General features: G+C 37.6%; 4 protein-coding genes across 5 annotated transcripts; 2 read left to right on the forward strand and 2 right to left on the reverse strand.

Annotated features, from left to right (window-relative positions):
• Nucleotides 1-23,421: 23,421 nt before the first annotated feature.
• On the forward strand, nucleotides 23,422-27,470 carry LOC107776608 (putative methyltransferase PMT27). Its single transcript, XM_016596521.2, is given in 9 exon segments — nucleotides 23,422-24,931; nucleotides 25,016-25,165; nucleotides 25,402-25,554; nucleotides 25,556-25,673; nucleotides 25,795-25,905; nucleotides 25,987-26,161; nucleotides 26,340-26,612; nucleotides 26,685-26,879; nucleotides 26,965-27,470. Coding segments are annotated over 9 exon segments (2,694 nt in total). The 5' UTR covers nucleotides 23,422-23,629; the 3' UTR covers nucleotides 27,182-27,470.
• Nucleotides 27,471-28,412: 942 nt separating this feature from the next.
• LOC107776599 (uncharacterized) lies at nucleotides 28,413-30,501 on the reverse strand. The gene is made up of 4 exons (XM_016596513.2): nucleotides 29,925-30,501; nucleotides 29,095-29,168; nucleotides 28,798-28,896; nucleotides 28,413-28,680 (listed from the first exon to the last, which is right to left on the reverse strand). The coding sequence occupies exons 1-4, from the start codon at nucleotides 30,395-30,397 to the stop codon at nucleotides 28,625-28,627; spliced, it is 702 nt and encodes a 233-aa protein (XP_016451999.1). The 5' UTR covers nucleotides 30,398-30,501; the 3' UTR covers nucleotides 28,413-28,624.
• Nucleotides 30,502-34,241: 3,740 nt separating this feature from the next.
• On the forward strand, nucleotides 34,242-38,088 carry LOC107801559 (eukaryotic initiation factor 4A-13-like). 2 transcript variants are annotated; one of them, XM_075235288.1, is made up of 5 exons: nucleotides 34,242-34,536; nucleotides 36,159-36,214; nucleotides 36,314-36,690; nucleotides 37,708-37,754; nucleotides 37,897-38,088. In XM_075235288.1, exons 3-5 carry the CDS (start codon nucleotides 36,558-36,560, stop codon nucleotides 37,960-37,962), a joined length of 246 nt encoding a protein of 81 aa, XP_075091389.1. In that variant the 5' UTR covers nucleotides 34,242-34,536; nucleotides 36,159-36,214; nucleotides 36,314-36,557; the 3' UTR covers nucleotides 37,963-38,088. The 2 variants fall into 2 exon arrangements, with proteins under 2 accessions (XP_075091389.1, XP_075091388.1); XM_075235287.1 differs by having other exon boundaries at nucleotides 34,249-34,536; nucleotides 36,170-36,214.
• Nucleotides 37,854-58,722, reverse strand: LOC107801557 (aldehyde dehydrogenase family 3 member F1). The gene is made up of 10 exons (XM_016624904.2): nucleotides 58,312-58,722; nucleotides 57,189-57,257; nucleotides 40,313-40,409; nucleotides 39,905-40,111; nucleotides 39,598-39,722; nucleotides 39,226-39,330; nucleotides 38,922-39,094; nucleotides 38,760-38,850; nucleotides 38,452-38,601; nucleotides 37,854-38,342 (listed from the first exon to the last, which is right to left on the reverse strand). Exons 1-10 carry the CDS (start codon nucleotides 58,498-58,500, stop codon nucleotides 38,082-38,084), a joined length of 1,467 nt encoding a protein of 488 aa, XP_016480390.2. The 5' UTR covers nucleotides 58,501-58,722; the 3' UTR covers nucleotides 37,854-38,081.
• Between the last annotated feature and the right edge of the window lie 2,354 nt (nucleotides 58,723-61,076).

Genomic DNA, 61,076 nt, shown 5'->3' on the forward strand with positions numbered 1-61,076 from the left:
AGAGCTTCATAATGACTTCTTATAAGGCTGGTACTTTTCTGACTAGCTTTATCGTAGAGCCGTTATAGAATATGGCTATTGTTCTATCTCTCTTTTACCTCTGATATTTAAGAGTGATCCTGCAATGTTCTCAATCGCGAGGTCTATAATTTTCTGGGTCCAATAATCAGACTCTTGATTTACTTAGTCGATGTAACTCTTTAGTTTCCTCTTCCCTCTGATCAACCTTTATGTAGGCTTAAGCTACCGTCCGATCTGCAGCTCATGGTATGAGTTATTAATTTAGCCTTTCATAGACGCTATGGAACATCCGTGACACCATCGTCTAACAATTCAATCCCTTGTCTATGACCTGGACTCAATTCTTTCTTTTAACTTATACAAGAGTCTTCTACAGCTGTATGATTGTCAACATACATACTACATGGATAATACTCCGAAATCTTGAGTGCGTTCATAACATAACTAACTCTGGATCATTGATCGAATAATTCCTTTCGTTCCATCTAAGCTTTCTTTAAATGTAAGAAATTACTTTTCCTGGTCTTTCTGCCCCCTTGTTGCATGCATCTTAGTTCCCATGCATGTCGGAATTTTGTGCAATTCATATGGTCTCGAATATTACTTTTGGTTTCACTTCCCACTCATTAGCCACGCTAGGTGCCACTTCCTTATGGAGTGCATACAATGTTGTTGTGAGACTATTGTTACAAGACCATTTCCTCTTTTGGTCACTGTGCTTAGGTTGAAGCCTTCTTCTTTATTTCCTCAGCTAGTCTTTCGTTGCAGTATTTAGGGAGACCTTCTGGCTCTTGTAAAGTTACAAGCTTATCACATCGTTTACTTGATGGAATTTTTTATGTTCTCCCCCGCCAATAATTATCCGTAGTTACTTACTTTCACGCCCTTGTGCTTGTAGGTTTGCTTCCGAACTAATATTTTGACTGTATTCCCAGTGGCATTCTCTTTTATTTACCTTTAACTACCCCAACTCCTATCTAAATATATCTCAATGATCACGATGTCACATCTGCGAGACTGAATTCCCTATGTTGGGGTTCACTATGTTCGTCTTGCACAATCTGTTGATTTGTCTGTGTCCTCTTGTTTAGCCATAACTAGGGTCTTCCTGAATCAACTACTAACTACTCGTTGGCCCATTCTCATATCAATATTCCGTGTAATCTTTCTTGGGTTATTTCCTTTGTCTTAACTTACGTCTCGCACTAGTTCCCTATCTATCAATAACATCTCAGGTAGGAACCCTTACTTCCTCTCCTTGACGTCGTGCTTACATAATGTTCTGGAATCATAGCATATCTGTAGGATTTGAATAAGTGCAATCTCATCCCTTTCTCATTTTTATTGCATTCTTCCTTTACCATTCCATAGTTACTAGAACCACTTAATTCAGACTTAATGCCACGTCACACCATATTTCCCCCTTTGGGGGAGCACTAAGATTTAGTTCTACGATGATCTACGTATAGATGTGTTACCTTCTCATCTTTGACATCTTTTCACATCATCGATGATCCTTACTCGCCTCGCGGTAATCCTTCTGTACCAAGGATAATAAAATTCCTCACTCGCGAGGGTGACACTTAGTGTAACTAGCACATACAGTCCCTTAAGCTTAAATTTACTCACCTTGCTTGCTTTAGGGAAGCGTCTTCTTGAATAACCTTTATAGGGTATTCTTCTGTCGTCCATTCTATTATCCTCGGGATGCAATCTCTAAAGTTCTCATGATGCCGACTATTACTCAGTCCCTAGTTCATGTTTAGTTTATCTTGTTCATCAGTCCATGCTGATTTCTTATTACTCTAGGGTCTAATTTTTCCTTCTGGTAGTTGCGTTAGAGTCACGAACTTATTTCTCGAAATGAGGACACTACTTTATGGCCTATACTCTTTTGTTATCTCTAGTCCTGTCACCTCTAGTCTTCTCCTCCACTTGACTATAGACTTTGTAATACTGTCATATTTTTTATCTACCGTTGTCATCCATGTATCACATCTTACTCATAATACTTCATTAACTCTCTTCTTATTTCTCGCTAACATTTATGTCTATCACTTTATTCTGAAAACTTGAACAAGGCATTCTTTTTCTTTTAGCTCCCCTTGCTCCATCTACTGGCTCTTCGAGTTGCCTAACATTCTTTCTCCACTAGGGAAGGGAGTCACACTAAGATAATATTTATCCCTTCCAGGCTTCCAGTGCCTGTCTTTGAACATTCTAGTATTCATATCTAGTTGTACTATTCTAGGGTGCACCATCTGGGTGTCTCACAAGGAGATCTATTAGCACATTTGTAATATCCTTCAGAAGTATCAACTAATGCTAGCAATCCATGTACCATTTTGGGTTACTCTAACCCCAGTCAGATCCTGATATCTCGTCCTTCTCTTAAACTATATCTATCAGCTCCCATATGGCATAACTGAGATGGGTGTGACCAATTGTACATACCTCTGTTATTATTGAAGGTAACTCAATAGGCTTATATTCCTCTGCCTAAATTGTAAATACTGATAATCTTCATTAAGTGGGTGCCTCGTACCCTTCTTCATCTTGCTTCTTTTACTTGTTCAAACTTGTATCTATCTTATGAATCTCTCATTGCCTTTCACCATAGTGGTGGATAGATATTGTTGCCTTAAGGCTCCTTATCAAGAGGCTTACACGTCTTAGTACACACCTGATCTACTGAAGACCTTACATTTACTCATCATAAGCATCATAAAAAATCGAGTTCCTCTGACTCAAATCTTCCACAACTATATCTCTTACCAACCGTCATTCTGGATGTAGGCATCATCGTATTATGAATAAGATAGAGTTTAGGAAATTGAGTTCTTACAACTGAGCTCTACCACACGATCTAGAGTAAGAAGAAAGAGTGACAGTCCAAAATGCCCTATAGCCTCCTGCTTATAAGTGTGGTGCACAACACACCCATAAACAAGACTCTACTAGACACGGCATGTAGACTCCCTAGGACAGAACTGCTCCGATACCACTTTTATCATGACCCAAACCGATGGGCCGTGATGGGCACCCCGTACCTTACTCAACCGAGTACCAACATAACGTATCTTTTCGTATCATACTATCATAGATAACTGAGCCGTAGAGGCTGCCGTGAGATAAGTAGAATACAACATATAATACTAACTTATACATAAGACATACAGGCCTATTAGACCAAAATAACCACTCGTACACTGAACATAGGCCGACAAGGCCATACAATCTTTTACGTACATGACATCTGTCTACAAGCCTCTAAGAACACATAATTGTCATAAAGGTCGGGACAGAGTCCCGCCATACCAAACAATACACGTCTAAATTATACTAAACAAACAAGCAACTTCGGAGTAAATGGACTGCACCAATATCTTTTGTTGAGCTGATAGCCTACTTGGAGGGCTCTTGACCTGTCTATCGGGACCTGAGGGCATGAAACGCAGCGTCCCCATGTAAAAGGGACGTTAGTACAAATAATATACCGAGTATGTAAGGAATGAAAATCAATAAATAATAGACGTGAGAAAAACATGGTGTAAAAGACTCAACATGTAAGTCTGAACAACTCTGTGAATAATTAATATTTACAATGCCATGCATATGCATATAAATGTCATACCATGCTTAGGTATATGCGTACATAACATCATCGCCTCTGAGGGCATCCCATCATATCATCTCGGCCACTGTGGGCAAATCATCAACGTATACCAGCTAATCAAGTGGTGGTGCGTATATAACGCCATAACCTTTTTCCATATCCCATATACATATAATATACGCGTATATAATGCCATCTGATCATGGGTCAATGTACATGTATAAATGCATAAAATGCATCAGAAATACATTAATAAGATTTCTCGGTATGTCATAAGATCAATATGCCTTTCGGATAAACTTTATCAAATACGTATTTTTCTGAGACCCATGAACAGAAGATATAATAATAATTCACATGGGGAATCAAGAATATAGACACTCCTAGTACTTTTATGAATAGAGTCATTTATGAAAATTGTGCGTTTACTCATTTCGTTTGTATCATTTGGATCATGCCAAAAAGAAAGAAGGGATAGCCTTAACATACCTGAGTCGATCTCTTGACAATCCCTCTAACACCTTCTACTTGCGACAAAACACGTGACGGCAAGATCGGAGTAAGGAAATATCCGTATGATATTCTTGAAAATATTGCACCATACTCCCTTAGAATCGCAAAATCTCGCATTGCTTAAGATGCGATGAAATCTTTGTTGCATTATTGAAGATCCGTACCTTAGAGTCATTTGCTTATAATTGTACCGTACTGTAGAGACTTTGCCATGAATTGTACCGTACAGTAGAGCGTTCTCCATGCATTATTTGAAAGATATGTCACTCCCTTGAATTAGAAAAGCCTTATATTTGAATGGGTGTGGGGCCCACTCCATATGGTGGCTTAACCACACACCCTTAATTCTTTACTTTGCCACATAACCCATAATGACTTAAGAGTCATATATCTTGGGTGGCTTGCTGCCACGGGGATGGGAGGTCTAATCTTATCTAATTCCTTTAATTAATCACCCAAAAATTCATTAATTAACTAGGTTATCCCCCATTATCTAATAATTAATCAATTACCCACATAGTTAAGAATTATCCCAAATTACTTAAAATACTACTTATTTTTAACACACCTTATACACCTTACTATCATGGTCATGTAGTACCTTGTATGGCACTAGTCCATAATTACCGGATATTATAGCTCAGATCGTATTTTATCCCAAAATGTCAAACTTTGACGAAATTTATTTTCTTCAATTTGCTTACCCTCTCACCTTCACGAATTTACTCATCACTTATTTGAAATAGCATAATGCTTATAATCTCAAAATAATCTCATCCCCGAACTTACGTCGATTAACTTAAGACGAAACTCTAACGTACAAAAATGGGGGATGTAACATCTCATTTCCGAGCTTTCATAAATTTACTTATAGCGTACTTTCACGTACGAAAACATGGGGTATAACAGATCCGCCCAGGAAAACCATTCTGCCGAGGTAACCCAACTCAAAGAAGAACTTAAGCGTCGAGCGGCTTCCCTCGTTATTGAGAAAATTTACGTTATGTACAACATGTAGAAAAAAACCTAGGAAGAGGCAAAAGCTGGTATCATTGACTTTGATACTGAAATTGCTAAGGGCCGTGAGCTTGAGTTAGTTGCTAAAAGTGGTCCCGGTATAGCCCGATGCTTCTGGTTCTTCTGGTTCTGGTTCTGCAACTTCGGGAACTGAAGAGAAAACGGAAGGTGAAGATGTTAAAGGCCAAAATATTGAGCCATCGGTAGATCTACCCACTTCCCCAAGGGGCACGGACACTTCTCCTCCTCCGAGTTCCGAAGATGTAGCAGTTTAGCTTTTCTTTTTCTCCAACTTCGTATCCGTGCCACTTTGGCACGTTATTGTAAATAACTACATCTTTTTGCTCAAGTATTGTTTGAGTCTTTCTTTCGTTTGAACGTTTATGCAAGTTTTGCACTCTCTTTTTTCTTTGGCCTAAGTATTTTGCAAGTTTTACTGTTTGCGTCTTATTACGTAAAGCCTTGGGTGTATTTTTTCTCGAAAGTATTATGATTCCGAGCATAAGTTCTTCCGAAATCAACCCTTTAACGTGAGGGTTTTTATAAGAGAGGGCCCTCTTATGTTTATGGTGCTCTTGAAGAGGACGTCTCTTGTTCATTACGTCACTAGCATTTGAAGTACTTATTTAACTTTCAAATGATAAAATTAATTCATCGATCAGACAAGAAACAAGATGAAAAATAAAAAGACTTTATTTTATTCCTTCTGTTTTCAAAAAGTACATAAGCATTCGTTATGTTAAAGAGAAATTGCCATTTCTTGTGGCTAATTCGTACAACTTGTTTCTACGGGGCTGGCCGCGCAGTCCCCGGTCCCGATGACACAATTATGTTCCCGATTTTCGTGCTCCGATCGACGTGAAAGTCATTGTTGCTGCATTCTCATATCATCCCCCCCAGTAATCTAATGTAAAGAATGTAAATTGGAACACTGGAGATCATACACCTTCGAGGATCCCACTAATGAATTTCTAGACAATATTCTGCTTGGTAACAAACTTCGCTTACCCTTAGAAATTTATGCTATCGAGCAAAAGACTATCTAACAATCCTTTAGTGGTTTGCACTTGTGAACGGTCGGATAACCTTTGCTGGATAGCAAACTCATTTTCCCGGTGGAAACTTTGCAATCGAGCCAAAGATTATCTAACAACCCCGGAGTGGTTCTTCTCTTGTGTGCCTTGCTATTAAAGGTCTTATTGCTGCCATTGAAACTTTCTTCGTAGTATGCTTTCCGTTGCTACCTCGTTAAAAACCTTGCCAGAAAAACCCAATTCGGACAAAAACTGGACAAAGGGAAAAAGAGTGCAGCACATACTTTTAGTACATGCGATGTTTGTCAGCAATAATATCTCTTGAGGTGTGCCACGTTCCAGTTGCTTGAAAACTTTTCTCCACTCTGATTCTCTAACTCGTATGAATCTTTCCCGGTGACAGTTGAAACCCGATAAGGGCCTTCTCAGGTTGGACCTAGCTTCCCTGCATTGAGTTCCCGGGTGTTCTGAGTTACTTTCCTTAGAACCAAATCTCCCACTTTGAAATAACGAAGATTGTCTCTTCGATTGTAATATCTTTCCATTCTCTGCTTCTGTGCCGCCATCCTTATATGTGCCAAGTTCCTGCGCTCATCGAGTAACTTCAAGTTGATAAACATCACTTCGTTGTTCGCTTCTTCGCTTGCCTGGAAATACCTTAAGGTAGGCTCTCCTATTTCCACCGGAATTAAGGCTTCTGCTCCGTACACAAGAGAAAAAGGAGTTTTTCCCGTGCTCGATTTGGTCGTCATTTGGTATGCCCATAAAACTCCGAGTAGTTCCTCAGGCCATTTACCTTTGGCCGCTTCCAACCTTTTCTTGAGGTTTTGTATAATCATTTTGTTCGTTGACTCCGCTTGACCATTTGCGCTCGGATGATAGAATGAAGATGTGATTCTATTTATTTTCAAATCTTGAAGGAACTTTATGATCTTTGCGTCGATAAATTGCGGCCCATTATCAGGTGTTATTTCTTTTGGTATTCCGAACCTGCAGATTCTATTTTCCCACAATAAATCTACCACTTCACGTTCGCCGATCTTCTGATAAGGACCTACTTCCATCCACTTAGAAAAATAGTCAGTTAAAATTAAAAGAAATTTTACTTTACCAGGAGCCAGCCGCTGTGGTCCGACGATGTTCGTCGCCTATTTCATGAATGGCCACGGAGATAAAACTGAATGTAGTGATTCTGCCGGTTGATGTACCAACAATGTGTAACGTTGGCACTTATCGCATTGTTGTACTAAATCTTTGGCATCATGTTCCATGCGAGGCCAATAATATCCTGCCCTTACCAGTTTTAGCACTAAAGAATATGTGCCCGAATGGTTTCCGCATATCCCTTCATGGACTTCTCGCATAACGTAATTAGCTTCGGATGCTCCCAAACATCGGGCCAGCAGGCCTTGGAAAGATTTTCTTTACAATTGGCCTCCTTTAAAGCTATACCGTGCTGCTTTAACACGCAGCGCCCGTCATGCCTTGGAATCTTCGGGCAATTTTCCATGCTCGAGATAATCGATGATCTCATTCCTCTAGTCCTAGACCAAATTAGTAGTATTTACCTTGTAGTAGCTATCTGCATCCAGGACCGAGTGCATCAGTTGTACTACCATCCCGGACTCTGCTCCCTTCATTTTTGTTGATGAACCGAGGTTAGCCAGTGTATCTGCTTCTACATTTTCTTCCCTCAAGATATGAGTAATCGACCACTCCCGAAATTGAGCCAGTAGAGCCTGGACCTTCACCGCGTATTGTTGCATGCGCTCCTCTTCGATTTCAAAGATCCCGTAGACCTGATTTATAACTATCTGTGAGTCGCACTTTATTTTTATGACCTCGGAATCTAGTCCTCGGGCCAATTCGAGTCCTACAATCAAAGCCGCATACTCTACTTCATTGTTAGTTAAAGGGACCGTTCTGATGGCTTGCCTTAGGGTTTCTCCCGAAGGAGTGGTTAATACTATGCCAAGCCCCGACCCTTTTACGTTGGAGGCTCCGTCCATAAATAAGGTCCAAACTCCCGATGTCGATTCTGACACCATTACTGCCTCCTTGGTTGCTAGAGGCAGCAATCCCGGACTAAAATCGGCCACAAAGTAAGCCAAAACGTGTGACTTAATCGCAGTCATTGGTTTATATTCTATGTCGAATTCACTCATTTCAATAGCCCATTTGACCAAGCTACCCGAGAGTTCGGGTTTGTGAAGGATGTTCCCGCAGGGGAAATGTGGTCACCACAGCTATCGGGTGACATTGGAAGTAGGGGCCTCACCTTCCGAGCGGCGACTACGAGAGCTAAGGCCAGCTTCTCCAAATGCGGGTAGCGAGTTTCTGTTCCCGTTAAAATTTTACTTACATAATAAATGGGAGATTGCATACCTTCATCCTCAAGAACTAAAACTGCACTTACCGCTACTTCCGAGACTACGAGGCAGACCAACAGTGTTTCACCTTCCTTTGGTTTTGAAAGTAATGGAGGGCTTGACAAGTAACTTTTCAAATCTCTCAAAGCTTGCTGGCACTTCGGGGTCCATTCGAAGTTGTTTTTCTTTTTGAGCACTGCGAAGAAATGGTGGCATTTCTCTGATGACCGAGAAATGAACCTACTAAAAGCGGCCAATCTCCCCATGAGCCTTTGGACTTCTTTTATGCGTGACAGTTGATTCGGGATGTCTTCGATGGCCTTGATCTTATCGGGGTTTACTTCAATCTCCCTTTACGATACGAGAAATCCTAGGAACTTGCCGGAGCTAACCCCGAACGCGCACTTCTCGGGGTTAAGCTTCATATTATGCTTCCTTAGCATATCGTATATATAAACTTCCATAGTTTTCCCTATTTGTTTTTCAAACATCTTGTTTACGAGCCGCTGATAAATGGCTCAGGCATTCTTCAACCCGAAGGGCATCACATTATAGCAATATGTGCTGAAATTCGTTATAAACGAAGTATTTTCCTGATCCTCCAAGTTCATCTTAATTTGGTTGTACCCAGAATAAGCATCGAGGAAACTCATTAACTCGTGCCTGGCTATCGCATCAATCATTTGATCGATGTTTGGCAGTGGGAAGAGTCTTTCGGGCACGCCTTATTCAAGTCCTTACAAACTACACACATGTGAAATTTATTTTTTTTCTTAGGAACTATTACTACATTAGCTAGCCAGTCTAGATACTTTACCTCTCGGATCGAACCGATATCAAATAAGCGAGTTACCTCTTCTTTGAAGAATTTATTCCTGGCCTTCGCAATAAGGCGCTTCTTTTGTCTTATCGGAGGGATGTTGGGATCCAAACTTAGCTTGTGTACGGCCACTTCCATTGGGATACGTGTCATATCCGCATGCGACCACGCAAAACAATCGACATTAAATTTAAGAAATTCAATAAAGCCAGACCTGAACTCGGGGTGCAATCCTGTCCCCAAATGGAATTTCCTTTCTAAGAACTTTTCAAACAATGCAACTTGCTCGAGCTCTTCCGATGTGGATTTTGTTGCATTCGTCTATTCTGGTACCTGGAAATACCTTGGCACCTAATAAGATTCCGATGCCTCTACCCCTGTACCAACTTCATTCGATTTGGGAGCGGTCGCCAGTTCCTATAGTTGTTATGCCACGTGCTCCTTCCCTTTGCTACTGGAGATCGAAATCGCATTTATCTCCCTTGCCGCCGGTTGGTCGCCCCTTATCTGTTTAATTCCTTCGGGCGTTGGAAATTTCAGTAAATGATGATATGTTGACAATACAGCTCTTATCTCGTGCAACCATGGTCTTCCCAGAATAATATTATATCCATATCACCATCTACTACTTCGAAAAGAGTTGTTTTTATTATTCCTTCGGCATTTGTGGGTAACAAAATCTCTCCTCGGGTTGTCACGCTCGCGAGGTTGAATCCGGCGAGGAGTTTTGTGGCCGGAATGATGCTTCCGGTGAGTTTAGCTTGCTCTAATACTCTCCATTGTATGATATTGGCCGAACTTCCTGGATCCACTAGAACACGTTTGATTTTAAAGTCTAGCACATTTAAATAAATTACCAATGTGTCGTCGTGCGGTAGCAACAATCCGTCTGCGTCCTCCTCCGTGAAAGTGATGTCGTCTTCAGCAACTTCGCGGAGTCTCTTGCTATGGTTTATTGATACTTTCTTCTTTTTTGCTGCCGAGAAGGTGACCCCATGATCTTGTTCCCCCCCGAATATCATGTTAATTGTCTGGCGCAGGGGATCTTCTCCTGCTTTCGAGGGTTCCACATTATCTCGGTTGCGACCTTAGTTATTCTTGGCCCAGTCACTTAAGAACTCTCTGAGATGCCTGTTCTTCAATAGTGTCGCCACTTCTTCCCGGAGGTGTCGGCAGTCCCCAGTCTGGTGGCCATTCGTCCCGTGGTATTCACACCACAAGTTGAGATCCCTCTAGCTGGGATCGGATGTCATTGGCTTTGGGAATCATGCTTCTTTGATGTTTCTCATAGCCGATACCAACTCTATTACTCTGACGTTGAAATTGTATTCTGAAAGCCTGGGGTAGGAAGGATCCCGTGTACCTGACGCTTCTTTGTCCTGCAATGATCTATTGTTTTGACTGTGATCAGTCCTTCTATCAGTAGCAAACCTGTCTGCTGACCGGAAGCCTCTATCGCGGCCTTCGGTCCGTTCGTAGGGCAAAAGTCGACCCCTCGAAGACCGTCTGTCCGTGTCAAAATTATCTTTTGATTTTTCTTTACTCTTCTCCCGTCCTTTTGCCGATGATGGGAAGACAACCTGATCATCTTCGATCCTTATCTTTGTCTCATACCGGTTTTGGACATCTGCCCAAGTCGTTGCTTGGAACTCAACCAAGCTTTCCTTCAGTTTTCGGGAAGCGTCTGAACTTCTCGGATCCAGACCTTTGGTGAATGCTTCAGCTACCCATTCATCCGGAACAGCCGGGAGCAACATCCTCTACTTTTGGAATCGGGTAACGAACTCTCGCAGCAACTCGGATTCTCCTTGTACAATTCTGAATATGTCGTCCTCTCGGGCCTGCATCTTTCTAGCCCCGGCATGAACCTTAATAAAAGAATCCGCGAGCATGTCAAAGGAATCTATGGAATGCTCGGGTAACAGTGAATACCACATCAAGGCTCCCCTCGTGAGAGTCTCCCCAAACCTTTTCAACAAAACAGATTCAATATCGCGAGGAACTAAATCATTCCCCTTCATCGTCGTTGTATAGGTGGTAATATGCTCTTGAGGGTCTGAAGTTCCATCATAATTTAGCACGTCTAGCATTTTAAACCACTTCGGGATTAATTCTGGTATCGTGCTTGGTTTGTACGGCAACTGAGTATAATTCTTTGAGTCCGGACCTTTCAGCACCGGTGGTGCGCCCGGAATTTGGTCCATGCGGGTGTTCACTTCTCCATAATTCGTAAGAGTTCATCCTTGAAAAGATCATTTACGTTACTAGGGCCAGATCCGCTCCCCTAGCCCCATCGGAACCAACCTCACCCATCGGGGTATTGTTGTCAACCCTCGGTGTTGTTTGATTTGTGGGAGCGCCAGGAGGAACTAGACCTCGTCTATTCGCGTTATTGGAAGACTCGGATAACGCCTGCTTCAACTCCGTTATAACCTTATCTTGTCGTGTGAGGTGGCCTAGAATAATCGCTTGTTGCTCTTGTAGGACCCTTACCACATCAACAACATGCTCCTCTTCAGCATCATCGGGAGTTGCCTCCTGAACATGTTGTGGGTACCACCTGTCGTGGACCGACGTGGCATCGTTCCCCTCATTGTGGGTGTCACTGATTGAATCCTCGAGATGAGGCTGGTCTCCTTGAACCTCAGGATTATGTGTGTTGTTAACACCATTATCTATCATTTCTTATGATTTTTTGCTAAGACAAATAATTAAAACACGTTAGTAAAAGAGGCAAGGATCAACTTAATTACACGGTTGTCTAGGCCCCACGATGGTCGCCAAACTATTTACCCGTAAAACAGTACAGTTGAATTTATATGTGGTTTCTAGACAAGTGAATTAATTTGATCCTGAAATAATAAAATAATTAAAGAAATGTGCAATACTTAGCCTTGAAATGAAGGTAAAATCACGAAAAACAGTAATTCCGGGGGCAGAGCTTCTGGGCACAACAATGATGAAAAAAAGGAATAAGAAAGTAAAATTATGTAAAGCTTTTGATCGATTATAGCATAAATTTGCCAGAAAAGTCGTGTCGTCTACAATGATAAAAGAGCTCACTATTTATAGTTACGCTTAGGAATAAGGTCCTAGGATCGTGCCCTTCTTTAATGTCAATTATGAGGGTCATTGATGAACGTGTAACAGTGAGCATAAATGACAAATTCTCTGTAACAGGCAGCGCACTAAATGATGTGGAATATCCTCCATTAAATGCTACTGGTCGGAGGATAATTGTTGCATCTTTACGAGTGTCGTTCTTTCCGATGACAAATGGGATAACTGCCTTCGGTTCTAACTATCCTCGCCTTAAGGTCCACGTGTCATTCTCTTAAATGACCACGTATCATAACATATTTTACCGTATACAATTTCAGGATCAAATTAATTCACTTATCTAGAAACCAAGTATAAATTCAACTGTACCGTTTTACGGGTATATATATATATATATATATACCCGTACAGTGAGCATAAATGACAAATTCTCTGTAACAGGCAGCGCACTAAATGCTGTGGAATATCCTCCATTAAATGCTACCGGTCGGAGGATAATTGTTGCATCTTTACGAGTGTCGTTCTTTCCGGTGACAAATGGGATAACTGCCTTCGGTTCTAACTATCCTCGCCTTAAGGTCCACGTGTCATTCTCTTAAATGACCACGTATCATAACATATTTTACCGTATACAATTTCAGGATCAAATTAATTCACTTGTCTAGAAACCACGTATAAATTCAACTGTACCGTTTTACGGGTATATATATATATATATATATATATATATATATATATATATATATATATATATATATATATATATATATACACACACAAAAAAGAGTAAAATCTCGGGGAGGATATATATATATAAGACTTCAATTGTATATTCTACAATTCTTTCCTCCTACTATTGGCACAACTTCCTACCAAAAATACAAATAATTTCACATGGATAAACAGTCGACCTTTTTTAAGTCAAAATTTTATTAATAAACATCGTGTCGTTATCAAAGGAAGACCATTCAAAAGGCCCTAATGATCGTCGTATTTCAACATATAATAATGCACCACTTTGCTAATCCTAATAGAACTAGATTCTATGTAAATAAGGTCTAAAGATTTCGATAGAGGGATGATTATACAACTGCATTATTTGCGAGAGTTCGGCCATTTAAAGAAAAGACACAGAATTATACAAAATCCGTAACGCTATGATATTGACAAGTTAAAATGCGTTGTTGAAATGTAACTAATTGCAAAGAATCAATTGAAGTTTAGAGGGCAAAGAGAGATTAGTGTAATCTGCTGGAGGAAAAGGGATTTTACCTATCACTTTCAGCATAATTTGGCGTCCATTAATAGTTAAAAACTTAAAATGCCCTGGAAATCAAATGCGTGTCATAAAAGTAACCACCGCCCAAACGAGTGACCCGGCCCAATTTTTCACTTTAGAACAGCTCTGTTTGTTATTTTGTTATCTTCAATCAGAATTTTTACACAAATAGCCGGTCGGATCCACTGTTTACTTTTCCTAGCTTGTAAGTATAGATTATATACAATTATATACATATTATATATGTATTATACATATATTATTCATCCACTAATTATTTTTAGATTAAAAAGTTGGGTGGGTGACTATTTCAGTTTATTCTTCTTTTTAATAGCACATACCTTCTTGCATTGCTTTTAAAAGGATAAAATGCACGAAGCCTTTAAACTTAGCTAAGTAGACCTTTATAACTATTTTAAGGGGAAAATAAAAAATAGTCAGATTTATAACTAGTAATTAAAAAATAGTCACAATTTCAAAAGTAATCAAAATTTAGTCATTTTTTCATGTAAAGATAAAATTTGAACAAAAACACCCTTAAAATATTATGCTGGAGTTTAAATTTTTTACATATGAGATTCCAATATAATTCCAACATAATGTACTGAAATTTCATAATGTGCTGGAGTTCCAACATAATATGCTGGAAGTTTATACGCATGAGTTCCATAATCTCACATATTATGCTGGAACTTTTCGTGTTTCAGCAAAACAATGGCTATTTTCAATGAATTTGCAAACGTTGGCTATTTTTTGATTACTCGTCCGAAAATTTGTTAGTCCGTGTTATATCACCTATTTTAAGGCAAAAATGGTAACTAGCTCTTAAGACATGGTAATTGTAAATTAGATTGAGGAAAATCACAGATATAGTAGAGGTCACTATAAATAAAAACAAATAGTGAGATAGAGAAACAAACCTCAACATAAATGGACAAATTTGTTTTATATTGCATTTGGGTCTAACAATGGTCGACTTGGTTTTCTGATATTTCAGACAAAAGTCAAAAACCAAATCATTACTTTGGTCTTATGTCTTCTAATTTAAAGTCATAACTACTCATCCTATAGAAGAAATTATCAATTGGGTAGACACTTTCGTTTCTTTTGAGCAATTGCACTTCTTTTTTTCTCTCTCTGATGTGGAGTGGGACATTTTTATGGATATGAAGGGGGTCAAGTTTTTAGGAAAAAGCTGCCTAATGCTTTACTAAAATAAAAGAACTACAAAACCGGAGACAAAAATGTTTTCAACACAGATTTGATAATGGCTTTGACTTCTTTCGTTAAAAGAAATTGGAACCTTCGATAGGGATTTTAATTGAAGTCTTAATCATACATATTTATAATTTTTGTGATTCCTAAAGATGTTCTCACTTTCGGTCTCAAAGAAACACTTTTCAACACTGTCCCATTACCTATTGTTTTGTCAAAATATTGCACTTTCGGAAGAGAATTTCGGATTGTCTATTCGTGATCTTTCCATCTACATCAGACAACTGGCCATCACTTTAAGAATAAATAAAAAATAAAATAAATTAATTTATATACACTAACGGTATAATAGTTCCAAACTTCCAATTATTTTCCTCCTTTTTTCCTTTCATACATTGCTGCAGAAAGCTTGAACTGAATCGATTGGTAATTGAACACGATAAAGCCCTAAGATAGAATTAACATATCCATCTTCTTAATTATGTACTAGTGATAAAATAAACAATAACAGAGCCAACACGGGACGAAATTTTGGGGCCCAAAGTTGAGTTTCTGCAATTCCCCTCAATCTTAAGGTGACAATATTATATTTTGGCGTTTAGCTAATTAAGGTTCTTTTGCTCACTAGATTCCCACTGAATACTTCTAACAAATTGTGATTTACTATTGTCACTTTTGAATTGTTCTACACCAAATTCTTCTATGACCGAGTACATTTGTTTTTTAGCTACCTTTGTTTCGTTTCAATTGTTGTTAGAGTATATGCAAATAAATTGATGTTACTCCAATGAGAAGAGACCTAATTTTTTATGAGTTTAATGTTTATATAATATACATACAAAAAATTGTATATTATTAGATAATTTAAAAAATAAGGCAATTAACTTATATTATAATAGGTTAAAATATACCGATAGTATAAAAATATCTTAATAGTGTCAAGTATATAAGTTATTATTGTTCAAGAAGTCGAATTAACGGATTTGTAAGTATATGATCATGAAGGGAAACATGGGACAAGATTTAGGACCATTAAAAGATGTGTTGGGGTGAATGATATCTCTCTACCATTAACTAGGCTAGCGTTTGGACATAAATTTGATTGAAATTTGAAAAATGAGTTTTTGAAGATAGTTGAAAAATGATTTTTGAATGTTAAAATTGTATTTCGACATGCATTTTACTTGAAAAGAAATTGAAGTTTTGTGAGTAGAAAACTTTAAAACCTTCAAAATCTACTCTAGAGCTGTTTTAGGGATTTGAAGATTTTGTTTTCAGAATCTGCCAAAAAATGGTTAAAATACGACAACAACATCAACCCAGTAGTAATCCCACTAGTGGGGTCCGGGGAGGATAGAGTGTACGCAGACCTTACCCCTACCCAGGGGTAGAGAAGCTGTAATATGGTTAAAATATGGAGTATAAACAAACATATACTTGAAAATTAAAAAAAAAAAATTTATGGTCAAATGCGAACTAAAAATCTTGAGTTCGAGTCCTGAAAAATAATGAAAATTTTTTTGTTAGGATGTGTCTCCTCCTTAATAAGTCTTATGCGGTGTGAATCCGAATTAATATTGATGGTGATTAAGAAAAATTAGAAATGATTTAGGAAGCTAAGTTGGTTGGGATTTGGGAGAGCATGCAAAAGAAAATCAAAGAACAAAGACCAATGATAAAACCTGAGCCATGTCTTGACAGAAAGAAGCGACCACTACTTGGTAGCCATTGGATCAGAATCATCACCAAAAATCATACTACTGACTCTTTAAATCATTATCATATGCTAAAATGGAGTATATATTTATTGTGGCTGTCCAAATCATCTACATGTAAATACTTTTAGGGACCCATGAAAATGGACATTCTGCTGTCACCTTCCTTTGCATGTGGCGGGGCCTCTGTAATTTCATTTGTTTTATATTTATTTTTCACTTGTTAGAAGCCAATCAAATACTACAAAATTCAGAACCTGATTAGGGTTTCCCCTTTAGAAAGCTACCTCATTATTGTTCTGGCTTGTTAGCTGACAGTCTTCTCATTTTGGATCTAAAAGCAACTGTGTAATTAAACTTCTATTATAGGTCTAATTAATTTGGTTACTTTTTGAATGTCGTCGTCATGAGAGACAGTTAATTCGCATTATGAACAGCATATTTGTTTTTTCTATATTGTAGAACAGTGATCTCAAATAAAAGAACAACATTTGGGTTTATGTTACTTGTATTTTCTTTTGTTAATTACGAAATAAAAGGTAAAAGAAGGTGGGTGAATATGAAAATATAGGTTTGTCCAGCTTTCTCTTTAGAAGTAGCTATGAAAGTCATAAAGAATTAGGCAACGAAGAGTAACGCATATGAATGAAAATGGAAAGTATTGACCGATCATTCTTTCTTTCTTTTGTCCATTTTTCCCAATGACAAGCTTGATTGGTGCATGCATGGAGATAGCAGAATCCGAATTCTCGAGAGAAATGATTTAACAAGCAAGATTGACGAACTGGAATTACGTGTGTTAATTTCAAACAACAGATTATTTCTGTGTTACGTTGCTCAATTTGATATTCAAACACGTACAGATTAGACTAACCGAAACAATATGAGTGTATTTCAGAAATTTTGGACTGTTGAGTGCTGGACCAATGAACATGACATATTGACATGTTGGATTTAGGTTCTTAACTTTAAGTCAGACGACATGCATTATATTGGCAGACGCAATGACTACATTTCAATGGTTTCATGTGTAAATGAGTGATCGGCGAACGAAGACTTGATTTTTCACCTAGCTACATGATTATAGAGGGCTTTGGCTGCCTAACTTCTGGAAATTCCTACTATGTTTTAAGACGTTCCCAAGTTTGTTTTACACAATTCTACGCTTTTAAACAGCTTTCCTAGGCTTCAATAATAAAATTTATACGATTTGATACTTTTTTCTATTATTTTGTTTTAAGTGACTTTAATGAAAATACATGGGCGGTGAAGATTCATAGCTGATCCCAACTTATTTGAGATTGAGATAGATACGGCACCAATTTGAGCCCAAATACATTTCACCCGCTCAACTTGCGCAAGGTTGGCCCGGTCATTGAGCCACTCATTTGTTGAACTAAACCCATCTTGACCCAGACCATCTAATCAAATCTAAAGTTGGGCTAATTTTTAGCCTAAATTGATCCATGAGTTTCTTTACTAAAATATTTTTAAAATAATTATTCGTTATTTAATATGTTATATATAACCATAACAAAAGAAAAATAGTCTTATTTAATAATTAAATGATTCACAAGAAATATAACACACATTAATTAAAGTTTGATACGAGTTGGGCGGGTTGAGCTATGACCCAAATTTTAGCCCATCTTCTCCCAGTCCATCTCATCCCAAATAACTTTTGGGTCGGTCAATGATCACCCAATTTATTGACTCAGCCTATTTTGACCCACCCAAAATCAGCTCAACCCGTTCATTTGACACCCTAGAGTTGCTTTCGCCTATTTATGTTTCTATTTACTATTATTTCTATAAATTGTGCGTGCAAATTAAAATGCATTAAGTACTGTTTAGCATTCTCCTTAGATTGGATGTCAAAATTCTGAATACAGTTAATCACTGGTTGCAACTGGCTCAGGCGACAAGTGAGGCTTGTTCAGTTGGTAAAAGTACCTCCACCTACGACCGTTAGATCCTGGGTTGGAATCATGCTGGAGGGGAAGTGTGAAAATACTATAAATCCTCATCATTTGGGAGGGGTTAAAAAAAAAAAAAAAAAAAAAGTCTCAGGCCTATATAAGACAAACAGGGAAGCAGCAGAATGAACAAATCAGCGGAAGTGTTGGATCTGGCCCAGTCATTTCCAACAAAACAGATCCTTTTGCCTTTCCATTTTTGGGCCTATAGCACTACTTCAATATAACCAGTTTTGGTAGGTGATTAAACCAAAAATATGGGCAATGAGAACAATTGATCAGTTCCTTGTACCCCTCTCTTTTTCTGAGATGAGAAGCATACTGTATTTTGATCTTCTTTTTTGTTTCAGAAACTTTAATTATTAACACAAAAAGGTAAGCCTAAAAGCTGTTTTCTAACCAATCAACCTATTGAAGTAACCTCCTGTTTGTCACAAGTTTGCCCTTTTCCTTTTTACATTGTTACCCATTAAGTATGGAACTTTAACCGCGGCAAGAATGTTATTGAATTCAAACTCGTGATACTTCGGTTTTGTATTGTGCTCTCTTGAAAATTGAATTGTCCTGCAGTTTGATAGTGTTTTCAAAGAGATGAATAGTACTGCTAGTTGAAATTAATGTTATACAATTTCATGTTTGTTCGGGAATTAGACCGTCCTAATTTTCCAACGAAGAAAATCCAATTTTATAGTTAATGCGCAACCCTAAGTAATTGATAAAAATGAATAGATATAAAATAAAAGGTCAAGGGACACTCAAGTATCAGTGGGGAATATTACGTCAATCTATAGATCAATTGGTTCTTTAATAATGGCATAAACTTATTTTCAGAATTTTCCGAGTTGATTTAAGGTCCCAAAGCAATCCATCTATTTTCCATCTTAGTTTTAATATATATAGGCCTTTATCTCAAGGCCATGAAGGTATTGAACGAACACTTTGTTCAATCTTGCAAATACTGGACTTTCCATTTATAACTTGACCGTTCACCTGATTCTTAAAGTTCTCCCTAGTTTAAGTTTTATCTACTTATGGTATAAATATAAAAAATATTTTAAAATTATTTCTATTAGCAATAGATTAACTTAAATTCAGTTTTTTTTCTTTTTCTTTTTTCAATAAATAAATTCCCTCTTCGTTTTGTGATATTTGGGCCTTTATCTCGAGAAGATGAATATGGTTATCTGGAAGTGGGCTTGTAGTTTGAGTTATTTGGATGGCAATCTTGGGCCAGACTAGCCTACTCCATTACAAACCTTATTTATTTATTTTTTCAAAGTAGTCTTTTTGTGTTGCACATTGAACTCAAAACTTTTCTTAGTAAAACAAAGAACTCGGTCAATGTTTTCAGAAAGCGCTTGCATACACAATCTAATTAAGCCACAACTCTTTCCATCATTCTTAATTAACTCGATACTTGGATCAAATGAAGTACTGACCTCTTTTATATTTAAGTGACTAAATTTACTTAGCACTTTCTCGAAGAATGAGATATTGACTCAATATATATAACCCCATTATTTCTTTTAATCTTGATATCTAATAAGGTATCATTTTTCCAAGATCCTTTCTTTAATAGGTGGAAGATACAAACCCATCGTTTCTATCTTGTCATTCATATCATTGCTTAAATCAACAAATCAAAAATAATACAAACGATCATATATCCACCAAGAATTTTGTGAGAGTTGAGATTCAAAATTTAAATAAATATTTTTATTTCAAGTACTTCTCATTATATTACATACTAATAGCTTGTTTGTCCATATTTTGTACTTGGCCAAAAGTATTTTTTTTTTTGGGTCAAAAGTGCTTTTTTCTTCAAAGTTAAGGAGTTTGGTCAAGCTTTTTGAAGGAAAAAAAGTATTTTTGAGTAGAAGCAGAAGCAGTTTTTGAGAAGCAGAAAAACGTAGCTTCTCCCTAAAAATACTTTTTTGAAAAGCACTTTTGAAAAAAATACACTTAGAAGCACCTTTTAACAGTTTGGCCAAACACTAATTGCTGCTCAAAAGTGTTTTTCAAATTGTTTAGCCAAACACAATTGCTTCTCACCAAAAGTAATTTTCTTAAAAGCACCTTTGAAAAAAGCACTTCTCAAAATAAGTAGATTTTTTCAGCTTGGCCAAACAGGCTATAAGTCTAGTATTGACTTTTAATTATAAATCAAACACCCTAAAATTTTGATTATTCTAAGTTGTTTTTTTCATAAAACTTATGTATCTAACTTTGATCGTCAAGTTAAATACATTGCAATAATACACATTTCTTCTAAAAAGATAATGCTTTCAGAAAATGTCTTTACTCTTTAATTATAAATTATAAATATCATTTTTTATGATTTAATAATGACACAACAGTTTTAATGTTTAGATATCTTCCTTCCAGATAAAGTATTTCATATTATCTCATAACTTGAATGTCAATCCTTACGTAACATAGTTATTTGTTAATTTAAAACTTATTTTATTTGTTACGGAATAAGTAATTACAATGAGCATATATATCAAAGAGGTTGCTTTTAAATTTAAGATGCATTTTAATATCATAAAAGGTGTGGCATGTATTATAATATTTTTGATAATTTTTTTTACAAAATTTACAAAGAGTAGAAATTCATAAATAAATAGAAGTAGAATTAAGAAAGTAGAACCTGTTATTTTATACTGCTTTGAAACCTCATAAAGAGTTGTGTTTTGATGCATAACTTGAAAACCTTTTACCAACATGAATCATGAATCATGAGAGGCACGTGTTTTTTATTAAAATTGCACAACTTCGGCTTTGTAACATATGCACCAAAAACTTTTGAGAAACTGCCTCCTTGCTTACCCTCTTTTTCCTTGAGGCATCAAAACAGTAAAAAGATGGACAAAGTCTTATTCGGTAGTTTACTGTTAATCTACCATTTTTTTTCATAGAGTGATGTGCTGAAAATTCTTGTGGAGGAGCAAGTGGTCTAAAAGAATTTCCGATCATTGTTAAAATTTATTGTAAACCGTGTAAGTTTGTGAATTGAATGGTTATGACCGTTACGAAAGAGTACGAAGAGTTAATATTATTTGCAGGCGTCTGTTTTTATAAATAGGTTAATTAGGTTTTAAGAAGGGTAATTTAGTATTTTAACTTTTTGATTAAGAGCTTTTCACTTTTAATATAACTAGTTACTCTGCACGTGTATACCGAATTATATAATATCTAATTTTATAACATAATATTAATATTATTAAAATAAAATTCTGAACAAATAATTATACATAAAATAAGGTACAAATTTTTACGAATTGGTCCACGTAAATCATCATATATTGACTTTGAAAGTTAGTCCCAAACAAACACTTAACTTTGCAAGCATTAGCTTAAACGAAACAACATAATATGTAAATGTAGCCTGGTGGCTAAACTAACAAAACACAAACTCATTGCTAATGTCTTCATAAAAAAATGTATGTCACAAAACCGCTTAAGTTGGTAATTTAATATTTCATGAAAAGACTTTGTAAGGCTAATTAACAAAATATTTAATTTGAATTATCTTATTTAGGGAGTAGTAATTAATTTAAAATATCTTATTTTGATGTTATTTTTGCAGGATCTTTTCTTTTTGACTTAAAAGTATTAATTCAATTTTTCAAGATTTATTATTAAAACACAATTTAATAGGCTATTCGATATATAGGGAACTTGAATATGAAAACAACTTTTAAATACAGATAATATGAGTAGTAATTATTTATTGCGAGCGGTACAATTTTTTTTTTTGGGTTATTTTCTTAAAGAAAAAAGAAAGAGACCGACTCTTTTGTATAATAAATACTCTTAATCTGATTTTAAATTCACAAAAGTATAAAAATTGAAGTTTACTACTTGTTGTTTAGTTTCAAAATCTGTCTGTTAAAGGAACATAATTGCTGCTTGAATTTAGAGATGAACGATCTATGCACAAAATAGTTTTTAATTTGAATTTAAAAATAAATGACTTATACTGCAAAATGCAAACATTGCGTCGTCTTGTCTAAAGCCAGTAGGAAAGCATTGTCTAAATAAAAAGCTAGAAGGAAAGCAGAAAGCAATAGATAGATACAACAATCATTTTCTTTTTCCACTTCTTAAAATAATGATCACCCAATAGAAAAAAAATATAGATTTTTTTCGTAAGTTAAATACTTTAAATCATCTAAATATATGTGCAGAACTTTAGCACAACCATTTGTGAATTAGAATTTGAAGACTCGACTAAACGTTAAATAAAAAGGTCAAAAGAAAGGTATGAGCGCAATTTAATAACAAAAAAAGATAAACAATAAGACAATAATACCTTTCAATGATGAATTTTATAGAATTGCTGATGAGACTAAGTACTCGGGGTGCATTTTTAAGTCGCTCCGCTTAACTGTATATAAATACATACTTATTTATTATCAAGAAGTTAGAACACTCTTCGTCTTCTATTCCTTTGGAATATATCTGTGTGAGTTATGAAACAAAGGCCTTTTTTTTTATTTGAATAGTAAGCCAACTGTTTCTCTATTCTAAAAGATACCAACGGTTGAAAGACAAAATCAAATGGGAATCGGTAGACACTATTTTAAGCATTATTGACTAATGTGAAAGATCACATCCCTTCAAATAAATTTGGTATTTATTTAAAAAAATTGGTATAAATAAAACATTTAAATTATTTAGAAGGGCATTTAGGTAATTCAACCTTTTTGTTAAGAGCTAGATAATAAAAGTTCCCCTCCCCAATTCAAGGAATTAAATGAATGTAAGAAGTTGTTTCCTTTCCCTACTCTGTTGGATCTTTAATAATCCAACTTGGACTATTTCTCTCTCTCTCTCTCTGCCTTTCATCTCCCTCCACAAAACAAACTGAATCCTCTCAAGTCTCATCTCACTTCTTGCTTTCATTTCTATTACCAACTTCAACATAAAGGCTATTGCAAAAACCAAAAACAAGAAGTAGCAAATTGGATGTAATCCAAATCACAACAAACATGCCAACAGCAAGAGCTCGTTTGGGCAGAAGACCATCCAGTTCTTCCTACTCATCAACTATTACTACTATCATCTTTGTATCATTATGTGTTTTAGGCGTATGGCTTCTCACCTCCACCTCTGTTATTCCTCCCAAATCCACCACTCGAACATCCACCGAATCTACCATCTCCACTTCCGCGTCTTCTTCTCTTGACTCCACCATTATGGATGCCCACAAGACCATTTCTAACAATGGAAGAACACCTCCTGTTTTTAAGGACACACAAGGAGACCTTCCTGATGATGCCATTAAGCCTGATGACGCTAACCGACCTCAGGATACTAGGGAAAATGACAAGCCCCAGACAGATGTCTCATCAGACATTACAAAGGATTCTGGTGGTAGAGATAGTTTAAACGGGAATGGTGAATCATTGCAAACTAGTGAAAATGGAAAACTAGAAGATGAGAAGAAAAATGCAAATCTAGCTGCTGTAGAGCACTCTCAAGGGTTGCATGGAACCGAATCTGTTGAAGAGCAAGAGAAGCAGAAACTATTGGAGACACAAACATCTGAGGAAAGTTCCATCACTCACAGGCAAGAAGCTGAGCAAATAACTGCAGGAATCGGAAAGACAACAACCGGAAAAGAATCTAAAGATAAGGGAAGCCTAGGAAAAGATAAGGCTGAAGAGGACGTGTCGTTGGATTCAGGAAATGATGCCCATGGAGTTTCAACAGATAACACCAAGAACATATTGACAGATCAAGAGCAACAAAAACGACTAGAGCAGCATCAACAACAGGAAGATGACCAAATGCAACAGCAACAGAAACAATCAGAAGAACAAACTCAAGGAGTAACGAGTAAAGATCAAATTAAACATGACGAGGCACCTATATTAAAAGATGTTAAGATTCAACATGATCATAAGGCTCCCGTAAACTTAACTAATAACCTACCTGTTCTGAAGACTGAAAATCACAAGACTGAAACCATTGTACCAAAAGAGTCTAAAGAATCAAAGAAGTCCTGGTCGACACAAGCTGATCATTCAGTTAACCAGAAAGAAAGACGAACAGTCGGATCAAATAACAAAGACAGCAGTGTCCCAGAACAGAATTGGCAGCTGTGCAAGGTGGCAGCTGGTGCAGACTACATACCATGTTTAGACAACGAGGAAGCAATAAAAAAGCTAAAAACCACAAAGCATTATGAACATCGCGAAAGACACTGTCCTCAGGAACCTCCTACCTGCCTTGTCCCCTTGCCTCAGGGATACAAGACACCAATTGAGTGGCCTAAAAGCAGAGATAAGGTAGGTGTCTATTCAGAAGTACTTTGTTACTTAATATGTATCCCAAAAATGTTAATCTTTTAAGAATTTTCTGCTTTTATCCAGATATGGTACCATAATGTGCCTCATACATTGTTAGCAGAGGTGAAGGGGCACCAAAACTGGGTGAAGGTCTCTGGTGAATTCCTGACTTTCCCAGGTGGAGGTACTCAGTTTATCCACGGAGCATTGCATTACATTGATTTTGTACAAGAGGTATGTTATCCATCACCAAAAACTATAATAATAACAACAATATATTTATCTTTTAAACATTAACTTTACATCAAGATAATGACTAAACATTTCCTCATGGCCTCTACTCAATAATATCATAGGATGATCAACCCAAAAATTAAAAGGACATCTTAAAAATAATTACTAGAAGAAGATATGTACTACTTTTGACAATTCAATGATGCTGAAGATTTATTTCAATCAACTGGTTGTAGGCAGTTCCGGATATAGCATGGGGAAAGCACACTCGAGTAGTATTAGATGTTGGCTGTGGAGTCGCTAGTTTTGGTGGTTATCTTTTTGAGAGAGATGTTCTTGCAATGTCTTTCGCACCTAAAGATGAACATGAGGCGCAAGTTCAATTTGCACCTAGAAAGGGGAATACCTGCAATATCTGCAGTGATGGGTACTCAGAGGTTGCCATTTCCAAGTGGAGTTTTTGACCTTGTGCATTGTGCACGCTGCAGAGTCCCTTGGCATGAAGAAGGTTTTTCCTAGACAATATATATATATATATATAGGGTTATTTCAACATTCAAGTCCTCATTAAGACTCTGCCTTTGAGTTATCATATAGATTCGTTAATAAAGTTTAAATATGCGATGAAGGTGGTGCTCTTCTCCTGGAACTGAATCGTGTACTTCGCCCCGGAGGTTACTTTGCCTGGTCTGCAACTCCTGTGTACCAAACTCTTGAAGAAGATGTTGAGATATGGAAGGGTAAGATCCTACTCATTCCTTTCGCTAAATGTCGTTTAGAGTAAAATTAACACCTTTGCTGTTTTGCGGTTCTCTTAACAGCAATGTCTAATCTGACGGTGTCCATGTGTTGGGAGCTTATAACCATAAAGAAGGACAAACTAAACTCCGTTGGTGTTGCTATCTACCACAAACCAGACACAAATGACTGCTACGATCAAAGAAAACAAAACAAACCCTCAATGTGTAAACCAGATGATGATCCTAATGCTGCCTGGTAAGCTCACTGTAAGAACAGACTAAGAATTTGTCCTCCAACAAGATTTTGTTTACTCAGTGAAATCTGCCTACCAATAACATTTGCAATATCTACAAAGAATATGTAAGAATATAATTTCCACATATTCTTGAGAACTGCTTACCAACTTTTAATGAAATTGGATTACACATTTCAGGTATGTTGCCTTCCATTCATGTATACATAGGGTGCCGAGTGAAGAAAAGGAAAGAGGATATCGGTGGCCTGTAGAGTGGCCTGAGCGACTACAGACCCCTCCATACTGGCTTAACCAATCACAAGTTGGAATTTATGGAAAACCAGCTCCAGATGACTTTGCAGCAGATTTGGAACATTGGAAACGTTTGGTAAGCAAGGTGTATATGAATGGACTGGGAATCAGCTGGTCAAATGTGAGAAATGCCATGGACATGAGAGCAGTATATGGAGGGTAACTAACTTCTCTCTTCTTACCTCTGGTTATGCACCAAAAAGAGTACTGATAAAAGGCTCCTATTAACAGGTTTGCTGCAGCACTTAGAGATCTCAAACTGTGGGTGTTGAATGTAGTGAATGTCAACTCTCCAGATACACTTCCTATAATATACGAACGTGGTCTTTTTGGGATTTATCATGATTGGTGTGAATCCTTCAGTACATACCCAAGGACATACGATCTTCTACATGCTGATCATCTTTTCTCCCAGTTAAAGAAGAGGTAATAGTATTTTATGGAGTAGAACCTTGTCCTGTTTGAAAATGGTTCGTGTACCATGACCTAGACTTTCATGTGGCATTTGTAGGTGTAAAATTATTGCAGTGTTAGCAGAGGTTGACAGAATAGTTAGACCTGGAGGTTACTTGATTGTCCGTGATGACTCCGCCACAACTAAGGAAGTAGAGAACTTACTCAAGTCTCTGCATTGGGAAATTCGGAAAACCATCTCCCATAACCAAGTTGGAATACTAAGTGCACAGAAAACTTTGTGGCGGCCAAGCGCTTCTGCTGCACCAACCTGACTACAAAGTCGGGAGAATCCTAAAATTGTCTAAATCTGTAGTTTTTACTCTGTAGCAAGCACAACAAGCAATTCTATTTTTGTAGCCTAAAGTTCCTCATGTAATGCTGCGAGCAGGCAAGAAGCTGCTACCGTAGCTTTTGTTATTTATTTTTATTTTTATTTTTTATAGTTATTTATTTATTCTTTGATAGATAAAGAAGGCAAAGTGCTGCCGGCAAATGCCGCAGCTCTTGTTATTGATTAATTGCAAGGTTAATGTAACATTTAGCATACAGATGCATTCAAGCATGTCTCGTAGTCCTATATCATTTTTCTTTTTTCCTTCTTAGTCGCTTTTATTTTTTCCTCCGCGGGTTGTTTGTATTTTTTCGAGACTCGCCAACTTCAGTTTTGTCCAAGACATCTTGCATTAAGAAGGTCAACAAAAAGGACAAACCGCTCTTGGAGGAGTGAGTGCCTGATCACTGAGTTTTGATGGCTATATTTTTTTTGGAGCGAACTCAGGGCTATTTTGAAGCACATTGATACAAGTTATACCTTTTTGAACAAAAGGCTACACTGAATCCACTTTGTATACGGATAAAGACGTTATAAGTAACGCAACTATGAATCCCATAGTAAGTTTTATCTTGGCTTAAGATAAATGCTAACGGCATGCTTAACGCACGAAAATTGGACAAAAAGTGGTCTTTCTAGCAGCAGACAGGTTTCCTCAACCAATTTGGTTGGGTCGGCTATAAGATTGGTTTAAAAAAAATTATGAGCTGCTTTGACAAAGATAGACTTTGTTGAAATGTGAATGGGTCTGCAGAGCTCATGAATAATGGCATTTAGCAGTAATTACAAATGCAACAGATTAGGCCGACGGATATTTCTCTAAATGAATACAAAGGATCTGAGTTAACAGCTTTCCTTATGTGCCAAGCATGGCATCTCTTCACTCTTATGTCTCTATAATTGTTACAATGCGGATCTACACAAGCTTTTTCATACTGCCATTCGCTCAGATAATAATCTTCTGTGAATATTTGTATCCACGGGTTCTAGAATCCAGATGCACATAAAATTAGCTTCTAAAGTATGAAATTTGAACAACATAACTGGAATTGGAGCAGAGTCTATACTAGAGGATTTCTCTAATTCCACGCTTCTTGTTATCCTATTCCATTTTACTTTTGTTCATTTGTAAACAACCTGCTGTCTCTGCACAGTGCACACTGCAGTTATAGCTAGTGAAGGACATATGCATTTGAATTAAGTTCAAATCCCTTGTTGTTTGTCCAAATACCCATTTTTCAGCATGAGAAACGAAACGAACAGCATAGTAGCATACAAATTTTAGTTTAGAGCTGGACCTACCAAACTAAACTAAGCTCTCCATGAATGCATTGTAGCTTCAGGAATTCAGATAAGATGCTTGAATCTCTCGACTTGCAGTACTTTACTCTTTCTTAAGTAGACTTTGCAACTGACCGTTCTTGACAGCATTTTGAAGATCTAATAAGAAGCCCAAAAAAAATGAAAATCACAAAAACAAAATGAATCAAGTGTTACAAGCTGATAAATATCAGGTCAGGAGAACAGGAATCAGACAACTGAAATCACAAGGCCTACCCTCTGAACCACCAATATGCTTCCCATTCACAAACACTTGCGGGACTGTGCTGCGGCCCACCAGATCCAAAAGGACATCTTGAATACGACCGCCATCATCTGAGCAGATATATGGTAAGTTTGAAACAAATCCATTAATTCCAGCGCTAGATGTGACAACCAATGTAGACTAACCCAGATAGGCAATCAAATAGTCAACAAAAACTCTGTTTTTTTCCATTAATTGTTTTCAAGTATTCCACTTTATTTTCATTTCTTTCTACAGGTTCCATGGGAGGGGTATTGACAATAAATCACCTCGAAGATCAAGCTCCACCACAAATGGTTGTTCTTGAAGTTCATTGAAGATGTGTTTGGCACGCTTGCAGTACCTATTGTCGAAAGACAATACAAATTAGCAGGAGAAGTAAACTACAAACATCAACATGCACTTAAAAAGCTAGCTCAAAGTCTCAGACACAAGGTATTTTATGATTCTTTTTTCTTTTTATTGTCAAGATAAATGTGAGATCCAGCTGAGAATTAAATAAAACAAGGCATAGCATAAAGATGTGGCAGGATACAGAACCACTACAGCCTATGATGCCTCAAATCCATTGTTATCTTTAATCTTATTCATGTATACATATCCTGTCTAAGCATAATGTTTGTTCCAAGCAGCATATAGAACATCGTAAATCACATGCTCAGCTATTAAAATCGGTTGGTTACTCACTACGTTCCTTCTTTGCCAAAATGAAAGGTCTGATTATTATTTTCAGGTTTCAATATTGAAGAGGAATAGAAGGCAGTGGATGTCTAGAAAATTTGTCCAACAAACACTTGATGTGAGTCATCAGCTCTGACATTGGTGACTAGGATTATCTTAGCAACATGTCTTATTAGACAGAGAATCTAGTGATTAGTCCATGTGCGCCCAAGCTAGCCCGGATAGGGCTGATATTTTAAAAACAAATTGTCTGATACAGAAATCTGAGATACCAGTTCCCAATTTACTGGCAAAGCAGAATAGAAACCCTTAGAAAGTAAATAAAAGATGATCTCTTTCATCTGCAGGCTTTACACTATACTACGAAAGTTAAAAAGTTCTAATCAACTCTTGGTTTTAATCATACAGAGATACTTACGGGCAATAGGATTTGGAGAAGATGGCGATCTTGTTAGAATATATGACATTTTGAACAAAAGCAGAAGGAGAACTAGAAGCTAGGGCTTCTGCTGGACCTTTCACCATCGCCATTACTCCAAATACAGCGATCATCATAAGCAAATTACGCTTGAGCGCCATTTTCTCGTTTTCAACTTCACGAACCGTAAAGCGTTCGATAAACTGTTGAGTTTTGGAGAAAAAAGTGAGGAAGAGGGGTTTTTGAGCCTCAGCTGAAACCCGAAGACGGCGGATCTCGTCGGCGGTTTTCTCCACGCGGTTGCGGAACTGTTCCACGACGGAGATTTTGGAGAGGTCACGTGCTTTGGGAATGGGAAACCGGAAACCGGGTTTAGTAGGAAGTTTGTAACATTGTCTGAAGCACCGGTTTTCTATTTTGGTTAACCGAGCCGCCGGGTTGATGTGAATCATGACGGAGGAGTTGACTGCCATTTTTACTGTAAAGACCGGAAACCCGACAGCAACGAAAAATTAACTTTTGGGCCTTTAATTTGGACCTAAAAAATGCTTTTTATGATTTACTGAATTTTAGGTTTGAGTGAATGAGCCCATTTATTACTTATACAGGTTTTGGTACTGTATCTGGTAACTGGTATAACTCTTTCTGGGAAGTAGTAAATTATTACTATCAGTATTGTGCTACAAAAAACGTGATACTAATTTAGTACACACACCACAATGTGTATACTTCATAACCGAACTTTACAATATAAAAAATAGTTTGATTCGGAACGGTTCAATTGGTTTTGTCCGCTGTTTATAAATTTGATTTTAGTTTTATGATCTTACCTTTTTTTTTAAACGAGAGATTTACTTTTACACGTAAGAAATTTATCTTTTACACGTAAGAGATCTAAAAATATTATTTTCTTAAATTATAAATTGTAAAGGGACCGAAAAAAACAAAAAAAAAAAAACAATGAGAACAAACAAACAAAAGAGGGGGTCCCGTGTTAGAAAGGTAATAAAAGCCGTGTGAAACTCATGAGAGAAAAAGTAATATGGGTTTGAATTGGCTTTTAAGCTTCTCATATAAGCTTTTTAAGCTCTGTTTAGTGTTTTTTAGCGTTTGGCAAAGTTAAAAGTACTTAAAATAAATTAAAATTGTTTAAAACAAATCAAAAATATTTTTTTTTTTGCTTAAAAGTTATTTATTCTTTTAAGTCAATCCAAACATGCTCTAAATAAACAAATACAAGTTGTACTGCTGCGGGTTTTGAGTTTTAGGCCAGTCACTAAACAAAGGCATTAGCTAATGAGTCCCCCAAATGTGACTAATAAGAATTTTTAACCAAAATGTGCCATTTTCGGAACAAAATTTCCTGGAGGTACAAGTTTTAGGAGAATTCCAAGAATGTTTCTATACTTTCTGTTTTTTACATTCGTGTTTTAAAGATCTTTCCTAACAAGATACTCCAATCATGGTAAATATCCACCCGCACTAAATATGTATACCAAATCAACTAATTTAAATTTGATAGTTAAAAATTAAAATAAGAAATGAGTGTATTAAAAATACATATCGTATATTTTTGATATAGTGTAAATATCAAGTAAGTTTTTATTGTCCTAACACTACAACTATTCGGATTGCTTCAAAATGTAAAGCAATCTGTTCAGATTAGTTCGGAAACTTGAAAATTTTCTGTAAACTGACATTCCACTTAATTGTTGCCTTGGCTTTGTTATACTACATCAAATTCTAATCTTGTTACACAAAATTTCAGTATTATTTCTAATTTCAATTTGTTTTCATATCTTGCTCATAGAGTCATAGTATTTGCCAAAACTAATTTCCAAGCCACGGGATAAAATCGGGAAATTAGAGCAGATAACAACTTGTGATCAATAAAGGGAGAGAGTTGTTATTCTCCAGAGCACAAGGTGAAGTTTACAAAGTTTTCTCTTTGTGTACAGTATCTGCCTGCTTGTAAATTTGTCATTTAATGAAGATAGCAAACAACACTTTATATGAATTGAGCTGATTATACAAATTCTAGTTTCCAAATCAAACCTAAGAAGGCTTAACATCAGGATTGCTCTTGTAAAGCTTATTGTATTCCTCCAGTTCTTCGTAATACATGTCCCACACGCACGGAACACATCCATTGCCGCAACAATCACCCGGCAACGGCTTCTCCGGCGGCGGCGGAATCGTGACCTTTGATTTTTCCTGATTCTTCTCCGACTCGGCTTTATTATTCATCGTTGACTCTATGGAGCTGTTTTTATTCGCTTCCTCGGCCATCGGACTTTTGAGTGCAGCGATATTACGGTCTGATAGAAATCTAGGATAACTGAATCGGATCAGATTAACAGTTGAGATTCGTCCAAAAGTCAGATCTGTAATAGGCATGAGAAACGCGGAGGCGCGTTGGACATTTTCCGGTGGCCGATGGCGAAGATTGGTTGTTAAAGGTGTCGTTTTGGACAAAGTGAGTCCAGAAAGGGCCATTCTTATACAACCAATCTGAGGACACCTTTTGAGCCAATCACGTGTTGACTAATGTGTATGATTTGTTTAAGTATTATACTAGTAAAACAAAGGCTAATATCTGGCTGCGGACAACTTTATTCTCCTTTTTTTCAAATACATAAGTGATTTAAAATAGTTTTATATTTTAACATACTTCTATGTTCACAGATAAAAAACCATTATATTTTTTAAAAGTAAAAATTCCACAAAAAAATTGTAGCTTAAACTCGTTTTTCAATTAAATTACATCACAGAAATTGAAATAGAGTGAAAGATACTACCACTAAGGTATTACCCTTAAGTGGTCAACTTTATTCTCCTTTAGGTTACGATGTTTTGTACCCGTTCATATCTAAGATGCCATAGCATTGCATTAAACATTTCAGTTTTTTATTTTAAAAGATCTAATACCATCCATGGTTTAAAAATATGCTACGTATTATTATTTAAATAGTCAATAATCTTCGTTATAATTCTTTTAAATACTTAACTGCAGACGATGATATTTACTGTGACTTCGTAAGTTTTTGAATATGTGAATTTATTTTATAAGAAAATTTATTTTAAACAAAATTGAAACATACATATCTAAATTTATATTAAGAATTGAATTATGTTAAGTCTTATCCTTCGAACATTATTATTCCTATTTGGACAGAAGAAGTAATAACAAGCAAAAGCGTTGTCTTTATTCATTAGATTGTCAAGAGGAAACGGGTACAAAAACCGCGGTTGAAATCTCTAGAAGAGCTTTACTTAATGAGGAATTTTCAGAAACCACTATTATTTAGTGGCTATTAACTTTATATAGCTACCATATACATAATTAATTCCTATAACTACTATTCAGTTGTTACGGTAGTGTATTCACATGTATTTGCGCTGCTTTATTCATGAATACAGCAGCAAAAAGCGCCTAAAATCAGGGCAATCCAGCTGTACGCACATGTATTCAGATGTATTCGCGCCATGTATTCTTGAATACAGCACTAAAAAGCACCTAAAATCAAGGCAGTCCAGTTGTACGCACATGTATTCACATGTATTCGCGCCATGTATTCATGAATACAGTAACAAAAAGCGCCTAAAATCAGGGCAGTCCAATTGTACACTCATGTATTCGTGCTGCTGTATTCATGAATACATAAGTAAAAAGTGCCTAAAATCAGGGCAGTCCAGCTGTACGCGCATGTATTCACATGTATTCGTGCCATGTATTCATGAATACAGTAACAAAAAACGCCTAAAATCAGGGCAGTCCATCTGTACGCGCATGTATTCACATGTATTCGCGCTGCTGTATTCATGAATACAGTTGTACGCGCATGTATTCACATGTATTCGCGCCATGTATTCATGAATACAGTAACGACAATCCCTTAAAAATAGGTATGTCCAGCTGTCTAAGAGAGTGGAAAAACATAAAATAAAAAAAAAACGTATTTCATGCCTCAATGGTAGTATATACCATAATAATTACTTATTTTACTATAAAATATAAAAGGTAGCTATAGAAAATAATATTTTAAAATAATTTTGGTTTATAATAAATAGGGTGTATACATTTGATATAGGAAGTAAAATTTCAATAATTATAAATAATTTTATGGGAATAACAATGCCTAATTGAACAGCAGTAACCAAAACATGTGGGATCCATTCATCCAGATTAGCCATTACTATATTTTTATCGTGATCTCTTCTCGAAACCACTAAATCTATGGCCCTTAAAAGTGACGTGGCATCTGTCATTGAACAGGAAATGGGTTTATCTATTATATCAGTTTTAAGGGCTTTTCCGTTTTATTATTCAGCCAAAAACTAAAGGCTCGGTTACAGAAAAGGCACCACTCACTCAAAATTCTCAGGAAACCGTTTCGAAATAATTCTCACGCATTAAATTCCAGCGGACATAAATCAACAATGAACAGAGTCTTTGTCTTCATATAAATCAACAATGAACAGAGTCTTTGTCTTCATATATCTCTGTATTAAATTCCTGTTTCTATTTGTCTATCTCAGGCCTTAGAATGGTTGACAATTCAGGAGAAGATATAAAAGGAGGAAAAATCTGATGTGTAAAGATGATGGTAAGGTAAATTGCAGTTTTTTTTCTTTTTTGTTTGCTATGAACTTTTGCTGAAGAGAAAAGACATGCTGAATAGGGGTAGAGAAATATTAAAAAAAGAGGCTAAATAGTGTATTTCTTCCCACATTTTGCAGCATATTTTTATGTTGATTATGAATCAAATAATTTTTCTTGGATTATGAGGCGGTGGAAATTCAGGAAAAATAGTGTAACAGCAGCAGTTCCTTAACTAAAGAAGAAAACAATAACGGAAGGGTGAAGAAGTTTATAAAGGACAACGTAGTGATAGGAAAATCTTTGTCAAGATATTATTCTGTCAATTTTTAAGAATGGAAAGAATATTTTAGGTATATATCAGTGCCTAATAATAATAATAATAATAATAATAATAATAATAATAATAATAATAATAATAATAATAATAATAATAACTATTTTACTTTCGGCTGAATTTGGTTACTACTGTTCAATTACTATTCCCTTTGCATCTCTGCTTCTTCCACTGGTTCTGTTCATCTCTTTCGGCTTTGCTTCTGCCTATTGCAAGAAGATATTCATCAAATCTCATGTGACAGTGGCTGATTATGTTATACTAATGTATTTTCTGATGTGTTTATTTCATTTCTTAAATGATGATTAATCTGGAGATTACATCTTTTATTCATTTAACATATCTAACTCAATTTTGAGAGAGAACTCATAAGTATTTTATAGTGATTTTCTGCCTGTTAAATGACGTTTGCATTACAGTTGGTTTATTGTAATAGAAATTATGCTTTGTCAAATGAGTAATATAAAAATATCATTCTTGTAATGATTTGTAAGACCAATATTATCGAATAGCTAAAATGGGCATTATATTGGCTTTTCAAGAGTATCAACTTAGAATTTTGATTTTCGGTCTACCATCCAATTTGGAAACATGATTGATCTCTTTTAATGTGCATTTACTGACATTACTCATGCTGAGTCATGTTCTTTTTTAGATCAGTAATGAGAGATGGAGGCATTTTTCCTTGAAAAAACTTAATTGAAAATATCTGATTTGTTAGGATGCTTGTCTGTTTTAATTTTTAGGAGTAAATTTCTCATTTTCTGCCTATGATCCTTGATTTGAAAATTATTGAATACTATGTTACTGAGTTCATTTGTTAAATAATTATTTTGCTAATTAAAACAGAGTTTGGTTAACCCAAAATTTGCGACAGCAGTATTTGTATGTTTTTGAAGTTTGAATGCAATATCATTATCTTGATTGCTTCACGAATTACTATGTCATTTTTTATGAAGAACTTGGATGTGAATTGAATTTTCTTTTATTGAAAGAGAATGGCTTAACTTGCAAGTTACAGTATATGTGTAAAATAATATAATACTTTGTGAATGATTATGTGATTGATTATTTTTCTGAAAAATTTGTGAACCGTCGATGCAGAATCCATCTACTATGGCTCTATTATTTGAGTACCTAACTCTAATATGACAATTGTTTCTTTACCTTCCTGTAGACATTTATAATTGTGGGATAAAATTTTTAATGCGTATGAATTCTTATATGTGCAAGTATTTACAGTTTTAAAAGTGATTTTATGTTTGTAAGAATTCTCTGTATCGTATATAACTTGTAGAGGAGTTGCAGATAGCAGTGACTAAAGTGGAACTGTCGAGACCAATGAAGATTGAGGTACATGATTGAAACCATATGAAATATTTCGAAGGTGTCCTTTAATACATAAATCATTATTCATCTCTTAAGCATGAAGTTATTTTATTGTATCAACAGCTTTTGGTAGTTCTCTGCCTCTCTCATATTGGATTCCTGAACTCTGCGATATAGTATATCTGAGTACTTTTTGGACAAAGCAACAGTCCCTAAAAACTATCATCCTCAAATCTTTTCTAGTATTCAGTCTCCCTTTAATATATTACTTGGGTATCAGTCATGGCCAGCTTGCAGCACCAAAGAGCCTCGGGATGGAACAAGAATTGTTCACATCATATGATGAGGTTTACAGCAGCTTAGATACATGGGTTTGCAAGAAAATCTTGTGAAGGAAACCTATGCCTGTGGTTTTGAGAATTCATTTGCTATTCAACATATGGCTTTTCTTCTCTTTTGCAAAGGTCTTGAAGTTAATCAACATGTACAATCTGGAACTGGTATATAATTTTATGCTGACTTTATAGCATTAATATTTTGATACAATATATGTTTCATTAGAAAAAGAAAATAGTAGTCTTAACTAATTTTGAAACAGGAACATGAAGCCTCTCACCGTATGGTATGTTTGTTTGCTTATAATATAATTTTTTAATGTTACGTAGTGGCTAAATTTGAGGTAAAGTTGCAAAAACGTTCCGAAATATATTTTTTTTAATTTTAGAAGAGAATTTTCTTTCATCAGTCTATCAAATGTGTTAAAAGTTTGTTGCACTTGGCATTCAATTTCCATATGATGAAGAAAAGAAAATTACGCACGAGATTATTGTAAAATTTGTTTAGCAGCATTTATCTTCCCTTAAATCTTTTAGTCTCTTAGACTTCAAAGGAAACATAATAACTAAAAAATTTACCAATATAACAGTTATACGCTGCCTCTTAATTTTATAGAATATTTACACTGTAATGGATTTAACATTCCATTTTAGTTTAACGATAAAATTAATAATTATAACTATATTAATAACCATAACACTTATCCGTGTTGTATGATAAGCTTTTCACTATAAAATGAGCATTTAACTTCACCTCTTAGATTGAAAGAGGTGTTCCTCGAGAACCATGTACTTTTAAAACTAAATAAGTAATGAATGCTTTATTTATTTTAATTAGATTTTCTGCTAGATTTTTTTCATAAGTTTTTTTTATGTTACATCTTGCATTATATAATATGTTTTATTTTTGGCAGTATAAGTAATTTATTTCCTTTGAATCAACTAATATAAAACAAAGATGTTTGACAGCGCGAAGCGCGGCCAATTAACTAGTATAGTTATATAACGATGCCTCCTTATCTCTAATACCATTTAAGTTGGGAGTTGTAAGTTATGTGAATTCATAACTTGCCGTAAGTGGGAACTATATTTCTGTCTATTCTTCTATTAGAATGAAACACAATCATAATTCCAAATCCCTGGCAGCAGTCTATTCAGTAACTATGTTTCTTTCTTCTGCAGGTTTCACCGAATCACATCAGAAAGTAAGCTGCAACTCTAGAATTAAGGTAACTTTACTGTAAATTGCTTTAGTAGTTTGTCTTAGCCAAAAAACTAAAGAGCGAAAACAATTCAAAAGCCTATATCATTGTTTACTGAACAATCACTTTCATGAAAATTAATTTACTTTGTCTATTATATGCTTGATAGGCAAGTCGAGAGGCAAATAAAACCACTTCAACAGATTGCTGGAAACAAAGGACAAGTGTAAATTAGTTTTAAAAACCAACTTCTCACTGGGGCAAGCAAGTGACAACATTTTAACTTTTCTTGACGATTGATTAAGGCACTTTGTTTGATAGATTACCCTTATTTGACCGAGAAGATTTCATCTTCTACTGCCTTCGATTTCTTCTGAATAATCCTCTCAACCCCAGCAAGAGCAGTACAAGACCAACATAGTCAAAATCGTAAGCCAATCTGACAAAGTCCATTTTGAAATCATTCCAAGGAGGATACCTTGGTTCCAACTCAATTAAGAAGCTCCTATGTAAGACTGCTTTTTCATGACTGAATGTGTCAAAAGAGAACTTCCCATGGTAACGTCCGAAACCACTCTGACCAACGCCTCCGAATGGTAATGTGTCAGCTAAAAACTGACATTGCAAAATTATGACAAGTAAATCAACATATCCTTTTATGCTTATATTTAGCTGAGGGAGTGAGGATATATTTGAAAGAGAAGAGGTGGAGGGATCTTCACACCTGAACCATAGCATCATTGAAAGTCAGACTTCCAGAAGATGTTTCCTGCAAGATCTTCTCCTTCAACGAATCGTTCTTGGTAAATGCATATATTGCAAGAGGTTTTGGCCTCGAGTTTATGAACTGAATGCTTTCTTCAATATTATTCAGCTGTTAAAAGAACCACTTTCCTGTCAGACATTTTCTTGAGGAGATTTTCTGATAAAGTGAATCCAGAGTCAAGTCCTTTTACTCCAATTGAAAGCAAAGATAACATTTTGTAAGCGAAAAACAACAATGATATTGTTTGAGAATCAGTTTGGCCTTACTGTGATGATTGGAAGCAATGGGCCAAATATTTCTTCAATCATGATCTCAGCATCTAGGGGAGGATTCAACAAGATTGTTGGCTCAATAACCCTGAAAAATTCATCAAATAGAATGAGGAACGCGGTGTGTAAGCAATAGTATAAGAGGATACAGAGGATTACATATTTTCCTCATCTACTGAGCCTCCATAAACAACAGATGCTGCAACATTCGGATCTTTCAGAAGGTTGTGAACTCTTTTAAAGTGGTGCTTGTTCACGATTCTGGCGAGATTTTCCAAAGTTTTCAGGTTCTCACCATAAAATCTCTTGATGAACTTCTTCAATAGTTTGATCTGGAATACCAGAAACTACAACAATAAATAGGCGGCTACACTATCTGCCTCAAAAAGACAACAGAATAAATCTTTTAATGAGCAAGCAAGGCGGAAAAGATCAATATAACAGCTCATGCTGCCATTAATACCAGAACTGAAGCAAATTGTGTTTCCACGAGCACATAATCGATTCCTATGCATGCTTGTCCGTTGCATGGTCCCCACTTGCCACCCACTATCCTTTTGACAGCCACCTTAAAACCAACATTATACTGTGAGCAAAACATGAATAAGGCCTGAATTAATTGGATACTCTACTCCCCTCAACTCTACTTGCTTCTATAACGCAACCCATAACTTTGGTGCAATGACCTAGGACAAAAATTTCCTTTTATTTGCAACAAATAAAGTTGTTACTTATGGGAGATGCCTTGACCCTTAAAGTTTATAGCTTAACTTTCTTTTTAAATGAAATATGAAGTAATCATTATTGCATTAGAAGATATTTAACCATTGGAAACCTGTAAATCGGAGGAATTTGATAGAGTGTCAAGGATGGTCGGACATTTTCCACCCAGTTCTAGAGTTACAGGTGTTAAGTGCTTCGCAGCTGCTGACATTATGAGGCGTGCAACTTGTGGACCACCTACAAAACAGGAGGCCGGAATTATATCATCAACACAAAGGGGTTGTTCATAACTAACAACTCTTTATTCTAGGTCACTTCTTAATTATTCATAAATCATAATTGCTGAATGTCCTCCTGCAAAATGCTCCTTCCAAACATGAGAAAGATTACAGGAAAAAAAATGGCTAAGCTATACATACCTGTAAAAAATATCTTATCCCATTTTAGCTGCAATAGCTGTTCTGATATGTCTTTTCCACCTTCGACAACTTTAATAGCTTCTGGATCCAAGTAAAGAGGTATTGTATTGGCTAGAAAAGAGGAGCATTTTGGTGCTAAGTCTGAAGGTTTGAGGACAACTGTGTTTCCAGCCGAAATTGCTCCAATCACTGGGTCTAAAGCTAGGGCTGCAGATGAAATAGCAAACTAATAAACACAAAGCGACAGTTGTGGACAACCAGCTAAGAGAACCTAGCAGATGTCAATCGAATAATGGAATAGTATAAAATCCATACTGCTTTTGTTCCTGAATTAGTAATATTGATACCGAGTTCAAGGAATTAGTTTCATTGTACAATTACAATAGTAGTTAAAAAGATTTTACTCACAGATGGGAAAATTCCAGGATGCAAATATGAGCACCACTCCCAGTGGCTCTGATACTACTGCCCCTCTTGCAGGAAAGAAAACTAATGGTATCCGGCCCTGCTAATATAACATCATCAGTAGCTGCTCAACACCTTATTGTTGGGAATAAATCCCCACAAAAATAATATTCACGGTACTAAAAGCGAAATAATAATGTAGCACTGAGATACGGTAATTAACAAGAATAAAAGAGTGACAACGACACCAAGACTTTTACGTGAAAAACCCTTTTGAATAAGGGAAAAAACCACGGCCCCGAGACGAGCAACTAATATCACTATAGCAAGAAATTTTACACTTTGTAGGTTCGAGTAAAATACTCCAAAGACCACTACAACACTCAAAATAAATAACCCTCTTTTGAATTTCCCACCTCACTACAATATCGCTCACTCTCTATTTTCCTCTACACAGTCTATTTCTCACAATGCCTGAGAAATACTCTATGCAACTATTGTGTTGCTTTTCTTTCTGTGTGATAAAATGAAGAAGCCGAAACTCTCCTTTTATAGGAGAAATAACCTACCTCTTCAACCAATCAGAATGAAGGATTGGTTGAAAATTTGCAATGCAAATTTTTTCTTTCTTTCGCCTAAGAAGTTTGACATTTTCCTTCTACAACCTAGCTTATTTGACAATAAGAAAGAAAAGATGGCTGCCAATCAATTTCTTCCTTAATTTATGGGATGGACCCCACAAATTTCCTCCTCCAGTCCCATTCACCTGAATAAGGTAGCAGTGTCTTCTAGTTTGAGTGCATGCCGACAAGTTCTTTACATAGCTCGAACTTGTCTCTTGGTACCACCTTGGTTAACATATCAACAGGATTTTCACTCGTGTGAATCTTTTTGACCTGTAAAGATTCGTTCTCCACCTGCTCACAAATCCAATGATATCTCACATCTATATGTTTTGTTCTTGCATGGTACATGAAGTTCTTGCTTAAGTCTATTGCACTTTAACTGTCACAATAGACGACATACTCCTTTTGATGCAATTCCAGCTCTTGAAGAAACCGTTTGAGCCATACCATCTCCTTGCCAGCTTCTGTAGCGGCAATGTACTCTGCTTCAGGTGTTGAAAATGCAACACACTTCTGCAATTTAGACTGACATGATATAGTTCCCCCTGAAAATGTAAACAAATATCCAGTAGTGGATTTTCTGTTATCAATGTCACCTACCATATCAGCATCTGCATAGCCCTTCAAGATTGAATGAGATCCTCCAAAGCACAAACAATTTCCCGTGGTACCTCTCAGGTACCTTAGTATCCACTTGACTGCTTCCCAATGTTCCTTTCCAGGATTTTCAAGGAATCTGCTAACAACACCAACTGCATGAGCAATATCATGTTGGGTGCATATCATTGCATACATCAAGCTTCCGACTGCTGAAGAATAAGGAACTCTAGCCATGTTCCCTTTCTCCTCCACACTTGTAGGACACATCTTCTTGCTCAACTTTAGATGACTAGCAAGAGGTGTGCTGACTGGCTTAGCATTCTTCATGTTGAACCGTTCCAGTACATGTTCAATGTACTTCTCCTGAGACATCCACAACTTTCTGCTTGTTCACTCTCGAACTATCTTCATACCCAGAATTTGTTGTGTTGGGCCCAAGTCCTTCATATCAAATGACTTGGACAAATATCCCTTCAACTTTGCGATCAGCCCCTTATCTTTTCCTACAATTAACATGTTATCCACATACAACAACAATATAATAAAGTTATTTTCAGAAAATCTTTTGAAGTATACACATGGATCAGAATATGTCTTTGTGTAAGTTTGACTTTTCATGAATGAGTCAAACTTCTTGTACCACTGCCTTGGTACCTGCTTCAACCCATAAAGACTCTTATTCAGTTTGCACATCATGTGTTTCCTTTCAGCTACTTCAAATCCTTCTGGCTGCTCCATATAGATATCCTCTTCCAAATCTCCATGAAGAAATGCAGTTTTCACGTCCAACTGCTCTACAAGATCTAGGCTAGCTGCTAAGCTCAAGATTGTTCGAATAGAAGTCATTTTGACAACAAGTGAGAAAATTTCGTCAAAATCAATACCTTTCTTCTGCTCGAAGCCTTTTACCACCAATCGAGCTTTATATCTGACCAGCTTGCCATTTCCATCTTTCTTGAGTTTAAAGACCCACTTACATTTGAGTGGTCTTTTACCCTTTGGAAGTTCAACCAGCTTGTACGTGCCATTTTTCTGCAAAGATTCCATCTCCTCTTGCATGGCTTTCATCCATTGGTTCTTTTCTGGATGGGACATCAACTCCTTAAGACTTTCTGGCTCCCCCTCATCACTGATGAGGACATACTCCGTGGAAGGGTACCTGCATGACTCTACCCTTGGCCTTTCTGATCTCCTCAGAGGTTGAGGTTGTTCTTCTCCCCTGTGTGGAGTCATCCACTTGCTCGACATCATCATCAAATTGCTCCCCCTGCTGAATAACCTCACCAGGTTTCTCCCCTTGCTCGGCAACCTCGTCGGTCGTACTCTCTGCACTTGTGGGATTGTTAGAAGTAGAAGAAATAGTAACAAGGTTAGGAATAATACCATTCTTGGCCTTCTCTGACATATCATCAGCAGTTCCAACTTCACTTTCTCGGAAGACTACATCACTGCTTCTGATGACCTTCTTCTTTACGGGATCCCACAATCTGTATCCGAATTCTTCATCTCCATATCCGATGAATATGCAAGGAACATATTTATCATCCAGCTTTGTTCTATGCTCCTTTGGTATATGTGCAAAAGCTTTGCAACCGAACACTTTCACATGCGAGTAGGACACCTCCTTGTTGGTCCAAACTCTCTCCGGGATGTCAAACGCCAATGGAACTGATGGACTCCTATTGATCAGGTAACAGGTTGTCTCAACTGCTTCACCCTAGAATGACTTAGGCAGTTTAGCCATTCTGAGCATGCTTCTCGCCTTCTCCACAATGGTGCGGTTCATCCTTTCGGCTATGCCATTGTGTTGTGGGTTTCCAGGAACTGTCTTTTCATGTCTGATCCCATGGATCGAACAGTACTATTCAAATTCCCTTGAAGTGTACTCACCTCCATTGCTACTTCGGAGACGTTTTAGCTTTTGGCCTGTCTCCATTTCCACCATAGCATGAAACTTTTGGAAAACTTGAAACACCCAATCTTTGGTTTTCAAAATATAAACCCATAATTTTCGTGAAGCATCATCAATAAAAGTAACAAAATATTTGTTACCGCCCATCGATTCAATTTCCATTGGACCACAAACATCAGAATATACCAAATCAAGTATATTCAATTTTCTTTCAGACAATGTCTAAAATGAGACTCTATGCTACTTACCAAATAAACAGTAGTCACAGGGTTTTACCGTTGTACCTTTGGCATAAGAAATGAGTGATTTCTTGGCAAGAATCTGCAATCTCTTCTTGCTCATATGACCCATTCTTTTGTGCTACAAATCTGCAGAAATCCCATCTTGTGCCGCGTTCAATTCACCTTGGCATATTTTTGCATTTATCCTGTAGAACGTGCCATGAGAAACTCCATTTGCAATCACCAATGATCCCTTGGTGAGTCTCTACTTTTGATTTGCAAAATAGTTCTCGTATCCATCTCGGTCTAAAGCAATTCCCGAGATCAAGTTCATCCGCAAATCAGGTACATGTCGCACGTCTTTCAGAACCAATGTGCATCCGACATTTGTCTTGATACAAATGTCACCAATCCCCGCAATATTTGAGTAACTTGTGTTACCTATTCTCACAAGGCCGAAATCACCTGCTACATATATGCAAAAACGATCTCTTACCGGTGTGGCATGGTAAGATGTTGTATCAACCACCCATTCCGACTCTAGACCTGATAAGTGCATGAATTCCTCTTCCTCGTTTATACAGAGGACATCATTATCATTGTTTTGCACCATGGCGGATGTGTTGTCGTCATTCTTCTGGCCATTAGTTTCACCTTTGCCCTTCCTTGGATTTGGACAATCTCTTTTGAAGTGACCTGGTTGATCACAATTGTAGCAATTTCTAGCTATTGATTTGGATCGGTTCTTAGACTTCCCACGAGCTCCGGATCTACCATAGTTGCTCGAACTCCTTTGATAACTCCTGCATCTACCTTCTGTGATAAGAGCATGTCCTTGATTTTCAGGCTTCTTTCTCATCTTCTCATTGAGTAGAAGAACCGATGTGACATCTTTCAACTCAATGGTAGTCTTACCGTGCAGGATGGTTGTTGCCAGATTATCGTACGAAGATGGCAACGAGTTCAACAGCAAGATGACTTTATCTTCTTCCTCGATTTTCACTCCGAGTTTGGCGAGCTGTGTGATTAGTCCGTTAAACACATTTAAATGTGACAAAAAATTCGTACCTTCACCCATGTGTAGGGCGTATAGCTGCTTCTTCAGGTATAATTTATTTGTCAGCGTTTTGGACATGTATAGGCTTTCCAACCTTGTCCAAATGCCACATGCGGTGTCTTCATCAATGATGTTATTTACCACATCGTCTGATAAGTGCAACCTGATTGCACTAGCAGCTCTTTCATCCAAGTCAGCCCAATCCTCAGCTTTCATGGTATCAGACATTTTGGCATCAGCTTCTAGTACCTTGTGTAATCCTTGTTGGATGAGCAGATCTCACATCCTTCTTTGCCATGTTGAGAAACCGCTATCTCCGTTAAATTTTTCTACCTCGTACTTTACTCCGGACATTTTTGTTTTTCACCGAGTATAGTACTACCGACACTGAATAGTATTTTTGTGAACGAGCAGAACCTGTGCTCTCATACCAGTTGTTGGGAATAAACCCCAACAAAAATAATATTCACGAAACTAAAAGCGGAATAATAATGTAGCACCGAGATACGATAATTAACAAGAATAAAAGAGTAACAACGACGTCAAGATTTTTACGTGGAAAACCCTTTTGAATAACGGAAAAAACCACGGCCCCGAGACGAGCAAGTAATATCACTATAGCAAGGAATTTTACACTTTGTAGGTCTGAGTAAAATACTCCAAAGACCACTACAACACTCAAAAGAAATAACCCTCTTTTGAATTTCTCACCTCACTACAATATCGCTCACTCTCTATTTTCCTCTACACAGTCTATTTCTCACAATGCCTGAGAAATACTCTCTGCAACTATTGTGTTACTTTTCTTTCTGTGTGATAAAATGAAGAAGCCGAAGCTCTCCTTTTATAGGAGAAATAGCCTACCTCTTCAACCAATCAGAATGAAGGATTGGTTGAAAATTTGCAATGCAAATTTTTCTTTCTTCCGCCTAACAATTTGACATTTTCCTTCTGCAGCCTACCATTTTTGACAATGCAAAAGAGAAGATGGTTGCCAATCAAAGGAAGAAATTTTTCTTCCTTAATTTATGGGATGGACCCCACAAATCAGTTATTCAGCTTTACAATTTCCCAAGGAGAGAGAGAGAGAGGGGGGCCCTAAGGCCGGTGACGTGGCGCTCTCATTCAACAGCAAATCCCGTGTCTTGCCTCTGTGCTTATTTGGCATTTTAAAAGAGATACTCCCAGCAAATAACAAAAAAAAAACTCAAAATATACAAACCCATTCAGGTGCAACCACTTCTTCCACACCGATTCTTTACTCTCTATTTTCTTTCACTTTTTCTCTACTCCTCCATCTCTTTCACTTCTATGCACTCCTCCGTCTCTTTCTCTGTACTCCTCCATCTCTTTTGTACCCTTCTCTCCCTTCTTATTTTTACGCCCATGAACTGTTTGAAAAAATGTCGCACTAGCACCCGGAATGTGCAACTACTTCTGTTCGATCAACAGATACCGGTATGTAATTCTTTCAAACTTAATTTTTACCCATTATGCTAAGCAATTCTAATCTAATCAATGATATATTTGCCTACTCTAATTATTTTCAAAAAATGGCCGGAAGTGGTCGTACGCGCTGTCATGGGCGGCTTTCCAGCCATGCCCCATGATCCCTTGGACGCGCCCCGTGGCGTCCTGGCCAGCCTCCCAACGCCCGTCGCCACGGTCGGCCCCGTGGTCTCGGCAGCTCCAAGTGACAAGCGCGCATGTGCCTCTGTCGCCCCACCGACAGCCATCGCCAGCACCCAGCCACAGGCAAAAGCCAACAGCGCCGCGCGCGCAGACAATGCCGCGCGCGCAGACCCTGATGCTAAAGACAAAGTTGCTGCCAACGGACTTGCTGCTGCTTTGTAGAAGACTAAGTCCTTTTCATTGTAAATATAGAGTAGTTTTGCTGCATTTTCTTTAAGTGTGATTTTCCAGCTTTCATAGGTCTAGTCATGTAACTTTGGTTTATTTTTTTTAAGCATTATTAAGGGGGACCAAGCAATCAAAACTTTCAAGCAAGCAAACAATTCTCTGTACTGGTGTCTCTCCCCCCGACACCGTCTTGTTTTCTGTAATAGCTTTCATTCAATGCAATCAAGCTTTCTTTCATTCTCAATTCTCTTTTCTGCTCTCTTTCAATTGCTCATGACATTGGTTTTCCCGTACGGCACTGACAATCTAGTCTAGCGTACGGAGGGGACCTCAGTTGGCGGACAGCAACCGTACTGACATCGGTTGCCTAGCCTTACGTCGCCCTTCCAAGGAACTTCAGGAAGGCGCCGCGTAACAGTTGGTATCAGAGCGTAGGCTCGACATCGGACGAGGGATCACATTGCAATTACCACCATTTCTGACCATGGTGAATTATGGGGATCGCATCGCGACCCTTGAGGGAACGGTTGACGCATTACGGCCCATCGTGGAAATGGTGCCCGATCTAAAAACCAGCCTAGTGCAAAGGTTGGACGACCTGGACCGCAGACTCATCCAGGCCGAAGTTGACATAGAAAACATCAGCCGCGACTCTGAAGGAGACCGGCAAACAGCAGCCACAGAGGCAGCTGAAATTTTTGGTAAATTTGAGGTCCTCCAGCAGGAGCGTGCCGAGGATTTAGCCAACAGGGAACAAGAGGCAGACAGGGTGACTGCCATGCAACAAACCATTGACAACTTGACAGGCCAGCTCAATGTTGTCAATGCTGCTTTACAAGGCCTACTTCGAGGAGGCGGAAACCAATTTGGGGGTGGTGTGAACCTCGCCCCCGTGGCACAAAAGCTGAAAATTCCTGAGCCAAAGCCATACAGTGGAGCTCGGAATGCCAAAGAAGTGGAAAATTTCATTTTCGACATCGAGCAATACTTCGATGCCGTGGGAAGCCTGGAAGAAGCTAAGAAGGTAGCAACTGCTGCCATGTATCTTCAGGGTGATGCCAAACTCTGGTGGCGGGTGAAGTACGAAGCCATCAAGGCAGGTGAAGATGCCCTCGACACATGGGCGGAACTGAAGGCAGCCATACGCCTACAGTTCTTCCCCGAAAATGTTGAGTACAATGCCAGGAGAAAGTTGCGGGAGCTCCGCCAGACCAAATCAGTGCGAGATTACGTGCGGGAATTCTCCGCGCTCATGCTAAACATCCGTGACATGGGGGACAAAGACAAACTCTTCACCTTCCTGGAAGGGTTGAAACCTTATGCCCGGATGGAGTTGCAGAGACAAAGGGTAGACACGTTGCCTAAGGCAATCCAAGCAGCAGAGTGCCTTGGGGATTACCAAGTGGAAGCTCGGAAGGATAGGCCTCAACAGCCTGTCCGAGGAGGATACAAAGGGGGCCAACCAAACACTAGTGGCCCTAGCAGAAGTGGAGGAGACCGGAGTGCACCCAAATCCAAGACTCCCTCTTCCGGCAGTACTAGTGCTGCATCTAACAACAATGATCGGGGGAGGAAACCCCCCTCAGGATGTCGCCATTGCGGCGGACCACATTGGAATAATGAATGTCCACATGCACAGATGAATGCCCATCAAGCTTTTGAGGATGGGACGGATGACGACGCCGATGATGCGGACCAGACCGAGCCAGTAGGTGCATTCAATGCAATTGTTGGCTCCATTTCTGAGCCCTTAGCGGGTACCAGTGCCGGTATCCGCAAGAAGAAGGACCCCTGTCCAATTGCCAGGAAAGGAAATAAGAAGGCGAATTTGAGGACTCCTCCTCATCAAGAGAGGACCCTAATGTTCGTTGACATGAAGGTAAATGGCAAGCCCATTCGGGCAATGATAGACACAGGTGCCACCCACAACTACTTAGCCTCGACTCAGGTGGAGCGTCTTGGACTAGTCGTAGGAAAGGGCAAAGGTCGTGTGAAGGCTATCAACTCACCACCTCAACCAGTGGGTGGAATAGCCAAAGAAGTACCAGTGAAGCTTGGCCCTTATGAAGGAAAGTTCAACCTGCGCGTAGTGATCATAGATGACTTTGAGTTAATCGTGGGGTTGGAATTCCTGAGACAGACCAATACCATGCCCGCACCGTATGCAGACATGCTGCTGATGATGGGGGCAAATGGGGCCAAGCCCTGCATTATTCCGTGCATTCCCATGAAGATGGCAGCCGAGAACATCTCGGCCTTGCAGTTGAAGAAGGGGGTAAAAAGACATGAACCCACGTTCCTGGCTACCCTCTGCATGGAAGATATAGAACGCTCCTCGGGTCCCATTCCTGCACCCGTGAAGGAGTTACTTCTGGAATTTGAAGACATCATGCCACAAGACATGCCAAAGCGTCTTCCGCCTAGGCGAACTGTGGACCATGAGATTGAGTTGGTGCCGGGTGCGAAGCCACCTGCCCGGGCGCCATACAGAATGTCACAACCCGAACTCGCCGAGCTTCGGAGACAATTGACGGAAATGCTAGACACAGGGATCATTGTGCCCTCTAAGTCCCCATACGGGTCCCCTGTGCTATTCCAAAAGAAACATGATGGTAGTTTGCGACTCTGCGTGGATTACCGGGCTCTAAACAAAATCACCGTGAAAAACAAGTACCCTATTCCGCTAATGGCAGACTTGTTTGATAGACTGGGTGGTGCGACGGTATTCACCAAAATAGACCTGAGGACAGGTTATTGGCAAGTTCGGATTGCCGATGGTGATGAGCACAAGACGACCTGTGTGACAAGATATGGGTCGTACGACTTCCTGGTTATGCCCTTTGGCTTGACTAACGCGCCAGCCACATTTTGCACCTTGATGAACCAAGTCTTCCGAGAATACATTGACGAATTCGTCGTGGTTTATTTGGATGACATTGTGGTATATAGCCAGACACTAGAAGAACACCTGGAGCATTTGCGGAAGGTCCTAGCCCGATTGCGGGAGCACGAACTATATGCGAAGCTATCCAAGTGCTCCTTTGCTCAGAAACAAATTGACTTCCTCGGACATGTCATCGAGGAAGGGAGGATCAAGATGGACCAGCAGAAGATTCAGGCCATTACAGAATGGCCGCCTCCTAAGGATATACATGCCTTGAGGTCGTTCCTTGGCCTATGCAACTTCTATCGGCGGTTTGTGAAAAGTTACTCCCTCATTGCAGTGCCGCTGACAGAACTTCTCAAGAAGGCCACCCCGTGGGATTGGGGCCCCAAGCGGGCAAAGGCCTTCGACGCATTGAAGATGGCTATGTCCAGTAGCCCAGTCTTGGCCCTCCCTGACTTGGCCAAGCCATTCGAAGTGCAAACGGATGCCTCCGACTATGCACTTGGTGGAGTATTGCTACAAGAAGGGCATCCCGTAGCGTACGAGAGCCGGAAACTGAAGGATGCAGAGCGACGCTATGCCGCCCATGAGAAAGAATTATTGGCTGTCGTTCATTGCTTACGCCTTTGGAGGCATTATCTACTGGGAGCCCCATTCGTGGTCAAGACAGACAATACAGCCGTTAGCCATTTCATGACCCAGCCAAAGCTGAATGGACGACAGGCTAGGTGGCAGGAACTCCTAGCGAAATTTCACTTCAACCTGGAGTACCGAAGTGGAAAGACCAATCATGTTGCTGATGCACTCAGTCGGAGAGCTGATCTAGCATCGATGTGTGTTCTCGCCGCCCTAAAGGGAAGCGAAGTAACCACCACCATAAAAGACCAGATACAGGATCTACTCATCAAGGATCCTGCTGCACAGTATTTGGTTGATTTGGTAGGACAGGGCAAGACTCGCCAGTTCTACACCGAAGATGGGTTCCTGAAGGTGAAAGGGAACCGACTTTATGTTCCTAAAGGAGGAGATCTGCGACGGACTCTTCTTGCAGAATGCCACGATACTTTGTGGGCCGGTCATCCCGGCGAGGAACGCACCATGGCATTGCTTCGCCGTGCATATTATTGGCCTCAAATGGTCGATGACGTCGCTCAGTATGTGAAGACTTGTCTAGTATGCCAGAAAGATAAGTCAGACCGCTTGACGCAGGCAGGGCTCTTGGAACCACTAGCTGTACCAAAAAGACCTTGGGAAAGCGTTTCCCTGGACTTCATCACCGGATTGCCCAAGGTCGGAGATCTCACAACTATCTTGGTTGTGGTGGATCGGTTTTCCAAGTATGCTACCTTTATAGCAGCCCCACAATATATATCAGCAGAAGATACAGCTCGACTATTCTTCTCTCATGTCGTCAAGTATTGGGGCTTACCTAAAGACATTGTTAGTGATCGCGACTCACGCTTCACTAGCAATTTTTGGACCCAACTCTTTAAGTGCCTCGGGTCAAAATTGAGTCATAGCTCAAGTTTTCATCCGCAATCTGATGGCCAGACGGAGCGATTCAATGGCATGCTAGAGGAATATCTCCGGCACTTTGTGACCGGATCGCAGAAGAATTGGGTGAAGCTTCTGGATGCTGCTCAACTGTGTTTCAATTCACAAAAGAGCTCAAGTACCAACAAAAGCGCTTTTGAAATTGTTACCGGACAGCAACCGCTACTCCCACACACAGTGAACGCACCAAACATGTCAAAATCTCCTCGGGCTGCCAGCTTCTCAAAAGAATGGAAGCAAAATTTGGAGATAGTGCGGAGCTATCTTGTCAAAGCCCAAAAGCGGATGAAGAGGCATGCTGATCAGAATCGCCGCTTTGTGGAATACCAGGTAGGAGACAAAGTGATGGTCAAAATCCCAAAGCGGTACTTGTTTGCAGGGGTCCATGACCCTCGCCTATTGCAAAAATATATTGGACCCTTGTCCATTGAAAGGCGCATTGGGAAAGTTGCATACCGGGTGGATACCCCAGCTTGGTGGAAAATCCATCCTGTTTTCCATGTCAGTCTCCTGAAACCTTTTCGGGAAGATGTGGAGGATCCTTCACGAAGCCAACTCACAATACCAAGTATTCGAGGCCCCAATTCAACCGGAAAAAGGCGTGCTGAAGCTATTCTTGATGATCGAGTGATTCACGCCTCAAGAAAAGATCACCAGGAGTTCTTGGTGAAATGGCAGGGATGTGATGCAGAGGAGAATACTTGGGAGAGGGGAACAAACCTCAAAGCCTACAAGAGCCTGATTGATGATTACCTTGCAAGGAAGGCGCCGAGGACGTCGCCAACTCAGGTGGGGGAGAATGTCATGGGCGGCTTTCCAGCCATGCCCCATGATCCCTTGGACGCGCCCCGTGGCGTCCTGGCCAGCCTCCCAACGCCCGTCGCCACGGTCGGCCCCGTGGTCTCGGCAGCTCCAAGTGACAAGCGCGCATGTGCCTCTGTCGCCCCACCGACAGCCATCGCCAGCACCCAGCCACAGGCAAAAGCCAACAGCGCCGCGCGCGCAGACAATGCCGCGCGCGCAGACCCTGATGCTAAAGACAAAGTTGCTGCCAACGGACTTGCTGCTGCTTTGTAGAAGACTAAGTCCTTTTCATTATAAATATAGAGTAGTTTTGCTGCATTTTCTTTAAGTGTGATTTTCCAGCTTTCATAGGTCTAGTCATGTAACTTTGGTTTATTTTTTTTAAGCATTATTAAGGGGGACCAAGCAATCAAAACTTTCAAGCAAGCAAACAATTCTCTGTACTGGTGTCTCTCCCCCCGACACCGTCTTGTTTTCTGTAATAGCTTTCATTCAATGCAATCAAGCTTTCTTTCATTCTCAATTCTCTTTTCTGCTCTCTTTCAATTGCTCATGACATTGGTTTTCCCGTACGGCACTGACAATCTAGTCTAGCGTACGGAGGGGACCTCAGTTGGCGGACAACAACCGTACTGACATCGGTTGCCTAGCCTTACGTCGCCCTTCCAAGGAACTTCAGGAAGGCGCCGCGTAACATTATGTATGCAACCAATTAATATTTGTGGTCTATGTTGTGTGTGAATGAGTATTCTCTTCTATGCGAAGTGCCAATGTGCCAACTGCTCTATTTTGTTATTTTTTTCCCATCATTTTAATTTTTTTCCCACTTTCTGCGTGTTGACTCAATAATTCAACCGTTGCACATTAATTAGGAAGTACGAAAGTCACTTCAATTTTGTTGTTGTACGGCAAATATAAGAATAACATACAACCAAAATAACTCTATGCTTTGAGCCTGTGCGGAGTAGAGATACTGATATACTTGACTAATCTAATTGTATAGGTGTGGACACACAAGGATTGTAAAGATACAAAATGCCGTTACGAGATTGAGGTACACTCCAAATAATCGTCGCCATTACAATTTATGCACAATCGATAACTATTGTTTCTGCACAATCGATAACTACTGCTCTAAACATTGTTGAATACTATTACCATAATTATTGGCTTAATTGATAACTAAAGGTGTTATTTATCTGAAGTATATTATTATCATTTTGGTAACGAAGTTCGACAATGTCTTTCAATGAAAATTATAGTTTACTCATTAAGTTTTTCAATCTACTCTACATTTTTATGTTCTGCTTGAAGCGACATATGCATTTAACATTGCTACAACATTGTAATGATTTGGAGAAAAAATACCTCGGCATTATTTTGATGGACGTGAACTCAATATTACCAAATTTCTTATATTATTGCATTTTCGTCGTTATCCAAGTCCTCTTCTTCCCCTCCAAAAGATATGATTTTGGAGCTGAATATGGTAGCCCATCAGTTTCGACCAAACCATGTCTTTTTTCTTTCATTAATGGTGGCAATTCCGAATACTAATCTATCTTCTCTCTTTCATGAAAAGTTCTGTAATTAATGCTAAACCTATGGAAAATTAAGGCTCAACAAAATAATTCTTAAAATTGAAGGCATACTAACGTTCATCATTATCATTGAATAGCAAAGGAGAACCTGAAAAGGAACAGTAAGAGCAAAAAGGCACAATTCGATTTCACCATGGCTCCTTTAATAGATTTAGAAAAGGTACACCCTTTTTCTATTTCTATGTTTCATGTTATACACATTGCGCAAAGGATACTCTTTTCACTAATTATCATGTTTTGGCAATTTGTATATTGGTTTATGTTGGATTTCTCAGAACTAAGTATATATATTTGTGCTAGATGAATGATTGTTTTTTGCTAATTAAAATTGCTTGTGAAAGAGTTGAATAATTTAATTTTAGCATAATCATTATTACTGATAATATATTATTCAAATTCTTCTGTGATCCCCATTTAGCTTTCCTTTGAAATATTTTTGTATGTTATATTTTGTAAACCTTGCAGTATGGTCGATCTGGAACAATGATTGAATTAATGGCATCTTTTACTCCTATAATTTGTTAATCAGACTTTTGTTATGTTTTGTGAAATTGAAGTCACTATTTGTTATTATCTGAAAATAAAGGCACTGTTTGTTTGTTTGTTTGTTTGTTTGTACATCCAGGATGTCATTTGAATTGGAATTCAATTAGTTGACAATCAAGTGGTAACTTAAGGGGGGAAAAGGCTGGTAATTTTTTTTTAAAATCGATTAACAACTAAAAAGTCTATTTAATCTGAAATTTCTGATCCAAATATCTGCTTCAAATATAATATTCTTTACTCTTTGCTCTCTTGATATTCTTTAATAGGGAAAATGATTTTGGACTGTTTTTCACAACATGTCGTCACCAAGTTTTCAAGCTTTTGGTCATTTGGCTTCACTTTTTTGCAGATTTGATCATAAATTGGAAGAGAATTATTTCTCTGGGTAATTGGACCAAAACATTAACCATTATCATCACTAGTTGATAATGTCTTCCTTCTCCACTCTTTCTTTTTAGTAGATTTTTTGTATCGAGATCTACTTCTATTTAATTACTTTATGTACTATCGAAGTTCTGCATATGGCTCCATTAGTTTTTATTCTTTTTGGCTCGCAGATGAGGAGAGTTGTGGCTCGCATTTTCTAACTTATGTTTTCCTTTACGGTATCATTACGGATACTTCTCTTTCACTAGATCATTCTCAGCTTCTGCTGTTCAAGGGCATCCAATTATGATGCCATATAATGCTAAGCTAAATATAATGAGTCAATTTTCAGCATTTCATTAGCCTTTTTTGTTTTCCTATGGACCTTTAAAGAATCTTTTCATTTGTTGGCATATGAAGCAACTGATTTAACGTTTGAATTTAATCTTTCAATAAATTTATGCAGTCTATCTCATAATCATGTTGTATAATCCTGGTCCGTAGCTTCCTAAATAGAAAATTTGCACTGAAGTTTATTCCTACTAGAGTTTTTTCCATCTTTTTATTTTCCTTTATATTTTTTCCACGAGTCTTGCTTTTCCTCGTAGAACTTCATTCTTCATACTACTCAATTGCCTATTCTGCAACATTTCAAAGAAAATTTTGATTATCACTATTCAGCTTATTTATTCTAAATAATTGGGGAATAGTATGGAGTTTATTCTGAAAAATATCCTTGATAATGTCATGATGTCCTGGGGTCATGATTACCATATGTACTAGATTTGCAATTTTTTGTTCAAAAAATTCTGTTAGGTAGCACAGTTAAATAAATGGATTATTCTGTCTGATTTTGTATGCCATTATGCATGTGGCTAAGAAAAACATCTACTCTGCCATCAGCTCCATTATTCCTTATCTGATACCATTCCCTCTATCACAAGCAGTCCATAATTAACTATTTATGTTCCTTTTCTTTCTTGAAAAATATTTTGTGACTTTATGGATATAGTATTTATTCCTAATCCCGAATCATTGAAATGCAGCTCTGCACATATTAGGGGCATATACACACGAGATGAATGAAGAGGATCACAAAAAATCTGAAATGGTTTTGAGTATCTCTTCCATGCATTAATTGTCATTAGGCTGCAGGGTATGTGTTCTCATGACCATTCAATTAGAAGTTTTAGCTTCATTTTGAATGCTGAAGTGGAGTATTTTTGTGTGCAAACCTTTTCCGCGGGCACATACCTCCAAAATTTTTAGTATAATTGAAAGTGTTGATGAAAGTGTGACTGAGGTTTACCAAGCAAGATGCAAAGAATGCAAATTTAATTTGGAGGAGTTCGATAAATGACTAGTGAGTCATATTTCAAATGAAAGTTGAAAGTCATGTTGAATGCAACAATAGGATTACAAGATCAACAGTCAAAGAATTGGCTTGTATTGGGAAACAATGTTACATGCTTTTATCCTACTTGCTTGGGTAAATATATTTGAAGCACACGTTACTTTGATATTAGTAATGAGGACTACGGATTACTACAAGACTAATATCATATAGAAGGTTTCGGGATGAAACAGAAGGAAATCAAGAGGAATATAGGGAAGATTTATTCTCTGATAGAAAATGAGCATTTTCTTTTCTTTCTGCACCTTAAACACTGAAGGTTGTCGTATGAACATCTGGAATGAGCTATAGCTGGAAAGTTTTTAATTCTACATTTAATTTCTTAAATCTCATTCTTAGTGTTCTTTTGATTTTCATTTACAGTCCTCTACATTTGCTTTTATTAAGTTCTGCAGGTACAAATTTGTTTTTGAATATAGTGTATCTCTTCTTTTTGTTCTTCCTAGATTTTAAATTGTAGGAGTGTTCATGTATTCATTTACAAACAGTATTTCTTTCTAAAATTTTACATAGAATCAATGCACAACCACGAGAATACTGCAATACTCAATAACTAATGTATACTATTTTCGAGTTTTACAGGCTTTGACTATATAATATTTACTGTTTTATTTATATATAATTTTGTTAATTTTTTTGGAGATATTGTGAGTTTTGTATCTAACAGGAGGAAAAATTTATATGTGTATAATGCATGAAAATCGTATCTCTTCTATCTCAATTAAGTTTATAATAGGATCACATGATATTTTTACTATTTTGTTTAATGACTGCGCGAAGCGCAGAAAAATGCACTAGTTATAGATAATACAAATTGTTGTCAAATGACTGAGAGACATGAATAAAAGAACTTTTTAAACTTTCACTTGCTGGTTAGATGACCAAGAAGCAAGTAAACATAAGAGATATTTACCACACTTTCACGCACAAAGAGTAATAACATACTGCAGTAACCTCATTTTGATGTCTCAATAAGGTCATAGTATCACAAGGTTTACTTCATTGTTACTTCTGGATAGATTGGTTTTGAGCAATTCATTTGAAACTGCAGATTGTTTGTTATTGAATCACTTTTTTGGCGGATGTAATGCAACTCCTGTTGCTACTACTTAACAGACTAATTAGTAACAGAAAAATTCAATTCTAGATCTGTTTCCTTCGAAGTCATTTTCAAAACAATTCTGGGTCTGCTTGTCTCTGTAAACTGTTTCTAACATCAATAGTAATTTAAACAAGGACCGTTGTAAAATATGACAATACCTGTTTCTACAGTAGCTAACACACTTGCTCAAGACAGAAAGGAAGAGAAGTTACAACCAACATCCACAACCTATTATTAAGGATATGACATCAAAGATGTTTGCAGAAGATTGCTATAACAGTTAAGGATAATTTTATTTATTTCGCAGGGGAGAGGGCAGAATTACGAACCTTTTGAGGGGCCATCCACTTCTCAACACAGCGGAAAGCATTGGTAGCTGATTTTTTCACCACCCCAACCTGAAATGAGTGGAAAACCAAACTCTGGTCATATGATGAATCACTAATTAAATACACCAAATTTTATTGTCTAAAACTCTTTGATAATATGAATTTCAAGTGTATATGCCATTTCTCTGGCATGATAGGTTGATCACTATCGGAGTAGTGGTTAATTTTGGTCCTACTCCTGAGGTAGGATCAACTAGCTCAGCATGTGCAAATCAGAATTCAGAAGACACAACAAAGTCCCGAGATGCCTGACCAGCGTGCCTAACTTATCAGGCCCGTCCCACCCAATTATACCTGCCTGCTCCACATCTCCACTTCGGATTAAATCCAAAACAACCGTTACTGCTCTACGTTTCTCTTCGGATTCCAAGATTCGTGTAACCATCTCCCACAAATCAAGAGACTACAAATGAGGAATCGTTTTCAACCCTAGCTAGCTATTGGAGGTCCTCTAATAAAGGGGATCATCAAATTCTTGACCAACTACACTCTACTGAGCTCTACCGCTTCGTTACACTTCCGCTCTTCCTATCACTTGAATCAATGCCTCCGGTATCATATCATCACCAAGTTCTTTACAGCTTTCATTCTCTACTTTTTTTAATCTTTTTTTTTTACGATTAACTTTCTATTCAAGCTGCTAGTGCCTTGTTATTCGTAATTGTTGGATTTTTAGCATCCACATATCACATCCAAATTATCCAACCTTCCATTTCAGGAAACAGCTAATCATACTGTTGGGTGTGTATACTACATGAAAGTAGAAAAGAAAAATGATCTACTTACTAGGATTTGTATATTTTTAATGGTGTGAGGCTTTTCTTTTTTAGGAAGTCGTACAAGCATACAATATCACTTTCGTTTTAGCCTAACACATATAGATATCAACTTACTTTGAGCTGGTATATTACAGAAGCAAAATTTGCACTCTTAATAGTTTGAAACTGAGCTCGTAAACATTAACAGTGTACGAAACAGAAGCACCAGGTGCATAAATCAGTTGAAGAGATTTTTTATTTTTTATTTTTGAAAAAAAAAAAAGAGAGAGAAAGTAGGTACTGACTTCATCACGATAAGCTTCAACAGGGTGCTTTCCAAGATCCTGTCTAAGTGCTTCAAAGATTTTATCTTCATTTTCAGCAAGGAGGTTGAGAAGGGCTTGAAGCTGTGCTTTCCTCCATTCAACCCCTCTTGTTCTTCCTCCTCTGAATGTTGTTCTCACTTCACCCAACATTTCTTCGACTCTATCCATTTCTTCAAATTTACTCAAACAAACACTCTTCTTTCCCCAATTCGATCAGTTTTTATTAAGGAACTCTTCCACATGCAGCATCTGTCCTTTCTCTACTAATTTTGCTTTGCTGTTGCCCTCAAGTCTTTTGCAAGCATTAAGTATCACGTGGTATTTCAAGTGTTTTTATTTGTAGTTTTGTGCAGTTTATTTCGGGGTAATATTTCCACACCGTTTTAGGATGATATGGGCTGCTAGTTTTTAAACACTATAAACGACTAATTTTGAAAAATTTATGACAACTATATTGTCGATACATTTATTAGGGGAAAGAAATTAGCAACAACATTGAAGACATCATATAGTTTGATAAGTATTAATCTCTTTGAACTTATTTTCTTTTTAATCCGTTCACAAAAGAATGATTTATTTTCATATTTGAAAATTATTTATTTGTATGCAATAATACTATGCTTCATTTTACACTACAAATTTAAAAGTCTTTTTTTAAAAAAAAAAATTTATATCAAATTAAATAAGTTCACATAAATTGAAATGGAGAAAATAAGATACTACAACTATTTTGTCCTCTTCAAGTCATAGGCGGATCCATGATTTGAATTTTATTGGTTCAAATTTACAATTCTACCACATATCATCTCATTTAATAAGTTCAAAATTTATTATTTATACATATCTAATATGTTTTGGACAAAATAATAGGGTATAAGGAAAAACTATGAGTTGAACCCAACCATGAATGCGCCTCTGCTTCAAGTGGTTAGTGGTTACTTAATAAATGGTTGGTAAAGACTGTCCTCTACACCATCTAACATAACTTTACAATCAGATGGGAGTTTACTTGAGACGTTTTTGACAACACCTTCTGAAAAAAGAGAAATAAAATAGAGAGAGAGAGTTATGTCTTTATTGTGACTAATTAAGACTACAGTAGTAGAGTACTTGACGAACCATATCAACCCTAATCAAATTTGACGAACGTCCTATTAGGCATTGTAATAGCTAATGGGTAAATTATTCAGGACAATATGAGAATTAAATCGTCCGCTCTATTTCAGGAATTCTGAAAAATGACATTTATGTTAGTAAGATGGTTTTTAGAGTAAGGTACATTTATGTTTATAAAAAGTGGTCCTTACTTATCGGAGAGTCCGAAACCAAAATAATGCATTTTTGGACTCAAAGAACAAAAATGTGAAAAAATACATAGTGACCAAAATATATATAGCGTAGTTTTAAAAGACGTCATACCTTAACGGTCGTTTGGCCAGTTAAGTATAGCGTCCTTTAAAAAGATGCTATATATAGCGTTTTTTTTTTAAAAGACGCTATATGTATTGTTGTGGGCCCACAAATAATTCTTGTGGGCTTAACTCACATAACAATAATTCAACTGGGTATAGCGTCTTAGGCTAAGACGCTATACCTCAAATAATTCACACCCGGAATGGTTTTTGCCTTATATAAGGACGTTAAGGATTTTGTAAAAATCCATTCCGAATTACTCTAAGTGTTGTGAAATTTTTGTTTGTTTAGTTGTTTTGCATTTTGTCACAATGCCTGAAGAGCAAAGAACTAGGGTTTTATTATATTGGGGGGTGAGGTTGTGGTGATGAATAACTCAGTAAGTTATAGTTTATCTCCACAGTCTCATGTTAAGTTGCCACTTACAATGGAGTACGATACATTGGTATTGTTGTTATGTAAAAAAATGAGTGTGAGCAAACGTTCGGTGAATCTTAAAATAACCGAAAGATATCCGTATTTTGTGACTCCGCACGGGGTTGCTTGTTATGCTGAGTTTAATATCGAAGACGATGAAACTCTGAGAGATTTTTTGAGGACTCCAGATGAATACCGAGAATTTATTGTGATAAAAATGTTGAAAATGTACGTTAAGGTTGAAGACGTTCGCAATAATGTGGTTGCGCAAAGTAGAAAAATTTTTCAATCATCGGGTGGTTATTTTTGAGCAGTTTTAGCCTAACAGGTTCCGGATGAAAGAGTTTGGGCGGATCTAAACTTATCTCCACGGGCGAATGAGGAGCGAGAAAATAATTTCTCCCCTAGTATACATAATCCACAAGCAGAGTGGTAAACTTTAATTTTCCTACTTTGTTACGATGTATAAATTTGTGTATTGTATTTGTATTAACACTCATATATTCCACATGGGGTACCGATCAGATATGAATTTTACAAGTTATGAACCAACGGTCAGTTGGAATATGCCGAGTTTTGGTGTGTTGGATCATGGTGGTCCATCCAGAGTCAGCATCAACAAGATAATGTGCATCATGGGATCAACACATTATGATTTATAAGTGAATATATAAAATTATATGTGTTGTTTGGACCAATTTGAGTAACTCATTATTTCTTTGGTTGTGCAGTGAAAATGAGCAACTTGATGGTCCCGTCCTTACTCAATTGCTCGAAGACGGCGTATTTAATCGGGATCTGGTAGATACGCAGAGTCAGGAAGAGAATAGTGATTATGACAACAATACCGATGAGTCTGAAGATAACACACCCTTCCCTGACGAGGGTGATGTTGAGGAGGAAGAGAATGTCGA

This window comes from Nicotiana tabacum, chromosome 17 (genome assembly GCF_000715075.1).
Source record: "Nicotiana tabacum cultivar K326 chromosome 17, ASM71507v2, whole genome shotgun sequence".
NCBI classification, from domain to species: Eukaryota; Viridiplantae; Streptophyta; class Magnoliopsida; order Solanales; family Solanaceae; genus Nicotiana; species Nicotiana tabacum.

What these genes read in the sequence shown, in the direction of transcription:
- LOC107776599 (XM_016596513.2), bottom strand. Translation starts at nt 30,397, where the DNA reads ATGGCAGTCAACTCCTCCGTCATGATTCACATCAACCCGGCGGCTCGG. An exon ending in GGTGGAGCTTGATCTTCGAG is followed by an intron (nt 28,897 to 29,094) that starts GTGATTTATTGT and finishes ATATCTGCTCAG; the next exon opens with ATGATGGCGGTCGTATTCAA. An exon ending in GCATATTGGTGGTTCAGAGG is followed by an intron (nt 28,681 to 28,797) that starts GTAGGCCTTGTG and finishes GCTTCTTATTAG; the next exon opens with ATCTTCAAAATGCTGTCAAG.
- LOC107801559 (XM_075235288.1), top strand. Translation starts at nt 36,558, where the DNA reads ATGGGTTTGCAAGAAAATCTTGTGAAGGAAACCTATGCCTGTGGTTTT. An exon ending in ACATGTACAATCTGGAACTG is followed by an intron (nt 36,691 to 37,707) that starts GTATATAATTTT and finishes TTTCTTCTGCAG; the next exon opens with GTTTCACCGAATCACATCAG. An exon ending in GCTGCAACTCTAGAATTAAG is followed by an intron (nt 37,755 to 37,896) that starts GTAACTTTACTG and finishes TATGCTTGATAG; the next exon opens with GCAAGTCGAGAGGCAAATAA.
- LOC107801557 (XM_016624904.2), bottom strand. Translation starts at nt 58,500, where the DNA reads ATGGATAGAGTCGAAGAAATGTTGGGTGAAGTGAGAACAACATTCAGA. An exon ending in TTGAAGCTTATCGTGATGAA is followed by an intron (nt 57,258 to 58,311) that starts GTCAGTACCTAC and finishes CACTCATTTCAG; the next exon opens with GTTGGGGTGGTGAAAAAATC. An exon ending in ATCCTGGAATTTTCCCATCT is followed by an intron (nt 40,112 to 40,312) that starts GTGAGTAAAATC and finishes TTTCATCTGCAG; the next exon opens with CCCTAGCTTTAGACCCAGTG.